This window comes from Eucalyptus grandis, chromosome 4 (assembly GCF_016545825.1).
Source record: "Eucalyptus grandis isolate ANBG69807.140 chromosome 4, ASM1654582v1, whole genome shotgun sequence".
Taxonomy (NCBI): domain Eukaryota; kingdom Viridiplantae; phylum Streptophyta; class Magnoliopsida; order Myrtales; family Myrtaceae; genus Eucalyptus; species Eucalyptus grandis.
Genome location: NC_052615.1, coordinates 23,743,274 through 23,814,250, shown reverse-complemented (window position 1 = coordinate 23,814,250; position 70,977 = coordinate 23,743,274). Strand labels below are relative to the sequence as shown.

Sequence of the window (70,977 nt, the reverse complement as noted above, 5' to 3'; positions counted from 1 at the left end):
TGTACGGACTTAACGGTCTCGTCCGTCACGAGCATTGTAGCTACACACCGAGTCATCCGAGCTGCCTCCTAGGAGATGTGCTTCATACTTGTTCAAGGGCTTCAAGGTCTTGGTGAGAGGATCTGGTTCAATCTTCGTGATGAAGATGCTTGTTCATGAGCCCAATGTGATGCTTCTTCTTCAGCCCGGTTTGTATTTTCATCTTCCCGAAGGTTAGGAATTCTATTTGGGGGCCAATTGGATGGCTCGCATAGAATGTGTCCATGCTTTGGAATTGTTCGTAGGGATCCCGGGGGAGAGGTCCTCCAAAGCGTGCATAGGGGTCCCGAGTAGGCGGACGATGTCATCTTCGCTTGTCATTTCAGGCTCTTGGGACGATGAGGCTTGTCTCGTATTGTTCGAGTGCTTCCTTAGCTTCTGGTGCTAGGTCATAATGATCCCACGTAGTGGGTGCATTATTCCATATTTCTTCGGGAATGGTCTTGTTTTCCTGGCACAAGATTCTTTGGAGTTCTCGATATTCATTTTCGCAGAGCCGAACAGATCTAGGATAAGATCTGTAAATTCGAGCTTCTCGATTGTTCAAGTTAGGTTTATAGGATGTGGTTCCTATTTCTAGTGGTGTATCGAGAATACCGCCATTATTTCTGCAGAAATTCCAAGGACGTCGAAAAACAGGATAGTGTGGACTTCGGGGTTTGGCGTTGTCGATCTCGGTTCTCTTTCTAAGTCTTGTTTCCAACATGTAGGAGGGTAGAACCAATTTAGAAATTCTAAAAGATTTCTATCACATTCCTTTTCAACGTTTCTTCCGAGCAGGAATATCCTTGTGAGGTTAGCAACGAATCTCCGGGTTGGGATTTCAAAGGCTATCAGATACTTATTGGTTAAGTACCATAATAACATTTTGAGCTGTTCAGGGAAATCATCTTCCTTCCAGATAAGAGGATGAATGAATGGATAATTAATATTTAACCCGAAAGGATAAAGAATCGAACCTCCATTGAATCTGAATAGGTCTGTGTGGCTTTGCCACATGAGGTTCTCCGGGTTCTCAAGCAAGGCATGTCGTTCGATTTGCTTTGAATAATCTCGGGGATATTTCCAGCTCTGCGAATCTTTGATGTTCTCAATCTTGTATTTTACTCCATGGTTGAGCATATGGAAAGCAGGCCGTTTGATGTACATGTTGATCTCGGCTGGTGCCTTTGGTCTTGATAAGAAGTCGCAAGTACATTCTTCTTTCCAGAATATGCTTTGTTTCAAAGGAGTATTTTGAAAACCATTCAGCCCATCTAAGCGGTTGGGAATTTGGAATCTGTTTTTGTTTAAACTTGGTCATCGAGGGAAAGATGCCATGTCTAATTCCACCAGAAGTGGTGGCCGATGAGATGAAATTCAAATTTTTTGATTCCATTTTTGACTCTTGCTAGGATTTCTTTGAAAGTGGAGTGGTAATGCATTTCAGCTTGAGAAAACTTCCCACTTTTATGGGCACATAGGAGTCTCTTACCATCAATTTCTTCAAAAGAACAGCCGCCCGGTATTCATCACCTGGCGTCGTTTGGAGAATTCTCTTTCGTTGATGGTATTTGTAATGGTGGGAGATTCTGCATAATCTCTTTGAGTTCAGAATCGCTTTAGTCTCGAGCTTTTCCCCAGGTGGGGAATTTTTCTTTAGCATGGATTGCAAAGGAATCGAAGCTTTGCGATATTTGGGACAAACACCCCGAGATAGTTAATTATCCCAAGGAATTGCTGGACTTGCTTTGTTGTGAAGTTATCCGAGGAAACTTCAAGTAATTCTTGGGCGATATGTGACCTGGGTAGTATGTTCCTTTGTTAAGGTGCATACCAAGAAATTCAATTTCCATCTGGGCAATATTCATCTTTCTTTGCGAAAGCATAATGCCATGCTTTCTTACGATTTCTGCAAATTGCTCAAGGAGTTGGCGGTGCAGGACTATTCATCGGGGACCGTAGAGCAGAATATCGTCAATATATACAGCTGCACTTGCTAGAATTGGTTGGAAGATGCGGCACATGGCCTTTTGGAAAAGGGATGGTGCTACCTTTAGACCGAAAGGAAGAACTTTCCATTGGAAGTGCTGGTTTGGAATACAGAATCCTGTTTTGGATCTGTCTTCAGGATGGATACCCAATTGCCAAAATCCGGCTTTGAGATCGAATTTGGAATAGATGTGGGCCTTGGTTAGACCACTAAAGAGTGAGTCTCTAGATGGTAAAGGGAACTTATCATCTTGGAGGAAAAGATTGAGAGGTTGATAGTTGATCACTAATCTCATTTTCCCTCTATTTTGCTCGGCTCGCTTATTGACATAAAAGGCTTCACAAGCCCATTGTGAGTCGGAAACTTCAATAAGGTCTTGTTGCAAAAGTTCCGAGCATTCCTTTTGAGCTAAAACCAAATGTTCTGGTTTCATTCCCATGTGGCTCGCCTTGGTTGGATTTATGTCTTCATTTTTTTTTAAAGGAAGACGAACAAAGAACTCGGAGTTTTTCCATAAAGGATGAGAGCACTTTTGGGCAAATTCTGCATGGGATTCTGAACAAGATTCTAACAACTTCTGCATAATGGGATCTAGCATACTCATTTCAATGGAAAACAGCCTCTGAATATTAACAAACTCAGAGAATTGATCTTTATATCTAAGACCTTTTCCAGGAATGATGCGAAGTTGAGAGATTTGAGTCATGATGTCCCACCCAATTATCAGATCTTTATTGGGAAGATTGGATCCAAAAATTTTGCAGTTATGGAACACTCAAGGGAAGAAGCGGACAAAGGATGGGAGTGGTTCGACATTTGTGGAGAAAGTATCTCCGACGCAGAATTGAAGTATCGTATGTAAGGAGTCAGAATTCTTCAGGTAGAACTTTTGTGTCTAGAATGGAACAACTTGCTCCTGTGTCAATAAGAGCAATGACGTTGATAGGTTTGGCAAACTTTGAGGTGAGGATTTTAACAGGGAAATGGGGACAATGAGTATGGCTTGAGAATATGTCGGGATTTGGCTCAAGATGTGGGAGATATGTGAAAATATCTTGAGATCCGAGTTAGACTCGGTGTCACTAGAAGTTTGGTAAAAAGGAATGGCACAAAGAGTTTGTTCGGTTGGTTCATCATCGGCGAGAGAATAAGGATTCAATATCATCATTTTTAAGTGAAAAACCCGTTTCATTCTCTATTAGATGAATCGACCTTTTTTGCCTGAGGACAATTTTTGGCAAAATGTCCTTTTTTGTTGCAAATGTAGCAACGACTTGACTTCTTATGGCCTGTGCGCTCCTTCCTTTTGCGTAGGTATCTCCATTTCTTCTTTTTCCAAAAATGCTTGGAGCCATGCTTGGATTTCTTAATTGAATATTTCTTGTAGTGCTTTTTCTTCTGGGAATACTGGCCACAAGTACCATCACAATCTTGTTTGGAGCATTTGATCTTTAACTTCTGAGAGGAACAAGCTCCTTCAAGACGTCTGTCATCTGTGATGTATGTTCGGACCATCCGACGCTTTAAGCATAATTCTTCAAGACATAGATGGACTTCTTGCTGAATTTCTCCCAGAGGAACGTCTTGTATTCTTCTTTGCTTTCCGAAGAAAGATCTTTCAACCATCTAGATAGCTCTTTGGGGATAGAAGTAAGGAAGACATGCTTTAAATTTGGATCTGCTCCAATTTGGTAAAAGAGCTGAAGCATTAGTCGATAATGCTTATCAAGATGCTTTTTCTGAAGGGAGCAGCATCTTCTTTCGAAAAATTCTCTTCTTTTCAGTTCTTTGAGATCTCCTGGGGTTCCCACAAAGACATGATATAAATAAGTAAGGGCATGGCTGAAATTTGGTGACATTAGGAACGTGATTTGGTCTTGTTCCGTGAGTGACTCGCCACCAGAATTTAAGACTCCTGTGAATCTTGTAACAAAGTTGTAAAGGACATCATTCATATCATGGTTGGTAATGGATTGTGTACTCAACCAAGTATGAAACTCTTCAAGTCTTTCTGGCCATTTTGGGTAAGGAATATCATCAATGGAGAAAAATTGTTTTGATGCCATAGACACATGTCTGGTGGAATCGTTTCTGGTGGGATTACTTGTCTGTCCAAATTCTGGATCAGCATAGTTTGATTCCATTTCATAGTCATAGTCTGGAGGAGTGTCTGCCATAAATATTTGTGAGGTTGGTGGAACAATAGGGGAAGAGTCAGTGGTATGATCTGAGAAGGATGGAAAAGAGGAAAGGGATGATGAGTCTGATGTAGTAGAAGAAGTTTGCTCGGCTAACATAATCTGTTTTTCTGGGATAACAGGATCAGGCTCAGGCCGTTGGGTATTAGGATCAGCTTCTTGCTTACCCAAATCCTTCAAAAAGGATTCTAGTGGATTTGATAACATCATCTGGTCTGGTTTGTCTCTTATGACAATTGAGCTTGATTCTGTCTTTTGTTTCCCTTTTTCCTTCTGCAGGGTTTTGAGACGATTTCGTATTTCGCCATATCGGTTCTCTTCCGGAGGTATCTTCCAGAATATTGGCAAAAACAGATGAATCGGTCATATTGCTTTCACAATGTCAATTTGATCACAAAAGTGACTATCGGTAATTTCAAACGGATAACTTAAAGAGTACAGTTGAACAAATAGTTTCAAAAATGGTCTTCAAAGAGGTGTAAGAACAAAAGAAATTCGGAAACGGAGGTTATCATAAGTTCGAATGGGTGATTGTCGATAAGTCTACTTACACCTTGATCCCATCTCATCTTCGTTTCATTTACGAAAATAATTATAAAGAACAATCGGAAAATGGGGTGGGGGGGGCGGGGCGGGGGCGGGGGCGGGGGCGGCTAGGTTTTGACGAGTGCGGCTGTCAAGTTACAACTACCTCAATCAAGTTCATGGGGCCTATAAATTTTGGAGGTCGCCGTGTCGCCAGATACACCTTGGATGAGCAAATACGTGGCTTCCTATTGGTCCTAGTGGGACTTTAAGAAGTAAATGTCAAGGGAACCGCGATGTCTTCTCTTGGCAGCACATCCGTACGGGGTAAACAGGAAAATTAGGAAAAGTCAAGGATTCATTAATTTGATTCGTACACGTATTCAAGTTAAGTTAGTAAATGTCGAGCATCCCTTTGGTATTATAGGGACGACGTGAATACTGGAGGGAGACGTGTTACATGAGATAAGTAATATATAAGTATCATAACTATTTTACGTATATTTTAAAATTTATTTTTTATTTTTATTTCCTTTATTTATTTTTATTATTTTCTGTGCATAGGCCACAAAGGCCTTGGCCCTACCGCGGGCGAGGGCACAAATGCTCTCACTGGATCTAAGCGAGACTAATAGTGGATATTCAGATGAGGCAAATTGTCAATGTCACTTAAAGGATTGATTTTTCAAATATACAGCATTTAGATGAGCTAAAAAATTATAAAAATTGTCCATGTCGACTCGTTGGTGCCATATAGGATGATTGGCATCCAAGGTAAATCGCCGATAGCACCTAAGTGATTAAGTTTATAAATTTGTGACACTTAAATGAGCAAAAGAAAAAAAAGATATGACACTCAAGTGAGTATCGTATAAAAGTTATAATACTTCTATTATACTTGCGCCCACAATTTTCAACCATTCAACTTATAAAGCAATGAATTACACAAATGAGAGCAGTCTAAACAGTACAAATCACACAATTTCCTTAGTTTTAGTAAATGCCTTTTATGCATTTTTCAACAAAATCCATTTTATATCTCCCACAATCAATCTAAACGGATTGTGAGACCATATTGGAAGGGAAAATAGAGACCTAAAGAAAAACTTAGACTTATGACTTATTATTTTGATACCATATGTGATTTTGTGGAATCACTACAAATTATTTTGAAAGATTAAACTGTTATAATGTAGGTATACTTTAATATTTACATATTTTATCACAAAAGGGGAAATGTGCCAAAAAAAAGTCTTAAACCTTTTGTCTTTGTGCTGATTTAGTCATAAACCTTTTTTTTTTGTCAATTTAATCCTAAACCTTTTTACATTGTGCTAATTCAATCCTTATCGGCCAATTTTGATCAAATTTTGCTAACTAGACGTCGGTCGGTTGACGTAGCTCCGATCGGCACCGACGTTGACAACTTTTATATTTTAATATTTTAGAATTTTTTTCTTTTTTTTTTTTTTTTCTTTTTTTCTTTTTTCTTTTTTCTTTTTTCTTTTTTCTTTTTCTTTTTCTTTTTTTCTTCCCTCTTCTTCCTCCAGCCAGTCGCCATACCTCGGGGATCGGCCACCTCGCAGTGGCCTCGAGGGCGGCCTCGCGCTGGGTGGCGAGGCTCGCCCTCGCCGGATCCGCCTTGCCAACTCGACATGAGGCCAGCTCTCCTCGCTCTATTCCCCGATCCCAATCTCACCCTAGAAATTTCCTCCCTTTGCTCGTCGTCGTCGTCTCTAGGGTTTTACGGAGCTCGGGGTGTCCTCGATTGCGCGGCTTTGACCTCGGATTTTCGCTTGGTTTCCCTCATGGCGGCGATCCGTCGGGCGAGGCTCGACCCTCGCCGGATCCGGCGAGGGTGAGCCTCGCTGCCCAGGCCTTAAGGACGGCCTTGCGCTGGGTGGGCGAGGCTCGACCCTCGCCACCTAGCACGAGGCCACCCTCATGGCCACTAGCAAGGTGGCTGGTGAGGTCGACCTCAACCTCGTTGGCTGTCGCCTCTAGCCAATCGCCGAGGTCCGGCAACTGGCCGGAGGAAGAAGAGGGAAGAAAAAATGAAAAAATATTAAAATATTATTAAAAGTTGTTCACATCAGTGCCGATCAGGCCACGTTAGCCGATCGGCGTCCAGTCAGCAAAATGTGATCAAAATTGACCGGAAATAACTGAATTGGCACAACGTAAAAAGGTTTAGGACTAAATTGCACAAAAATAAAAAGTTTAAGACTTTTTTGGCACTTTTCCCTCACAAAAGAGGAAAGAAATAAATCTAGCAAACATCAAGCACCCATTAATTCAATTCGTACAAGAATACCTTTCAAGTCCAATCAATGCTTAGTACATAATTGTTATAAAGATGATGTGGATATTTGAAGGAGATATGTTAAACAGACTCAATTTTGAACAATTCAACTTTTTAAAAGATGAATTTACATATAACACGATAGGAGTCTGTATATTAAAAATCGTACAAATTCCTTAGTTATAGGTGCTTATTGATAATGCACTTATCGACGAAATCCTCTTTATAATTACCGACAATTGGTCCAAACAAAACCACAGGTTCCTTTCTGGCAAATCTCACTGCAATTTATTCTACGCGACCATTAGTTATTGCAACACTTAAAGTTAGATTCCACAAGTTCAAATCGGATGTTCCCTCCAGAAGTTCAAGTTATTGATTAACGATGGACTAGAGTTTAACTTGTACAAGTAAACTAATCCGCTAAACTAAGCTCGGGGATGGGGAGATAATACAGACATTCCGTAAAAATTCTAAAAATATTTAAGAAATATTAACAAAAACAGAACAAACATAACCGGTTAGCTGTCGCTTCGGTCCGTCTGGGAGATGGAACATAAAAAGTGCATGGATTGGGTGGGACGCACTTAACGCAACAGGAGGAGGTTCCATAAAAGATGTCGTGCATGTGTAATTGGAGCACAAAGGGTCTCGTGTTCACTAAAAGGATAGTCCGGCAAATAGCGGAGAAGAAGAAATGGCTTCCATAATTTTCCTTCAGTAACTCCTCATTCGCCCGTTGTCCACAAACAAGAATCAAATTATGGAAAAGAAAAAGGACAAAAGACAAAAATCGTGTTAAGTGGCGCAATAAAACTTGAAAACTTTGACCTGGGGAGATTATTGAGGACAAGCCCCAAGTCTGAAGCTGTAACTAATTTTCAGTTCGATGTACCTTTACTTATGAACTTAAGCTAATTATACATAATCTGGTACTTCTTTGTTCCTAACATGCTTATATGTGCACCTCACAAGTCGCTTGCATGACCTTTGCCATCAATCGCAAAGTCGTGATTACAGATTTTAGTCAATAATTAATCGTAACTTAAGTGAGAGAAGATATTTAATCGCTTACCACATTCATGAATTTGGAAAAATTACCAAATCGGTCTTAAACTTACTATACGAATAATAATTCAATCCTAAACATTCCAATTTTTTCAATATAATCCTAAAATTGATAATGTAACAATTTACAAGTTGTCAATATCAGCTTATCATGTAGGATGGCCGGCATTATGTCAACAATGTCTTGTGGCAATTTGCCAGAATCACTACATTGGGATATCACACAAAGGTTTGGATTATGTTAGCAAAATTGAAAAGATTAGGATTGAATTAACATCGTCCTAAATAGATTAAGGTCTAATTGGGCAATTATGCCATTCAATTTGTGAGGTTGCTGACCATCCAAAGAAGAGAAATCTCAATGACGATCGAGATAATGCGAAGTTGCCAATGATGTGATGGTGCGCTACTGCTATCATTCTTCATTTTGACTTGTTCTTTTTCTTTTTCCTCTTTATTTTGGTTATGGAGTTTCTCACCTCTGAGTTCTAGATAAGTTAGGCCCTGTTTGTTTATTTTTGTTTTTGTTCTCCGAAATAAAAATTTATATCATTTTGTTCCGGGAAATAAAATAAAAAACATAAATGCATTTAGTAAAACTTTTGTTCTCGGGAACAAAAAATAACATAAATGCATTTGATAAAAATTTATTCCCAAGAACAAAAAATCTATTTTTTTGTTCCCGAAATAAATTTAGAACAGAAATAAGAAATATAAAAAAAGTTATTTCTTGTTCCCGAGAACAATTCCGAGAAACAATTTTTCTCTCTCCTCTTTTGTTCTTATTTTTCTTCTTTACTTTCAAACCCACGTACTAGCTCTTGTGAACTTTTAGGGATTTTTCCTTGGTTAAAGAATGGGCGCATACGTTTTAAATATGAATGATCCCATCTGACTTCACTATATGTCGATAATAATCCCAAATCTATCTAGACTCAAAAGAGTATAGAAGAAGGAAATTATGCAAGTCACCCCCATATGGTAAACTTTGGACGAGAAAATCCTGAGTCATCCTCAAAGGATCCGGATGTTTTTAGTCGGTAACGCATGTAAAAGGAGAAAAAAATCAGCACATCGTCAAGCATCCATAAATCTGGTTCGTACAGAAATACCGTTCAGGTCCAGTTGGCAGTCGTACATAGTTATCATTGTTGGAGGGAAAAGACGAAAATAAGCATTCCTCTGTGACAGAGGGAACAAGAACAATGTCCGTATATAAAAATCCAGCAAATAAATGAAAAGGATAAAAATACCACTTTTTGTTTTTTTTGCATGTTTTTACGGTGATTTAAACATTCCCTTTATAGGCAAATAAATGAGATGGTTAATAAAGAAATAAATCAAATCAGACGTTATACAATTGTTACAAATTGACAGTAGTCAAAATTTTCATCTGTTTGATTTTATTTGAGTTTTCCTATTCTTTTCGTCTTCTTTCTTCTCTCCTAATTTAGATTAGAAGTTCTCTTCTCTTGATCTAGTTTTAAATATGAGAGTTTCAACTTTCCTAATTTAGTTCTAAAGTTAGGAGTTATTTTCTCCCGATTTAAACATAGGAGTTTAATAATATTTTCAGGGATTCAATATCTCGTGCTCTATCCACATATAGGTTCTCCACCTCCAGTTTCAATGATGATTGCAAGAACTTTGGCGTCTCGTTGAACTATAAAAATTTGTTCCTCTTAAAGTTAGATAGGTTTTCATTCAACTTATTTTGGTTGTCTCCATATGGTGATGGTGTAGAAAAAACAGGAATAATATTCTCCTAAAATATAACAAATCTTCCTCTATAATAGAGGGAACATGAACAATATCCGTATCTAAAAGTTAAGCAAATAAATAGAAAGAAAAGAAAGCATTCCTTTTTTTGTATGTTTATCATGATTTAAGATTCCCTTTCTAGACAAACGAACGAGAAAGTTAATAAAGAAAAAGAAGAAATCATTGTTATAAAACGGTTACAAATTGGATGCGGTCAAAATTTCCATATGTCATTGATTTTATTTGAGTTTTTTTTTTTTTCTTCTTTCTTCTCTCCCAATCTAGATTTAGGAATTTTTTTTTTTTCAGTCTAGTTCTAGATCTGAGAGTTTGAACTTTCCTAATCTAGTTCTTGACCTAGGAGTTCTTTTCTGCCAACTTAGATTTGGCAGTTTAATAATGTTTTCAAAGATTCAATACCCTTATGCTTTATCCGTATACAGATTCTCCGCCTCCAGTTTCAATGATAATTGTGGAAGCTTGTTCTTTCAAAAGTTAGATTTGCGTTTATTTAACCTATTTTAATTGTCTCCTTATGGCGATGGTGTAGAGAAAACCAAACCTAAACACGCACCACCAACTAACAACACCACAATTTTTGGATAAAGAATTTCTAGCATGTACTTATCACTGACGGTGATATGAAATCAAGTAATTGACTGTTAATTATATTGCTTGACATATCCATTCTTATTGAACAAGTGTATACTTAACCCTGTTTTGTAGTATTCTTGCATTTACTCTACTTCAATTTGCTTTGCCATGAAAAACTATTATACTTCTCATATATCTTTTTGAGTAATAAATATAATTTTTTTCAACCAAAAAATAAAAATAAGGACGATGGTACGGAACATTCAAGGGAAACTTATTAATCATGTTTCATTTTAAAAAATTGGCTTTTAGACCGATGAATTACACATAACATTAGCGGCTGTACATTAGAAAACACACTCCCTAGTTTCTTGTTAGTGCCCTTTATGCCCTTATCAACAAAATCCTTTTTATAATACTTGCAATTGATCTAAACAAAATCCCACGTTCTTCTAGAAAATTGTGCTGCAATTTAATCTATCAATCATATTAGTTGTTGTGACACTAAAATCAAGTTTCGAAAAATCTGATGATCCTTCGTGCATCGTGATCGATGACGGACAACACTTCAACTTGAGCAAGCAAACTAATCCACATGTTGTAAATTTAGGGATGGGGTGATATACAGAGTAAATTTAGGGATGGGGAGATATACAGACTTTACGATAAGAATTTCTAAAAATACATAACAAATTTTAACAAAATCATGCTGAGCACCGCCGGTTGGACGGCCCATCAGTCGGACCGGGTTGGTCTAGTCCTATCTTGGAGCGTTGGTTGATGGACCATAAACGTGCATGTGGTTGGTGGGACGCACTTAAAGCATGAGAAGAAGTTCTATAAGACATGTCGGGCATGTCCATTTCTAGCACAAAAGTGTCTCGTGCTCACTAAAAGAATAGTCTGGCAAAAAGCAGAGAAGAAGGAATGGCTTCCAAACCAGGAATTCTCACCGACTGGCCATGGAAGCCTCTGGGGAGCTTCAAGGTATACTGCGCTTTTAATTCGTGTTTCTGGCCGGCTTCAAAAACATTGCCTAAAGTTGGTGAATGTAGAATTTTGTCAAATGGTCGGCTCGAGTCGCTCCTCATGATGCCACATTAATTGCCTGATGTTACAGTTGTGTAGATGCATTTTGTATGCACAATCTATTTTCAGATGAAAATTTTTTCACTTGGTAGTGCTCGGGTTCATCGTATCGGGAAAATGTTATTACAAAATAAGGAAATATCACACTAGTTCCAACATATACAAATTATATATCATGCAAGAAGTATATCTGGACAATATTTATATCTGGTTCAATCTATTAATTGGATAACTATCGACACACACTCGTCACACAATCAAATAATATCAACTAATAATCTCCCAAATTTATTTTAATGAGAGATGTACATGTATGCACTTGTGAGTTTCGCAGTCACTTTTCGTCGCTCACCACCCTTTCGATTCTCGCGTGAAACGTTCCCCTTCAACAGTACGTGATTTTGGCGCCATGGATGGCTCACGGCACATACCAATTCATTGCGAAAGGGCCTGGCGAGAGGGACTTCAGCTACTTCCTTATACTCCCATTTCTTCTAGAGAGGATGCTTCACAATCAGATTTGGATCTCCCTTTCTCGCCACCGAACTGCCAAAGGCAACAACCGGATCCTCGACAGAGGCATCGAGTTCGAGCAGGTGGACCGAGAAAGCAACTGGTCTCTCTCTCTCTCTCTCTCTCTCTCTCTCTCTCTCTCTCTCTCTCTCTCTGTTGCAGATCATTCTTGTATTTTCTGATCAATGAAGGTATGCATTGACTAATGTTGCACCGACCGAGATTAATAGGTGGCCAAGTTTACATATGAACAGTAGCCTGTCAAACTCACTCTCTAGGATGTATGTTTAAACGAGCGGGACCCTTATGCACAGTGGCTATTCATATAATTTAAGTACACCCGTGTATCATATGATGCCCTATCTTCTTGATCAATAACACGGCACAAGGGAAAAGTACCAAAATAGTTTTAAATCTTTTGCATTGCTAAAAATTAAGTCCTAAACTTTTTAATTGAACCATTTTAATCCTAAACATTTTTATATTGGTACCAATTCAGTCCATCCAGCTAATTTAAGTCGGAAATTGCTAATGTGACTGCCAGCGGTCTTATGTGGCGCCACGTGAACAATTTTATAATTTTTTTATATTTTTTCAGATTTTTTTTTAAATTCCTTTTTTTTTCTCTTTTCTTTTTTTTTTTTCTCCTTACCCCTTGGCCAGCAAGGTTGCTAGCCGACCGACCATTGCCGGCCACAGGCTAGTTGGGACGAGGGCTGCCGTGCCCTCACTAGCCACAAGCGAGGGCGTCAGCCCCTACCTAGATCCAAGTGAGGGCCGAAACCCTCGCCCATTGGCCAGCGAGGGCTGCGTGCCCTCGCCTAGATCTGGGCGAGGGCCATTGCGCCTCACCGGATCTAGGCAAGGGCGCGGCCCTCGCCCGCCAAGAGCAAGGGCCGCCGCACCTCACTAGCCAATGGGCGAGGGTTTCGACCATCGCCTAGATCATTGCCTCGCCCGTGGCCGGCGAGGGAGCGGCAGCCCTTGCCCCGACTAGCCCGTGGCCGGGAATGGTCAGCCAACCGACGACCTCGCTGGCCAAGGGGGTAAGGAGAAAAAAAAAAAAGAAAAAAGGAAAAAAAAAGAAAAAAAAAAATAATTTAAAAAAAAAGAAAAATATATATAAAAATTATAAAATTTATCCACGTAACGCCACATAAGACCGCCAGCGGCCATGTCAGTAATTTCTAGCTTAAATTAGCCAGATGGACTGAATTGGTACCAATGTAAAAAGGTTTAGGATTAAAATGGTTCAATTAAAAAGTTTAGGACTGAATTGGTACCAATGTAAAAGGTTTAGAGCTATTTTGGTACTTTTCCCACGGCATAATTAGGACGTAGTGATTAAGGGCCATCATAGTTTAGTCAGTTCTTACTCATTTTTAAGGTGAATTTCTTTTTTCCTTCTTTGTCTTTCTATGCAGGGACGACCAGATTTTGCTCACTGCAATTCTATTATACATGACTCACTGGACAATACCTCAAGCCTCTCACTTGCCATTTTGGAAAACAGACGGTGTGATTATCACCGTTCTGATTCATGCCTTGGTCGTGGAATATATCTATTACTGGCTTCATCGAGCCCTACACCATCATTTTCTCTACTCTCGCTATCACTCCCACCACCACTCCTCCATTGTCACCGAGCCCATCTCATGTAAGTTATGCTTTACATCACATTTTATTTAACATTATTTCATTTAGTCTATTATGCAATTAAAGACTTGTCAAACCTTGATAGTTTTGTCTTTGAAAGTGTAATCGTGTCTTCTATGATGAAAATGTGTCGATACTCCCAGACCAACAATCCACTGCAACGTCGTTTTACACAAGTTAGGTATACTAAGATAATTTACAAAATCCGATCGGATTGGGCTTTGTGTCGGGCTTCTTTTAGTAAAGACGGACAGCTACCTATCGTCTAGGAGAATGGTCACGCATGGTACTTAGTAGGGACCAAATGACTCATTGTAATTAAATAGCCAACATAGTTGATTTTGCATTTTAGTTACTCTTGCTTTTATTGTTTAAATTTTGATTTCATGATATAGTTAGGCAAACTTTGACTTTTTATCATTTTTTCTTCTTCTTTTATTTTTATTTCTTTTTGTAGCCATAGTTCATCCTTTCGCGGAACACATAGCGTATGCAATGCTATTTGCAATACCCATGTACACGACGGTGCTCACGAGAACTGCTTCAATCGCATCGATCGTTGCCTACACCACGTACATTGATTTCATGAACAACATGGGTCACTGCAACTTCGAGCTCATCCCCAGCAGGCTCTTCACCATCTTTCCACCTCTCAAGTACTTAATGTACACTCCATCGTAAGTCCACAATGCAGTAATTGTTCTCTCTCTCTCTCTCTCTCTCTCTCTCTCTCTCTCTCTCTCTCTCTCTCTCTCTCTCTCTCTCTCCGTAGCACCCTCTATTAGGAGGCAAACCGGTGTCTTGATCGGGGTAATGCTCTCTCTCTCTCTCTCCATTATAAGCATGAAAAGTAAAAAGTGTTTACGAAACTATTTACGCAAAGTTGAAGAAAATAAGCCAATATAATATATATGTGTGTGTAAATGTGAGATACATATGATTCTCGGTGACAGATGGGGAAATTAACGGCTGTTTTTGTTTGGAAAAGGACATTTTGGCTAAAGAAAAGGGAAAAGGGAAATATCAAAAGAAGTATTTGAGCATGAGTAAAAGACAAACAGAAATTCATGCATGGTTCATTTTTTACCAATACGAGCGCTTGTTGGCCACATAAATTTTCAGTTCATATTCATGAGTCATGGCCTATCGACAGGTTTCATTCGTTGCACCACACACAATTCCGGACAAACTACTGCCTTTTCATGCCTATCTATGACTACATATACGGAACGATGGATGAGTCAACAAATGCCACGTACGAGACGTCTCTTCAAAAAGTGGAAGATTCGCCAGACGTGGTGCATCTAACGCACATGACAACAGTGGAGTCCATCTATCATCTGCGGCTGGGATCTGCCTCCCTCGCTTCTCGACATTACTCACCCAAGCGGTACTTGAGGATCATGTGGCCACTCACACTCGCCTCGGTGGTGTGGACTTGGACCTACGGCCACTCTTTCGTCTTGGAGAGGAATGCCTTCAAGAAACTCAAGTTGCAATCTTGGGTGATTCCAAGATACAATGTCCATGTAAGAACCAAGACAAGAATTTGTTTTGTTTCCAAACTTGGTGTTTACTTTCTCTTGTTGTTTCTAGGGGCATGAATTTTGATGAACTACCTTGTTACGGTATTGCAATGTTGAAGATAGGCAAAACGTCCTAACGGGAGACTGACAATGCTCCCAACTTGGGGACGGCCGGCCCGTTTGCCTCAAAGGGTGGAACAGGGATGGGAGACAGGCTGGGGGAGCGGAACAGATACGGGGACTGATCCTTCAGCCCCATCCCGCCCTGTCATGCCACTAAGAAAATCTCATTCCACTAAGAAATCTGCACATAAAACCATGGGGCGATGGTCTGGGTTTTTGGCCATGTAACCTACTAACAAATATCGGATGGTTCAAAACATCTGATGCGGGTGTTGACTGAACGATTTGAGTTTATTGGTCTTCTATTTTCTCCGGGACATATGCATGTCCATCTGTGTGTCAACTCGGTTTCATGTTCTTCATTTTCCTGTAGTATCGATTACCATGGCGAACAGAAGCCATTAATGCCTTGATAGAAGAAGCTATACTGGATGCTAACCAGAAAGGAGTCAAGGTTCTGACTTTGGGTCTTCTCAATCAGGCAAGATGTTGTCTCCTTCCCTAGGCAACCCTCCAATATAAATGTTAATCTAATTATATGTCGTCGAGAATTAGAGGGAGCCCGATCTATTTTTTCAATTTACACTCAAAATTCTGTCATTGGGGTGTCTATTTTAGCCAAATTATAGTGTTTATTGATTCCAACTCTCTCTTTTTTTTTTTTTTTTTTTTTTTTTGGCTTTTTTTCCCTTTTAGGGAGAGAAACTGAATGAGCATGGTGAATTGTTTATTCAAAAGCACAGAGATTTGAGGACTAAGTTGGTGGATGGGAGTAGCCTGGCAGTGGCAGTTGTGCTCCGCAGCATTCCCAAAGGGACAAGCCAAGTTCTCCTCGGAGGCAATCTTAACAAGCTTGCTTGTGCCATTGCCCATGCTTTATGCGCAACGGGTATCCAGGTGCTCAGTCCTCTTTTTTATATAAAATCATTTTGGTTTTATTTTACACCTTTCTTTATTATTGGGTGGCGATATTTCCACCCATACATGACTAAATCCACCCAATTTTCACCAAAAAGACAAAATTACCCTCTATCACTTAATTCAATTTAAATTGGCGGTCCCAAATTTATTTACATTCCCTTTTTTAAGTGTTTCTATATCTATGTAAGATCTACCTACCATAATTAAGAAATTTCATGTATTTAGCTTTTGATTATTGTAGATATTCCATGTAAATTAGAGGCACAGTCTTCTTTTTTTTTATTGTCAGTATGACTTTCATAAAAAATTTGTTTTGTTTGGTAAAAAGAGAAATTTCCAAGAAATTTATTTCTTCTCTACATTGTCAAACGGATTTATGAATACATTGTTAAGAGGGTGAAATTTAATTAAATCAAAACATTGCATAAAGTAATTTTTTTTTTTTTGAAATGCCAGTGAAATTTCATTATTTTGATTTGATAAAAATTAATATCATCGACAAATTGTTTATGAAAAAATATTTAGCTATCTAATTGTGCATTATGTTTTTAGAGTGTTCTTAGATATTTCTCTAACTTCTTATATGTTCTATATAAAAGTATCTCGCCAATATGGTAAGGAAAAAACATAAATTATTTGATATAGTAAATAAGGAGAGTTGATATATATTTTAGACTAATGAAATTAATAACAAGTTCACCAAGAAAGTGAGCTTTGTTATAAGAGGAGCGGCAAATAGATAGACTGTTATAAAAGTAATGATGAAGAACAGATTTTTTTAATTTTATATTATATCAAATAATGTTTTATTTCCTTACTGTTAGCATGATAATTTTACATGGAGCATGTAAAACATTATAAGAATATTTACGCAAGAAAAAATATGTGAAATTCTTAATTATGGTAACTATCCTAAATAGAAAAAGGAAAAAATAAAAAAAAAAAAAAAGGAGTGGGGCCATTATCTAAAACTGCAATTAAAATATTTATGGCAGTTTTGTAAGTGAGGATGGATTTAGTCATTAGAAGGCGGAAATAGCACCGCCCTTATTTTTAATGAGATTATTTTTCCTTGATTTGACTTAGTAAAATAAAAGTGATGCAAGGCATTTTTCTTAAAGGGATTGCATGTCCGCAATCAATATATAGTTATATGCACCTCTTTTTTCATCCAATTGATGCAAGAAATATGGCAGGTAAATGTGGCTTCTAAGGACGAGCATGAGAAGCTCAAAAGGAGTCTTAATGGAAAGGAAGGAGGCAATTTGATTCATTCAAGAACTTTTTCTCAAAAGGTTTTTCTTTTCTTTTTTGGTGAGACTTGAGGTATTTGACGAGGCAGTTTTTGAAGATAACCAACTTGTAATTTATGTAAGAACGATATTAATAAAATATTAGTTGCAGATATGGTTGGTAGGAGATGAACTTGCCGAAGAAGAACAGAAAAAGGCACCCAAGGGAACGTTGTTCATACCCTTTTCTCAATTCCCTCCAAAGCAAATCCGCAAAGATTGTCTTTACCACGGCACTCCAGCGATGATCGCTCCCAAGTCGTTCAATAATTTGGACTCTTGTGAGGTTAGTTTGCTCAATTCTGTCGACGGAATTATGTATTATGGAGTTACATTGTGTTTTAGAATGGGGATGGCAAACTAGAAGCATGTAAGTTCACAAGGTATGTTGCGAGGCTATCTCACTGGTAGATTCCAATCATACATTACTCATCATTTAATTCTCAATGATTTTGGTCCTCCGTTTACATTTGCCGCGCAAAACAAAAGGTTACAAAGATTTTAGCTCTGTTGAACTCATTCCGATTTGTGGTGACTTCATTAGAACTTGATGACATGGCAAACAAAAACATGCATTAGTCTATCATGCAAGACTAACCATGACTTGTATATTGTCCAAACAAGAAAAATGTAAACTTAGTACTTGATCATATGCGGTGAACAAGATCATGTATTAATTTACATGCGAGGCTAACCATAACTTTTATATTGTCTGAACAAGAAAGATGGGAGACTTCGTACTTGTTTGAAGATATTGATCGCTAAACAAAATGGTAGGTCACCTTGGTTTGTTTTTTCAAGTAGAATAAGGCCACTGATCTCTGCCATTGAATCGACGTCACACCCACGCATGCGTATACACCAAGTAAGAGAAACTAACCATTTTTAATGAGCGAATGGCATGTGAAATTATTTCGTAGCGTCCAATTAACTCCAAGTTATTCGTTTGCAGAATTGGTTGCCGAGAAGAGTGATGAGTGCTTGGCGAGTAGCAGGGATAGTGCATGCGTTAGAAGGATGGAACGTGAACGAGTGCGGAAGCATGATGTTCGACATAGAGAAAGCATGGGAAGCAAGCCTCCAGCACGGGTTCCGCCCGCTGGTGCTCCGGCCATGTGAAGCAACAAGGGACTAAATCGGAAAGTAGTGGCATGAGGTTTTAGCACTCACTGTGCGCTTGTTGCTTAATATTGTACTACGTAAACATTCTCATTCCAAAATAACTCACGTACAATAATAATGTCAGTAAACTATTCCGATGTGTTGGCATCGATCGACGAGGCTATCATAAAGTGGATGGTGTCATTGTATTTTCTGCCGTTTACTCCGTAAATAAGAGTCGCTAGGCTTATTATAAGTTCTTAAGGCTTTGTTTGGATATCAGAATATCATATTGTGGTTTAAGTTTTTTAAAATCCGAGTAAGTCTCTCTCCCTTCTCGGTTCTCTAACTTCGTATCTAGATCTGCTAGCTATGGTAATGATCTGGAGTTTGAGTCCTAACTTAGACATTGGACATTGGAAGTAAGTACTATTAACTCCGTTTGTTTCGCGGTAAATGAATAAATTTGATAATATTTTCCTAAAAATAATTGTTGATATCGCTTATAAAATTGAATAAATGAAAAATATTTTTGTCGTCTATCAAAATTTTTGACATAAATTATTATCAATAATAAAAACATTTTCATTGACTAATTATTTCAAAAGATTATTTTTTAAAATTTATTTTTTGAATCTTTCATTTTTGACAAAATAAATAGATATTCCTTCATTTATTATGGGACCAAGCGGCTTTCAGCCTTCAAAGCTCCTTGGGGAAATCCTGGATCGTTTGGTACCTATTTTGAATGAGCTTTCACTTCAAAGTCAGCATCGGGAAAGCCGAAAGCCTAAAGGCCCGTTTGGTTCGACTTTGGGCAAATGCCATTGAGAAAATGCAAATAGCGTTTGGTAAATTATAGTTTTAAAGTGCATTGTGAAAGAACTTTAGCTTAAACACTGTTTGGTAAAAACTACATTTTGTAAAGAATTTTTGGTAAATTTTATATAAAAAAATTTATTTATTTTTTTTTAAATGTAGCCACCGGTGGCTAGCCACTTGCGGCCAATGTCCGACGGCCGAATATGGCCACTGAGACAGCCTCGCCTGGGTTCGCATGAATCAGGCGATGGTCGCCTGTTGCCGCTAGACCTCAGGTGATGCTTGGGGTTCGCGACCTGCATCGTTGCTTAGGTCACGCGGCCGTCGTGGGTCACGCGACCCTGGCATTGCCCGAGGTCCGGCAACCTCGAGCCTCTCGTCGCCCGGGTTGCGCAAACCTAGGCGACCACCGCCCGAGGTCGCCGAACCTCAGACGACACTTGGGTCGCGCAACCCAGGCGACGCGTCGCCTGAGGTTTGGTGACCTCAAGCCTCCGTCGCTCGGGTTGTGCGAACCCAGGTGACCACTGCTTGAGGTCGCCAGACCTCGGCGACGCCGATCGCGCGACCCAAGCGACGCTTGAGGTCGCACAACCATCGCCTGGGTCGCGCGACGCCTGAGGTCTGGCGATCAAGCCGTGTGACCCTGGCGACGCCCGAGGTTGCACAACCTCAGGTAGCGGTCGTTGGGTGGCCGCAACCCCCAGGCGACAGTCGCCAGGGTCGGTGTCGCCTCAAGCGACGGTCGCCGATGCGGGCCTCTCTTTAGCCGGCAGTCGTTGGCCTCCGTTCGTCTCTCCAAAGAAGATGAATAGTACCGCGAAGAAGATGAACAGTACCAAAGTTGCATTTTGAAGATGCAACTTGCCAAAGGACCTCAAGAGTTGCATTGGGCTAAAGGCCCTTAGAGCCACTTGGAGATGCAACCGCATCTCGCCAAAGTCACTCAAAAAAACGAACCAAACACCTTTACATTGGCCAAAGGACTTTAGAGCCCAAATGAGCATTCCAAATGCTGAACCAAACAAGGCCTAGAATGAAACTCAAAGGAATTGACGGGGGCCCGCACAAGCGGTGGAGCATGTGGTTTAATTCGATGCAAAGCGAAGAACCTTACATGGGCTTGACATGCCGCGAATCCTCTTGAAAGAGAGGTGTGCCTTCGGGAACGCGGACACAGGTGGTGCATGGCTGTCGCCCCTTTCATTCTGGGGTGACGGAGGGATCGTACCATTCGATCCAACAATTTTTTTAATCGATACAAATTGTGACCCGAATCTTGTAGATATTTCGATTCCAGCAAATGATGACGCTATAGCTTCAATCCGATTAATTCTTAACAAATTAGTATACTAGTAGGAACTAGTTTTGGGCTTTCAACATTTAGTTGAATACTAAAACTCATTTTTTTTCTTCCAAAACTACCTTCATCAATTTTTCAAAATTCCAATTTCGTATTTCATTAGTTTGTTTTTCTAATTAAAAAAGGACCAAACCCTTCGCTGATCGACGAAGGGCTACAGCCGCCGACAAGCCAAATCTAGCGCCGGTGGCCATCGGTTAACATTGCCCGACGTCAAGCGACCTTCGGTGAGGGTCGTGCAACACAGCTAAGGGCTGCCGGAGGTTGCACAACCTTGGGCAACCCAAGCAGTGTGCGACCCAAGCAATCACCGCCTAGGCCTTGCGGCCTCAAGCGGTGGTCGCCTAGGTTGCACGACCCTCGCCGAGGGTCACCCAAGGTCATGCAACCTCCGGCAACCCTCGGCTAGATCACGCGACCTCAACCAACGACCGCCGACACTAGATCTGGCTCGCGGCAACCATAGCCCTTGCCAATCCGGCAAAAGGTTTGGTCATTTTTCAAAAAAAAAAAAAAAATATATATATATATATATATATATATATATATATATATATATAAAGCCCATTGCAAAAGTTTTTTTGCCAAACACACATTCAAAAAAAAGTTCATTTGCAAAGAGGTCTTAACCAAATACAATTTGTATTTCCTCAAATAACTTTTACTTTCAGCATTTGCATTACACCCAAAGCCCATTTGCAAAGTTGAACCAAATGCACCCCAAGTACTTCTTAATGAGCTACTCATTGTTCCTTGGCCCTTTCTCATATTTTACATGTATGAGTACATCAGATTATGATAGTTAATGTGCCAATTGAACCTTTTGTTGCCCCCTAATGTTTCGTCTCTCTCTCTCTCGCCCTCGCCCTCCCCCTCCCTCATCTCCTAAAAACTCTTCCCTCTTTCAAGCTCTCTCGTAAGCTCTCAACTTCAGCTTCTAAAGGTGAAAGCCTACTTAGTATTTGATTTTCTTTTTCCTTGCTTGGATTATCTATTTTTTCTTTCTCCTAATCTTTTTTTTTATTATTTTATTTGTCTTGTCCTCTCCTATATCTATTTTATAAGCTATTGTTGTTGCGACCTAACCTCGAGTTCACCATCTACGATTTGACTAATTGATTATTAAGTATAAACTTAACTTGGGTTCTTCCAAACCCATATTAGTTTGCGACTTAGGGTTCAAGTTTTTTAACATGCAAATGATTTTTCAATTAGGAATCGTCATTAATATATTCTTTGGTGGGTCAAATACAAATCCAACTAAAGTAACGGAAGATTTACTTTACTCTTGCAAACTAGAGATAGTAAACTCAGAGACTTTATTACTTTAGAATTTTCTAATGCCTTTCGGTACCCTTTCTCTTTTATTCCGAAAAAAATGTTTTGCAAGAGCTTGAATTTATTTTAATTTACTTTCTTAACATGTGATGTGATCATGTAGCTACACAAACCACCAATTTAACACTTAATAAAATAATAAATAAATTGCAAGACTTACCTTATAACAATTAAAGCATCTACAATGTTAGCTCAAAATTCACATCAACAATCCTAAATATAATTTCTAATTAACAAGTAGTTACTCAATCTTTTTTTAGGATTTTCTCTTATTTAATAAACCTAATCTATGAGCAATACAATGCAATGACCTAATCTAATGACAGGTAAATATTAAATGAAACTATAATAATATGCCACACATTTAAATGATCCTAATCATGCAAGGATTAGATGATGTGCAAGGGACGACCTAATTCTAGGTGACACACACATGATATTTTTCAAGTAGAATAAGGCCACTGATCTCCCACTAAATTGACATCACACTTAAGGCCGTCAAACGGATGGGTTCGACCCGACCCATATTGATCCATTCAACCCATTTTTGACCCATTTTCATGCAATGTAAATTTGGTAATCCATACCCGACCCAACCCATATTATCAAAACACATTAATATTCTAGGAAAACCATTTTTCTGGAAAATAATCATATTTTCCGATATTTGGCTAAAACCTAAAAATAAACTTGAAGATATTTTCCGTTATTTGATAAGAAAAATCTTTTACACATGCACCCCTTTCAATAATTTTTTAATTATATATTTTTTAAAATTTAATTATTTTTCTTTTCTTTTCTTTTTTTTCCTTTTCTTTCCTTTTCTTTTTCTTCCTCATTGGCCGTTCACCGGCCACGGTGGCAACAGGCTAGCTCGAGCCTCGCTGACCTGTGGCGAGGCTCCAGCTCACCTAATCAAGTAGGCTGAACTTGCCCAATGCCAGCGAGGCTTAAGCTCGCACGACGCCAACAAAGCTCGAGCTCGTCGATGTCAAGTGAGCTGGGGCCTTGCCAAATCCGGTGAATTGGGCAAAGCTCAAGCCTTGCCTACAAGTCGCTGAATTGGGCGGGGCTCAAGCATGCCCAACGTCGAGCGAGGTGAGGCCAAGTTCGACCTCATCGGAATCTGGAGAGCTAGCAAGGCTCGAGCTTGCCTTTGGTCAGTCGCTAGCTTCAGCCATGGCCAGTGACCAACCAATGAAGAAGACAAAGAAAAAGAAAGAGAAGGGAAAAAAAAGAAGAAGAAGAGGAAACTGAAAAGGTAGTAGGTCTATTGTATAAGTTGAGGAAGGTTTGTGTTAGATTAATCACTTATATCGAAAATGGTTTGAAAATGGGTCAGACATTCTAACCCATTTTCGACCCATATAACTCAACTTCAAACTTTTGGACCCATTTTAACTAGGTCTTTATATCTTTGTAACCCACATGCAACCCATTAATACAAATTATGAGTTGGAACGTGAGTCATGGACCATTTTGCCACCCTTCGCACCCATGCATCCGTAGACACTAATTAAGAAAAACTGACCATTTTTAATGCACAAATGGCATGTGAAATTATTTCGCAGCATCCAATTAACTGCAAGTTATTCGTATGCAGAATTGGTTGCCGAGAAGGGTGATGAGTGCTTGGCGAGTAGCAGGGAAAGTGCATGCGTTAGAAGGATGGAATGTGAACGAGTGCGGAAGCATGATGTTCGACATAGAGAAAGCATGGGAAGCAAACCTCCAGCACGGGTTCCGCCTGCTGGTGCTCTCGGCCATGCGAAGCAACAAGGGACTAAATCGGAAGGTAGCGGCATGAGGTTTTAGCACTCAGCGTGTGCTTGTTGCTTAATATTGTACTAAGTAAACTTTATCATTCCGGAATAACTCACGCACAATGATAATGTCAGTAAACTATTCCGATTTGCTGGCATGGATCGACGAGGCTATCATAAAGCCGGATGGTGTCATTGTATTTTCCGCTGTTTACTCCTTAAATAAGAGTCGCTACAATTATTAGAAGTTCTTAAGCCTTTGTTTGGATATCAGAATATCATAATGTGAGTGAGTTTTTTAAAACCCTAGTAAGTCACTCTCCCTTCTCGGTTCTCTAACTTCGTATCTAGATCTGCTAGCTATCATAATGATTTGGAGTTTGAGTCCTAACTTAGACATTGGACATTAGAAGTACTATTAGTTCTGTTTATTTCACAGTAAATGAATGAATTTAATAACATTTTCCTAAAAATAATCATTTGCATCACTTATAAAATTGAATGAACAAAAAATATTTTTATCATTTACAAATATGTTAGAGATAAATTGTTATTGATAACAAAAATATCTTTCATTGACTAATTATTTGCAACCACTATTTTTAAGAAATTTTTTTTTAAATAGTTCATTTTTTTCTCAAAATAAACCGAGGTTCCTTTATTTATTGTGGGGCCAAACACTTCTTGATGAGCTCTTCATTGTTCCTTGGCCCTTTCTCATATTTTACATGTCCGAACCAATAGCACATTAGATTATGGCGATAGTTAATGTGCCAATTGCCTTAAGGTTTCATTCCTCTCTCTCTCTCTCTCTCTCTCTCTCTCTCTCTCTCTCTCCCCCGCGTCTCCTAAAAAGTCTTCCCTCTTTCAAGCTCTCTCTTAAGCTCTCAACTTTAGTCGTAAGCTCTCAACTTTAGTTTCTAAAGTTGAAAGCCTACTTAGTATTTGATTTTTTTCTTTGCTTTGATTATCTATTTCTTCTCTCTCCTGATCTTTTTTTTTTTTTGCCTTGCCGTCTCCTATATCTACTTTACAAGCCACTGTCTATGATATGTGTTGTGCGTAGATTGCAAATCCCTACTTCTTCACTCACACGTCTCAACCCTTGCCCTTCAAGAAGGTGGGCATTCAAACTATCCACCTACCCCTTTCCAAGTGAGAATGGTAGCCATTGGGATAATCCCCCAGTAAATCTCTCTTGATCTGGTTTGGGAGTTTGTGTGTATGAATAAATTTCTACAACTAATCTTGGGTGAACATGGAGACCAATTCAACCACTCATCCCATTGACAACTACCAAATAGAATGTTCATTACATGACTATAAACCTCTCCAAGATTAGGCCATTTTCCTCACCGAATTTAGATTTTGTCTAGATCTTAGGGTTTTACTTTCTTGAACTAGAGTTGCATATAGATATGGGAGTCCATTACAAGTATTTGATATGTGTTCTTTCAACATATTGATGTTGGTCTCTACACAGTCACGGTAATGAAGAGGTTGAATCTAAATACACATCGCAAGCCGTTCAAAATGGAGTGGGAAATCTCGGTTTGTGCTCATCACCATATTTGGTAATCGGTCGTCGAAGTTTATAGCGCCATATATGCTCTTGAAGGATGAGAGTGTGCCTCTAGATGCAGATTATGCTTTGTTATTTGCATTCTGGCATTTGCTTTGTTCCACAATTATTTGGAATTTACTAGATTTAAAAACCTTTTATGTATCTCTCCAATATTATTATGAGAAATGAATAAAATCTTTCTTTGAAAAAAAAAAAAAAGATGTGCCAATCGAAGGCAGCTCCGTTTGAGGTAGTTGTTAAATCTTAACTTCAAGCACTCATCATCTTTATTTTCCCTATATAAGCTCCGTTTGTTTTATAAAAAATAACTTATAGGAAAACATCTTTCGAGATTTCCAGCATTCGTTTCATGAAAAATGAACTAATCAAGGAAAATATTATCCCTCAACAGAAAAAAAAAAAAAAAAAATTGTAAAATAGGGAAAAATGTTTTCCACTTTTGAAAAAGAGGAAAACATTTTTCATATTCTTTCACCTCACTTTCTTTGACTAAATACCTTTTCCTTTTTATTTTTCTTTATTATTTTTCTTTTAAAAATTGATTTTTATATTCTTTGTCTTTTCTTTTCTTTCTTTTTCGCTTCTTCTTCTTTTTCTTCAGCTAGTCGTCGGCCACGGGCAAGCTCGAGTGTCACTAGAGGATGGTGAGGCTTGAGCCTTGTAGATTGATGATGCTCGAGTGCTGCAAGGAGGTAGCGAGTCTCACGCCTCGTAGATTGGTGACGCTTGAGCGTCGACAAAGGCCATGAGGCTCGGGCCTCGCCTGATCGGCAATGCTCAAGTGCCACCGAGAGGTGGTGAGGCTCGCACCTTGCAGATTGACAGCCGCCGTTATGGCTAACGATCGACGATCGATGACTAGTTGACGAAAAGAAAAAGAAAGATAAAAAGAAAAGAAAATAAAAATAATTGAAATTTTGTATTTTAAATTAAAAATACAAAAGAATAGAAAACTAAAATAAAAGAAAAAAAATGATCAAAAGAAGTTTATGGAGGAAAATCAAATCAAATACCGAATGGGAGAAAATATTTTTCACGCCAATTTCAAGTTTCAGCCGAACACTAGAAATATTGTCATTTTCTTGGGAAATGGCTTCCTAGAAAACACTTTTCAAAAACACTATATTTTCCGTGAAACGAATGGAGCTTCTACATGCTCTAAATCAATGATGTACTCAAATAGTATGGCTTTTACATTTTGCATTTTGGTTTCTATAATATGAGATTTCATCAGTATTTGACATTGACTCTTTGAATCATTAAGAAATCTCAACCATTTCTATGAAAGTAACAAAACAATGGTGTGTAAATGTCGAAAATTGGGGGAAAATTACTAAAACAATTCTAAATTTATTGCAATATTTCCAATTCAATTTTAAACCTTTTTTTCCAATTCAATCCTAAGCCTTTTATAATAATTTCAATTGTCACGCCCCAAACTTCGAGCACGCGCACATCTCTTAGTGGTCGATAAATTTGTGACGTCCCAGGATGCCTCGCTGACTCATTCATTTTATTGCACATGCGGAAGCATAATATAAAACAATCCCCAACCAACAATTAATATGGGATAGAAAAGTAGGATAACAAATTTCACAAAACACTTTTATAAACAACCAAGGTCAACCTACAAAGTTATATACACAAAAGTCGAAGTTTCAAAAAAAAGTCTCTAAGTTGACTCTACCCCGGACCCTATCTACTTAGGTTCTGGGTATACCACAACACCGTAAGGTGGGTTAGCTACCCCCTCGCCTGCAACGGCGTTGACCACAACGACGAGGATGTCAAAACCCTCCAAGGGACCTTCCCAGACCCCATTAGGCCCATGAAGGAATCACGCCCTAAATCGATGAGGTACCAATTGTGGTAGGCCCTCATCGACCAAGATAGTGGTCACAAGGAACTTGTGGAGCTAGGGACTTCCGGGGATAGGGACATCGGTACTCTGCTCAGTATACCCCCGCGACTGTCCAAAATGAACTAGCCTTGCCTCCATCTAAGGACATGCAAGGATTAAGCTCACGACGGGGTGAGACAATGTCTCGGCAAGTTCACACCCTAAACCCTGATTAGGAATGAATATGCCTAGAAGCAGTCTAATCGCACATCATAGAAGACTCACCTTGCCTCAGTTCCTTCTTGCACGTCAATACAATTCATATCACAAATGCATATAATAAATGCACACATCAATTGGAATGCCTCACTCATATCTCAATCAATCACTGGAGTCTCAATTATAAGGCCAAATCGTTATGACATGTCCCATTTCATGCCACACAATTTTGTCCCATAATCAGGCGCGTCTATCTCAATCAATCACGCGTTCCAATTGATTATTGTCCACACAGGCACGTTCTACCCGACGCACATCGGTCTTCCGGTGTAGTCAGGCATCGTCTCATCCCTTGAGCATGGCAACGTCTATCTTTAGGCGGCATTCCCGAAGGAGCTTTGGTCCAGCCTTTATCGCAATCCGACATCTATTGTTAGGGGCATCCCATATAGGGGCAACGTCCACCCGATGCACATCAAGGAAGGATTCTCCTAACCATCACACGATCATTCAATCTCGGCCAAGGACATTGTGCTTTGCACTCAAATGCCTTAATTAAAATAATGTGCTTGGCCTATTTTTTTTTTGTATTAAAAATACTCGGTAAAATAATCGTGTGTGAGTACACGGTCAAATTGAACTTTAAAAATTGATATCATTCCTTTTAAAATCCCACTATTTGAAAACATTTTCAGTGTCAAAACCCGACACCCGATATTTTCTAATTAATACCAAATTTTACAATTTTGAAATAATAAACCAAAAATCACAATCACTACTCAATTGCACAAATTATCATTCAATTGTATAAACTAATCACACCATGACAATCAGCACGAAATTCCAGCTACGGCCTATCCCGTTATAATTTTCGGAAAATATTAAATTGTAAAATTAAATAAATAAATGCAAATTAATTAGATAAATGCCTACTTAAGCTAAGAAATGCTAATCTAACCACCTAATGAACTAATTAAATTACTTTAACCATCCTAATTACAAGACAACATATTAAACTAATTAATACAATCACTGACCACCTAATTAACTAATTTAACTAACCTAATTTAACTAAACAAGCTAATAATTATACTAATCTCACTTAACTTAATCTAATCACCCCTTAAGCAGCATTAACCTACTAAGCAAGATTTAGTGAGAAAACTCACCAAATTAGCGAGCCGGTGAATTCATGGCGACGGCGATGCCAAAGCGGGCAAGACTCAAGCCTAGAGCGACACCAAGGGAGGCCAAGAAAGGACCAGAAAAGGCTCACGAAGTCTTAGCCCTTATTGGAACTTCGGCTTCTATGGCTAGTTGAAAAGCGCGATTGTGGGCTCAACGGGCGGAGTTAGGTGGCTAGGCGGTGCCGGCGAAACCAAGTGACGTCGGGGACGGCTGGACGACGACAGTGGAGCTCAAGCGGAGCTGCGACGGGGACGGACGGAGGGCCTGGATGCGCGGGCTTGAGCTCGCGGGCACATGGACTGGCACAAGATGACAGGTGGAGCTTGAGCGGCTCAGGTGGCAACGGCTGCTCGGACGACAGGCAGTCAACAGTAGGGCTGGCTCAGCTGGCTTCCTCTAGTTCTTTTGCTGGTTTTCTTGAGCTTGCAATAGCAACAATGGAGGAAGAATTGTTGAGGAAGAGGAAGAAGGTGGTCTGCTAGTTCAAGGGGGACAACAAGCCCTAAAAGTCTCCTCAAAATATCCAATACACTCATCACTTGGCCCCCACTTGTTGCTATCTCATCCTCAGCCATTTTCCACATCAAAACTTCTCCAAGAAGCCACTCTAGGTGGTCCAAAATGTTGTACACGACCATAGCTACGAATTTGTGCATCTTCCCTTCAATTCCAATCCAATTCTACTCCAACTCAATCCAAATTGGTGCCCAAAAATACTAGCCAAGGTATTCACATCCATTCCACGATTTTCCTTGCCAAATGATCCATCTTGAACGCCAAAAATCCACACAAAAATGGCCCTCTTAATTTCCCGGTCCAATTTCGCCAATTCTTGATTTTTCACGAAAAATTCAGGTTTGCCGAAAAATCTTTGGAGGATAAATTGACGTTCCTAAAATAAATCATAACATAACAAAACTTTCAATTTCTGAAATCGGATTCAATTTCGTGGTTAATTTCAACCGGACATGATTTTAGCGTGACTTAACTTACCAGATAACTTTTGGGAATTTTTAGCACATTTGACCGGTGGTCGATTATTTTTTAGCCACATTGTACATCTTCGACTCATTGGCAACTCTTAGTTGTCATCAAAATCTTGAGATTTCAAATACGGGCACAGGGTACAGAAATGACAGAAAAATCGGTTTAATACCGTTCAACAAGAATTTTGCAATCAGGTGAAATCACCCACACTTTAATCACATGCCTCTATCGATTCAACCTATCTTCGGTCTCTAATCGATTTTGACAGTGCCGTATTGACCCTTGCAGATTAGTACGGTCGAATAGTTGATTTCTGGTCGAATTCTCAAGTCTATTTCATTTAGATTCCTTAATAGCTTCACCTGAATGATTAGTTATCCCGTGAATGATCAGCTCAGAGAAAAAGACTATAGATGTGTCAATGAAAAGCCTAACTCATTCAATCAAAAACAGAATCAAAAATCAAGCTGTCACATTAATTCCGTCCATCTACCCAAATTTAGCCAACCAGTGTTGACATGGATGCTAGCTGGCATTATCTGTCCGGCGGCTGCTAACATGGCAATTTTTAATAAGATTTTATTTTATTTAAAAAATTTATTAATTTTTTCTTTTTTTTTTTTCTTCTTCTTCTTCTTGCCGGTCCGACAACCAACCAAAAGAAGAGCAAGAAAGAAAAAAGAAAAAAATATATTAAAAAATCTGAAAAGATAAAATATTATTAAATAATTTCAACGTCGGCATCGATCGGGCGACCACGTCATTGTTGACCATCCAAATTTGGCCAAATGGACTGAATTTGCACAATTGCAAAAATTTTAGGATTGAATTAATAAAAAAAAATATTTATGATTGAATTGGAAAAATTGCAATACATTTAGCATTCTTTTGATAATTTTTCTTGAAATTTGGAGATACTAAAAGGTAGAAGAAAGGAAATTATTCTAAGGAACCTATGCGAAGCGCGAGATAATGACCATTGGCGCGATGAATTCGCGCATCAATAATAGAAAACGGCTCTCTCATTCAAAAATATGCGGGAGCATGAGCTAATGACTCCATTTGGTGCGAATAGAGCAAGTGTTATATCAATTCGTGAAAAAGAATTTTTTTTCTTCTACCACTGATTGTATGTGGGAGTTTTATTCTAAACCCTTGTCCGCGGATTCTACAGTCAATAAGTGTATCCACGTAATAATCGACGCTCAGCCACCAAAAGAGTACACTTTCATCTCATTTACTTATTTAGAACACTTGTTCCGTAGAAGTATCTAGGTGGCTTTTCTTAACTTTTCACGTTTTAAAGGAATTAAAGCTTTTACCTTGTCAATAAATTTGATTTCCATGGAACTCAATTGAGTCATGATCATGTTGAATATGTTGATCTAATCCGTCACATAAGCACCTTCATCCATCTTCAAATCGAATAAACGACGTGTTAGATATACCTTATTTAACGTAGAGAGCTCTGTCCTACATGTTGGACAAAGCCATCATCAAATTGGTTATTGTCTTCTCATTAGCATATTAAAGGCAACAATCCATGGCAATATCAAACAAATCACACCCAGGGCTTGCCACTCTAACACTTCTCAATTATCTTTTTTTTTTTTTTTGTCGAATTTAGTATCTTTCCTAACAAAGGCTTATGTGGGTTCTTTTGATACAGCAAATCCTCGATTTGCATTTTCGAGAAATAGAATTCGTTGTTGTCGAACCAATCAATCTTCATCTTCTTTTCATCCATCTTTGTCACGCCCACTATTCCTCCTAGCCAAGGTCTAATGCCAGTTGCTAGAAGCACGAAATGTAAAAGAGCATAATGATAGAAGAAGACAAGCAATTTTTTTATGTGGAATACCCTTTCAAAAATCAGAATGGGAAAATCAGAGTATCACACTAGGTAATTTCTTCTCTATTAGTATATGAGTATCAAGTTACAAGTTATAAGAGATATTGCCACAATATATAACAACATTTTAGGGCATACAAAATTAAAAGTAAAACGCCTGTTTGCTTTGAAAATTACTTTCCTCTATTAGACTCCACAATTACATCGAAATAGGGTCACCACCTCTATGTATGCTAATTCGTCTCACATGTGATTGAACCCCTGAACCTATACGTTATATACTAGGTGTCCAATCAATCTAGATTTTCCTAAATCGATTGATGAAGACACTAGTTAGATATAAGATTCAATCATATTCATTTAGTAGATTACAAAAGTAAGGATTTGAGAATATCCAAAGAAATAGGGTTCTACTAACTGGCAACTCTCAGTTCGCAATATTCAAGGTGCTCCAAGAGAAGAGAAGGACATGCGAACATCCGGGAACACTTTTTTTTTTTTAACAATTTTTCAACTATTTCCCTCAGCAATCTCAATCTTGCTTGTCATTGGAGGTTTATATTGTTAAATCAACTTGAGCCACGCCCTGTATCGAACTCGTAAACCAAATTCTTGTTCTATTCTTGGTTGAAATGGTTACAATCCCATCACAAGTATTGCAGCGGGAAAAATTATCAAAACTGTCATAAATCTATTATTCATGTACCAATTCAATCCTTTTTTATGATTTACTGATGTAGACATTCTGGCTAATTTTGGCCGAAGATTATTGGTGTGTATGCCACGACCAACTCTATGCTAATATGAATGATTTTTGTAATTCTTTTAAAAAAATTTGTGATTTTTTCCCTTTTTTATTTTCTTTACTTTCCTTTTTCCTTTTTGTCTTTTTTTTTTCCTACTTCTCTCTACCAATCGACAAGGCCTAACGATGGCCAATGAGGGTGCTGCCAAGGACGTTGCCGAGACGAGTGACTAGCAGAGGGAAATAAGGAAAAAAAAATGAAAAAAAAAATGAAAAAATCGTAAATTTTAAAAATAAAATTGCAAAAATTGTTCGCATTAGCATCGGCTGTACCATGTAGGACTGTCAATGATGATTGGGTCGTCATAGCTATTCTATCTAAAATTGGCTGAAAGGAATACATTAGTAAATCGTCAAAAAGTTTAAGACTAAATTTGTCATATGGAAAAGTTCAAAATTGTAATGGTCTCTGTATAATAGGTTTATGACCTTTTTTGGTAAATATCCCTAGGGCAATTTAGGAATGTAGTTATTTTCAAGAGTAACAAGAGCACTGAAAATCTTAAAACTCATTATAAAAATACAATTGAATCCTAAAACTTTCAAAAAGTACAATCAAGTCATAAAACTCATCACAAAAAATACAATAGAGTTTAAAACTTTCATAAAGTATAATCAAGTCCTAAAACTTGTCACAAAAGTGCAATTGAGTCTTGAAACTTTCTTTAAACGCAATCACGTCCTAAAACTTTTCATGAGTACCCAACAAGAATATATTCATATGCCAATAGCATCACGAAATATGCAACCTGCACTCTTGGTCTACAACTCACTATTAACATGAAGGTTGGAAGGTTACAAGTCCATGGCAATTATGCACTTATCATCCACCAGAATGAAGGTGAATGGCAAACTCATGCTTCAAGGTTGATTCCATATCATAAATTCCTTGAAAAGTTGGTGGAAAAATTTGAGGAACTGTATTTTAAATACCTACCAAGATCTCAAAATCAGTTCATTGATATTTTAGCTGCATTATCCTCGATGTTGTAAGTAATGGAGGGTTTACACATCAAACCTTTGTAGATAGATATTCTTGAACATCAAACTTAGTGTATGACAATTGAAGAAAAATCCAATGGCGAGTTGTGGTATTACAATATTAGGAACTAGCTTCAAAAAGAAGAATTTCCTCAAAGGAGCAAAGCAGCCAATAGGAGATACTTGATGAAATTAGCATCAAAATTCTTCATTAATGGTAATTCACTTTATAAAAGATCTTTTGATTCGGTCTTGATAAGATGGATTGAAGCTAAAGAAGCTAATCACTTAATGAAAGAAGTACACAAAAGATAATGTGATCCTCATATGAGCGGCCACTCCTTGGCTAAAAAAATCATGAGACTCTATTATTTCTAGTTAACTATGGAGACTAATTACATTCAACACATATGCTACTATCACCAATGCTACTATCACATATGCTCCAAATGAACTACATTAAAATGTTTGAAATGTGGTCTTTTTCTATGTGGGGCATCGACATCATTCGGCCAATCAACCAAAAGCTTCGAATGGATATCAATTCATCTTGGAGGTTGTTGACTATTTCACGAAGTAGATTGAGGCTTACTCATATGCTAATGTCACTACCAAGAACGTAGCCAAGTTCATTCATTGTGATATCCTTGCTCGATATGGAGTTCCAGAGGCAATCATCACTAATAATGGTTTGAACTTGAACAACAACAAGATTGTGGATGAATTGCTCATTGGATTTCAAATGTTGCCACTTAAATTCTTCACCATACTGCCCACAAATAAATGGAGCTATGGAAGCGACAAATAAGAATATAAAGAAGATCTTATCAAAAATAGTTAAGAATTACCGTGACTAGCATGAAAGATTGCCATAGGCATTTATGGCATATCGAACTTCGATTTGAACTTTAATTGAGCAACACCATTTTTATTAGTATATTGCATGGAAGTAATTTTACTAGTGAAAGTGGATGTTCCTTCATTGAGAGTTTTATCATATGAAAAACTTTTTGAAGCTGGTTGCATTTGCTAGAGATACAAACAATTGAAAATGGTTTACGAGAAAAGGTTACGACCTAATGCCATGGCCATTGCTACCAAATGCGAGTAACAAAGTCATTTAATCTCAAAGTTCAACAGAAACACTTTGAGATTGATAATTCCATGCTAAGGAAAGTATTGCCTATCATATAGGACTTGTGTGGAAAGTTTTACCCCAAATTATGAAGGCCCATATATCGTCAAGAAAGTCTTATTGGGCGGTGCTCTAATTGTAGTTGAGATGAATGACCATGAGTTGTCAAAGTCTATAAATGTTGATGCAGTCAAACAATATTTCTCATGAATGAAATCAAAGGTGTTAGAGCCATTCTTCCTGCAATGCAAGTTACTTTAGGGCATTTGCATCATACATACCATGCATCATCCTATATATGCATGTGTGTTCATCTTTTGCAGGTATCAAGTAACTTCGACCAAGAAGTCGCAAACACAAGATTCAAGTGACGGGGCGGAAGAAGGATAACTTTGTGTCATTCCCTACCCACGTTTGGGTCACTCCGGTTCTAATACGAGTCCGTCTCTGACGGGGTTTGCCGACCTTCAAGGAAGTCCAATGATTTGTCAACATGGGCTCAAACAGAGAGTAATTTGATATCAATTCCAAATTACCTTCTTTAATTTAGACAATCGAGCATCCCCAGGCCAACCCGATCAATCCGAGGCAACCCGGGTGGTCTGGCCCATTGGGCCATTTGGGCCAATTGGCTGACCATCACAGCCCCTCAAGCATGGTCCCTTCAAGTTTCAAGAATTTAAAAAATGCTACTCTTGTTAATTATCAAATTGCCCTTGCCATTGTTAAGCTTAATCTCTACCGTTCATTCTCATCTCATCATGGCCGCACGCACTCTTTTTAGCCATAGCTGCGAACGACTTCTTTCAAGTTTCCACAGTTGCATCAATTTGATTGAAAGCAGAAGATGAGCAATTTTATCTGCACCTCCTTTAGCTGAGGAAGAAAATGAACGGTGGAAACAAAGAAGAAGATGAAACTCAACGGAAAATGCTCTAACTAATTATTTTTCTTCCTTTTTTTGTATTTTACCTTTTTTTATCTTTTCTATTTTCATTTTTTTATATTAATTTTGGTTGGTGCCACGTGTCTTGAAAAAGTAATAAATAAAACCATGTCAACATTTTCTGTTAACCAAATGGGACGAAATCAATTGGGGGACTTTATAATTTGATGCTCTTAACTACTTTCTTTTTTTCCTTTTCTTTTGCTTCTTCTTTTTTCTTTCTTCCTATCCGTCGCTCCTCTACTTCCTCTCACGCCATTGCCATTTGCTTCATTTGGTGATTTGTCCCCAACCGACTCACGAGGGGCAAGCTCAAGCTTCGCCACTCAAGGCCATGAGCTCCCCCAAGGCTCGCCGCCAAAGGCCACAAGCTCACCGGCCTAGAGCAAGCTCGAGCTTCCCCCTCGAGGCCATGAACTCACCCAATCTAGTGAGGCTCAAGGCTTGCCACCAAAGGTTGCGAGCTTACCGACCTCAGGCAAGATCGAGCCATGCCACAAAAGGCTAGGAGCTTGCCTAATCTAGTGCAACTTGAGGCTCGCCAACCTCGAGCAAGCTCGAGTGTCACCACCGGAGGCCATGAGCTCTCCTAATCTGGTGAGCCTGGAGCTCTCCTAATCTGGTGAGCTTGGAGCTCGCCAGCCTTCATCATGGCCAACAACGATATGAGAAGAAGCAAAAAGAAGGAGAAAAAAATAAATAAAATAAAATTAAGAGAAAGAAAAATTAAAATGAAAAATTTCAGTTTAAAAAAGAATTGAAATTCAATTTTTTAATTGAAAATATATTTTTATAAAAAAAAATTGTTTTGTTAATCAAGCACTCAAGTTTAAGCTTTGGTAAATAAGGAAAACTTTTTACGGTTCTTTTAAAAGGGAAATCATTTTCCTAAATTTAAACTTTGGTAAGAAAATATTTTCCATTGACTTAATTTTCTAAACAAATCAAACACCGAAAAATAAGAAAAATATTTTTTATGAAATAAACGCACATTAAATTGCACTTTCATGATAAATTTTAGCATTTTTGGTACACTTATCCATAGGATTACTATCAAAGTTACAAACTTTCTATTCACGAAACAAAATTCCCTTTTTGGCAGATCAAATCTCAGAATTTGACCTCACTTGTACGCATTGTTGATTAAGTTTCTAAGTGGATTATGTCCATACTTATAATAATTTAATCAGCAACGGACGAAAATATAGTAAAAGCAAATCATTGTCATACACTCAGATTACGGCAACAATCTGTCTTCCGTGAAAAGGACGGCGTTTGGACTAGTGGACACGGTTATATGGAATCTCTCGACTTTTCTGGTGCGAACTTAAGCGTTGCGGAGTGGAAAAATTTTCTGCCTTGGACTGATGGACTGACCGGCGGATGAAAATATAGTAAAAGCAAATCACTGTCGTACACTCAGATGATTACGGCAACAATCCATCTTCCGTGAAAGGACAGCGTTTGGACTTAGTGGGACACGGTTATTTGGAATCTCTCGACTTTTCTGGTGCAAACTTAAGCGTTGCGGAGGGGAAAAATCTTCTGCCTTGGACTGATGGACTGACCGGCGGTTGAAGCCGACAAGTGCGATGCGTATCTTGGATGTAGGCTGGCAATCATTGACCGCTGACCGAAGGAAAGTGTTCGATTCCAACTTTTCCACTATGTTCCAACATCAACCTTATTCTATTTTATCGACTTGCTGTCAGAATCAGAGAAGAGAATCTTTCTTGAGAAGCAAAACGTCTCCTAAATTTGGCATTTTCATCACCTTGCGGAGAGTTTCCGAAGAAAGGTTAATCCAACCTCATAAAATCAGTCAAGCCCATGAATGCTTGAATTTGTGCAAGAATTGAGAGCGAGTTGGTGAATCTTTTATCGCTCGCTCCTTCAACTTATGGCCAACTTTCTAGACATGTTTGGGCATTGTGAACACGTTTTCGTGTGCGTTGACACATAGATTTTTGCCTAGAGATTGTTTTTACATTTTTTTCAAAAAATGGTACTTGTTTTCTGCAAATAATATATATATGTATATTTCATTTTATTAGATATAGTTCTTGCAATTTAGATTACTTAGAAATTTAGTATAGTTTCTAAAATGGAATTAGTTTCTTGGAATTTATTTTTCCCAAACATAATAAGATAATAAATATATATATATAAAGAAAATAAATATATATTTTATACATGATAAAAAGAAAAATAAAAGAGGCATGGTCTGCATTGAAAAGGAAGGAACGTGCATGGTTGGCCAGAAGCAAAAGATGGGACACGAGGCGATGTTGGTTTTTGAGAGTGATTGTGGAGATGAACCAAAAATCACGAAAGTTCGAAGGGGAATCTTTCACGGTCGCTTAGAGTCTTAAGTGTGACGTAGGGGTAACTCACGCCCGGCAAGCGGGCAAAAATCTAAAGCATGGTAGAATAGGAATAAGTTGTAGCAAAAAAAAAAAAAAAAAAAGACGTAGGGGTGGTGGGTCATCTGACTGCCAGCTGTACGGGATCCCTGGGTATAAAAAAAAACAAAAACAAAAACAAAAAGATGAAGGGTCGAGAGAGGGAGAAGCGTGGGCAAGCTCGCAGCCACAGATCAGGAACTCTCGTTGGAGCTGGGAGATATGGTCATACATCGTCAATTTTTGCGGCTGAAGAGAAGACATTGGCACGGTCAGCAGAAGATCATAAAGGGCTATGTTCAATGTATTTCTCCGGTGAACTCGGTTGTCATTGAGAAGTCGCTCCGTCAGATTGCGATTGCGCTGGAGCTGCCCACCAAAGTTACTGGCATTGCTGTTCACTCGTGCCCGGACGGTCGTGACATCCCTGCTCCACCCGGGGATCCTTCTCGGCAACTCTTTCATCTCCAAGCGGAAGCCGGGCACCACCAGGCTGCATTATTTTTTTAGTTCCCTTTCACCTTGAGGTCTACCACCAAGGTAAGGGTCTCGGTTTGATCGACGAAAAGGAAACGTGAGTCTACCTTCCTTCGATGTTTTTCTGCGGTTGCTTTGAAGGGACGTTTAAATACCTTTGTCCTTATCGTGGCTAAAAGCTTTTGTGTGATCGTGCCCTTGTTTCCCTCGCTAGGTGTTCATATTTGTCCGTTTGTACGCAGCAGATTAGTCCTTGCCGACCTCGGTATCCATCTACAACCACGTACCTCACTTTTCATACTGTTAAATATGTTGTTCAGTAATCATTGCCGGTGGTCGGTCAGCTTTGTTTGTATGTTGTTTCAGTCAGATGAGGGCAGCTATTAACGCAAGAGTGCATCATATTTTCCATTGTGCTGACTCTTCGTCAAATCAATGCTGTAATAGTTTTCATGAGACATCTAAATTGTCTTTTGTTCTCTTTCTTAATTAGGTGTGTAAGACAGATTCTACGTGAGGTTGAAAGAGAGAGTTTCAATGGGTATTCTCGATCTGTTCGTTGTGGCCTTGATGCCAGTTCTGAAAGTACTCTTGGTCACTGCTGTTGGCTCGCTTCTTGCGATGGAGCGTATAAATCTGCTGGGGCGCGATGCAAAGCAACACGTGAATAATGTGAGCTCTCCTGTGCGCTCGCTGCATTTTGAAGTGTTCTTCTCTCCTCAGCACCCTCATATCATTTACTTCATTTTTTCAATGAGTATTTCGTTTAATAATTACCTCCTTTTGTCTTGACAATCTGCAAACAGCCACTGTCAAATTTATAACATCTCAGTTAAACGCTTATGTCAATAATCTTTCTTGAGCGACTTGAACTTCATCTTTTTCACCTCATTTGAGGTTGATGTTACTTCAAGACCACTCGTGTAAAGTTTCCTTTCAATCATCTTCACCTTCTGACAACTGTACGAGCCAATTTCCCTCAAGGGGATAATAGGAAATTGTTAGATACTTGTTTCTTTAAAATTTAGTAATCAGTATGCTTTGGTGTTAAGTTGAGCAATGGTGGGAAATAGGAGAGATGTTGGCTAGTCTGCAATTTCCAAATGGTCAACATCATTACATGTGAAAAGATAATACTGAGAGGGAGATCCTTCAAGTGCTTCATGGCCTTTCTATTGTGGAAGTATTGGTAGACAACGAATAGGTCAGTTTTTTTCTGTATTTGCATTCACAATTAAATTGGTACTGAGCACATCTTCCTCGCCCTTTCCTTTTACCCTCATTTCTAGGTTTGTTCTTCGCCTTCACGTCCATGTTTGCATCTAGAATAAAACCAAATGGAATGCATGTTATTCGAGGGTCCTTAACGACCTCAACATGTACTGATTCAATTATTCATGAGCAGTTGGTGTTCTACATATTCAGTCCATCATTGATAGCAAGCAAGTTGGCTGACACAATTACACTCAGCAGTCTGGTTACTTTGTGAGTTAAACCCATTTTGAAGCCTTTGAAAACGTCCTAGTACAAGAGCTGATGAAATCTTTGTTGTTTAATTGTTTTAGATGGTTCATGCCAGTGAACATTCTTCTCACATTCATTATTGGCTCAGCGCTCGCTTGGGTACTGATAAAGCTCACAAGAACTCCCCGGCATCTCCAAAGCCTTGTCATAGGTTGCTGTGCAGCAGGTATTTGTATATGGAACATTCTTTTCCTGATTGTATGGTTGTAGCAGGCTTAAAATACTACAATTTTTCAAATCCAGCAAGCATATTACTCGAAGTGATACGATCGTTCTGAATTTTGGTTCACCTCTTTTATATTTACGATTTACCACTATAGTTCGTTGTTCGTTGTTCTTAGGAAACTTAGGAAACTTGCTCTTGATTATACTTCCTGCTGTCTGCACTGAGACAAATAGTCCATTTGGAGATTCATCCACCTGCTCCACTTATGGCGAGGCATATGCTTCCCTGTCTATGGCGGTATTCCTTTCTATCATATGTTCTTATTTTCCATTAAATTTCTCCAACTGCAGTTTAAAGTAGCCAATGTTTGATGATCAAATTGCCGTAAGTGGTGGGTAGTCCAAGTAATATTTGCTGTCTTATCTAACTTGTTGGTATCATACTTCCAATAAAAAGTATGTCAACATTTACAAAACTTGCATTTAATCCGTTTAGTTCTCTATACAGTCCCTTTCATCTTAGTTATTGAATCATCTCAATTTTCCTTATCAGATAGGCGCCGTGTACATATGGTGCTATGTGTACCCGCTCATGAGGATATCTGCAGAGAAGAGAGCTGAAGAAACAGACCCAAAGGACTCCACAGCAAGCCTAAATGCTGATGAAGTAATTTCAGGTGGACTTCCAGAGATCATCACAGAACCATTACTTGCTTCAGAGGATTCTCCAAGCCCTATGGACTGCGTTAGCCAAGAAGATGAAATTTGTCAAACGAGGTTCGAGGGAAAAACAAAGGTTCTTGACTTTTAAGTTCTTCAATGACATCAATTTTAAAAGACAGAATTTTAGTTGGACTGGCCTATAAGTGGTTGATGTTCTCATCAAGAAAGTAGTGGTCTGAAGAAATTTCTCCCCCATATGTCAATTTGCGAATACACTGTATATTAAAAAAAAAAATCATTGTATCCTCCAATTAAAGAACTACTGGATTTTGTTTGAGGAATTGCTAGTATGGTTGTTAGTTAAACCTTACAGAAGGCTTTTCCAGTAATCCTGAAGGAAGTTTCATTGCTTTTCTCCAAAGACTATACAATAAGCTGATAATGGATCATGTTAGAAGATGGCACTCAAAGAGATGGTTTTTCCTTGTTATGCTTAACTTATTTCTAGGTCTTACAATTTTGACAACTACAATCATCTGAAATAGTTAAAAAGGTCAGGAGAGTACCGAAGCAACTGAAATACTATCACAACTTCCCTTTTGTTATGTCCTACTCATGTTCATTGTACAACTTTACTTCAAAGAACCTCCAGCGTTAAATTCTGTTCCCATATGGTGCTAACCGTTTGGTATGTATTCTCAAATAAAAAGCAACCCCTCTGTTACACCCTTTGCACAATGATATATCTCTATCGCTAGTGTATTATATTAATGTCCTATGAGTTTACACAACCTTGATGAATTTAACTTTCTTTCATTCTTTTGTTAGATATTATGCCTCAAGAAGATCAGGCAGCATATAACAACTATTACAGAGCATATTGACATAAAGAAGTTGTTTGCACCTTCTACAATTGCAGTGGTATGCTCACACTGCCTGTCATATTCTGCCAGTTTCAATTGGTATACATTCATCAAAGCAAGCCAAAAGGATACAAAATTGCGGCTCTCTTTTGTTGGCCAAGAAAAGTTAGTAGAGTTGGACGTTGCTATTTCAGGCTTACTTCTCACAGCTTTCAAATAGATGGTTTATGACATCAGGTTCCAAACTTTTTAAAGGATGCGTTAGAATGTCATCAGGATGTATGAGATTGCATTCTGTTTCTCCTGCTTATTAAGATTCCAAGCCACCATGGATATGATCTGCATGATATTACTGAAAATCTGCTGAAATTAGGTTAGACTATATATGCTGGTAAAATAACTTGGACCTGATTGTTTATTGTCTGCAAAAGTACATGTTACAACTCAAAGCATGAGGGACTCAATATCATTTGAGTCATCCATAAGCCTCCCACCAGCCTCATTGGCCTCTTTCATTTTCCAACTGACTTGTGCTTTATACTCTACTCTAAGGACGTTTTGCAATCAAAGAAAAATCACAAAGCCAAAGAGATGATGGGTAGATGTAATCTGATCTCCCTTTTTGCCTCTCTAACCATATGACTGTGTAGGCACTGAGGACACGTCACAAGAGACATTTAAGACACAGTTCTCAGTATAGTGTTTAAATGTTTTGAAGTTTAGTGAAATGGCAAGTAGCATGCCATCCATTCCTCTTGCAGCACTTCCGTGCCAGCAAGAAAGAAACGTTCACTCATGTGGCTTGTTCATACTTTTCTTCCCCAGATTATCGGTTTCATAATTGGAGTTGCATCTCCAATCCGGAAACTCATAATTGGTGATGATGCTCCTCTGCGCGTGATCTACAATGCGACAGATTTGCTAGGGTAAGATTTTCACAACAATAGTTTGTTCTACCTCTCATCAATGTAACTTGGTTTTCAGTAACCAGAGCCTCTTGCATGAAATTCCACTTTTCTGTTTCTTGCCTATTTAGAAAAGAAACATCCTCTGATTACTTCTTTGTATGCTGCACAGGGAGGCTGCAATTCCATGTATCACTCTGATAATTGGAGCCAATCTTTTAAGAGGTAAAGTTTGAACGTGAGTTTGAATTATCTTAGGCTTGAACCATTTTGCCAGCACTTCCAGAATCCACTGACAGTGCCCACACAGAAATCGTCTTATTCTGTTTGACAAATCAGGCTTGAAGAGATCAACAGTTAGTCCCGTAGTTATCATAGGGGTTATCACGATCAGGTATATTGCCTTGCCATTGATCGGTATCGGTGTCGTTAAAGCTGCTCACCACTTTGGCATGGTTGGATCAGACGCGCTATATCAGTTTACCCTCATGCTTCAATTTGCCCTTCCGCCAGCAATGAATGTCGGTAGGTCTCTCTCTCTCTCTCTCTCTCTCTCTCTCTCTCTCTCTCTATCTATTTGTGATTGGTGGAAGCAATTATCCATTTGCCAACATTCTCTTAGCATGCATGAGGACAGAGGCAGACCCACGTAACTTCTGCACTCTCTTGGAAACACGAACATTGTCATGTCAATCTCGCATTCTAGCAGAACGACCCGATTAGAACTGGAACGACCCATTGCAGCATTGGCCCTAGCACTGATTTCGCCTTGGGAGAATGTTGCAGGTACAATCACGCAGCTGCTGGAAGCCGGCGAGAACGAATGTTCAATCATTATGTTATGGACATACGCTGTAGCATCGTTGAGCCTCACCTTGTGGTCTACATTCTTCATGTGGATTGTCACATAAGTACATTCCATTTGGCTTTTATTTTCCTCTTTTTCTTTTTTTTTTTTCAAATCCAATGCGAAACCCGTGTTGTGACCTTTCCCGGGGAAGGGCATTATACCTTAGTAGATCCTTAGAACTGGATGAACTTTATCTGTCATTCTTTTGGTGGAAGTAACTGTATCTCACAGAGAAGAGAAAAGGATGGAAAGATATACACTGGCGATTCGAAATGTTCTGTTTATTTCCTACAGGTGTGATCTTCTAAAGCATAGGATCCTAACTGCACGGAATCTGCATTCAATATATGCATCTGGTTTCTTCTTCAGTCATTGGTAGAACTTTGTACAGTTAATGAAGTTACCAACTTTTATTCGAAATTACCAATTTTTAATTCAATCGATGTACTAATATTCGTCTAATTAGTCCTAACTTTCTACTTTGCCAATTGTTTTATCTTGCTTGGTTTTGAGAAGTACTGAAATTTCTTTATATATTCAAGATCGATACTTAAATAATCTACCGACATTTATTCTTATGACTTACCAACACATTTGAAGTTAATAGTTTTTTTTTTTGTTTTTTTGTGTAATTGTCACCCTTTGTTTGACTAATGTAGAAACCATCGTCGCATTAGGTTGCTCATCGACATTTTATTTTGTTAGATTTGGAAAGTACGACGCTTTTTTTTAATACTTCAAAGACTACCCATTACTATAATGATCTACTAACATTTATTCTTTATGGCATATCAATGCCTTTGACTTTACTAGCTTTTGTTCAAATGTATCAATTTTAATTTGGCCGAGATACCAGCGTTGGTCATATTATGATACTGGCTTTAGTCTCCAACTAACTTTTTTATGTTGCTTGATATTGAGAAATACCAATGTATGCCTGTACTTCTAACATTACCAACCACGTTAATGATCTAACAAACATTTATTTTTGCCGGATACCTGTGTATTAAACTTACAAACTTTTTCTCAAAATTATCAATCTTTATTTAATTGATGTGTCAACATTCTTCAAATTGAGATACCAAACTAACTTGTCTAGCGCCTGTATAAAATTATTCACATAAACAACTTATTAATCAAGAAGAAATGGATCCATATATGACTGTAAAACACCAAATCAATAAACAAAGCGGAATCAAAGCGTACTCATTTGAGTCATTGCTTCACTTGAAGAAAAATATATCACTCTGATAATTAGAGATGAATGCTAGATCTTCCTCTCTATGACATATTTTATTATAATAATTTTCAATGAGATTAAGCAACTCATAGATATAACCTACCATTTTATAAGCTAGAAAGGGGACTTAGCAAACTCTAATTAATAGCGTGTCAACTGAGCCCTTCCTATTACGGGCTTCAGTTAAACACAATTACCTACATTTTGCTACTCAACTAGGCCCGTTATTAATAGATGCCAATATCCAATTTAATTTCAACAAATATTGAAATATCCATTAACCCGATTATTTAAAATAAAAAATTAATTAATTAATGTAAGCTCATATTATAGAATAGCACCCACATTTTTGTTTGGTTTGGTTTTGAAAATCACAAATATTTGTTTATACTTCCAACGTTACCAAGATCAAAGGACTTATTTTGATACCATTTCGAGAGGCGGTGCACTTATTTTGTTTATACTTCCAACCTTTTTATATGGTTTGGTTTCGGACTTCATGCATGTTTAAGGTTGTCATGCCGTCGAAGCGAACATTACGATTTATGCGTGTCTTAGACCATTGTGTGTCTCGAAGTGAGATCGAAGATCTACACACATATATAGGCCATTATTATGTGAAAATGAAATCCCAGATCTATGTGTATGCTGTAGAAATCTTGAGTTCTTCATAAAAATCGATTTTTTTTGTAATTACACTAGAATCCATGTTGTCGTTGCTTATATATACATTGTGCAACTTAGAGAGTGATGTAAGGTAAAGAGATATACGTAGTGTTCATTGCAAAATCGAAAAAATTACCAATCAATCATAAACACGTTATACGGATATCAATTTAGTCTTGAATTTTTACATAAAATTCCAATCCATCCAATTAAATTTCATTGGAAATTGTTGACTTAGCAATCCAATCATCACCGGCCGTCTTACGTAACACACTACCATGTCAACAGTTAGTTTGGGGTAAATGTGACATAAGCATACTAATTCGGGAGCTTTTATAACACAAAAATTATTTTTTAGTAAATGTGGCACAAGTGTACCAATGGTAGAATTTTGGTGGTATAACCCTTACTAGTACCTTGCTTTATACCTCTTACTACCATCAAATTCTTCTTTAACCCAAAATATCCATTTGTTCTACAATGCCTTCTTTCCATTTGGTTATTGAGTTAACACTCAAGTTTTGTTCTTTTCAGTGAATCCAACTCATTTGCATTGCCAACTTCCGCAAAACAAAAACTTCAACCTACATTGCTTTAGATAAATATTCTAGCTCCGTGGCATCAGTTAAAAGCAAATAAAACAATGCTAGAAACTACCTCTAGTTTTTTACTAAATTTTCTCAAAGTGAGTTTCGGTGTAGATTCCGCTACTCGTCCAAGACATTGTGAGGCCGATGCTTGCTAGAGACCAGCAAGGGCATTGTGGCCCTCATCTATGGCTGATGACCTTTGTTGAGACTTGACAACCAGCTAAGAAAAATAGGGATAAAATAAAAAAAAATCATAAAATTAAAAAACTTATAAGTATTATCCACGTTAGTTCTAGCCACCGACTAAATTATAATGTCAATAATTTCCTGCCAAAATCAATTAGAAAAATTATATTGGCAAATTATTAAAAAGTTTAGGATTAAAATGATAAAATTGAAAAATTTATAACTAACTGACATCCATATAATGGGATTAGAATTTTTTTTTTCTATAAATGTACTGTGGTGTAACAATGAAAAGAAATGCAGTAATTTTCAAAAAAAAAAAAAAAAAAAAAAGAAGTTGAATGTTACATACGCGTAGGTTTTACTAAAAGCCAAACAACCTATTTGAGATGAGACCGCCGATTCATCTTGTCTGTATAGCTAGCGGGGAACGCGATAAGCGATAACTCTAAATGCTTTTGCTCCAATAATAGCCCCGGACAGCACCAACTCAGGCGAGAGCACCAAAACGACACCGGCACGTCAAGCCCACCTCCCCCTCGCCCCCCACCCCAACGTGTCGTCTTTGCCCTTGCCTCCCATCTCTTTTTTAAAAAGTGATAATGACACAAATGATCTTTAAATTTACGCTCAATATATAATATAATCTCTAAAGTTTCAATATGTTCAATATAATCCCCCACTTTCATCCAATATGTCATATAATCCATAAATTTTCAATTTATTTAATGCGGTTCTTAAAGTTTTGTTACATATTCAACTTGATCTTTGAATATATAAAGATGTTTAACGTGATCTCTAAATTTAAATTAATAAAATGACAACGTTAGACATCTTTTTATAATTTAATGATTAAATTTAATATGTATCAAAAATCCATAGATTATATTAAGTACTTTAAAAGTTCATGAATCATATTATCATATGAAAATTCATAAATCATATTAAACAAATTAAAAATTCAATAGTCATATTGCATATTAGATCAGAATTTAGAGGCTATTTGTGTCATTTTTCGTTTTAAAGGCTCGGCTACGAGACGAGAAGTTTGTTCAATTTCCGCTTTAATACGCGGCGATCCACCCGCCCGCCATGCACGCCACGTCCCACTTCCGCCGGAGACACTCGTCGTCGCGCATGCGCTTCCTTCCCTGCAGCCCCCCACGCGCCGCATCCTCATCCTCTTTCCATCACACTCTTGCTCTCTCTCTCTCTATCCCCGCCAACCTACATATGCCCATGCACCCGCCACCCTCCATTGCAGACTAAACAGCATAAGCAAGATGGGGCTCAAAGCGAGCCTCGTGGTTCTCTCTCTCCTCCTGGCCCTGGCCCTGGCCTCGGCCTCGGCCACGGCCAAGCAGGATCCGGAGCTGAAGCAGTGCCGGCACCAGTGCAAGGTCCAGCAGCAGTTCTCCGAGGAGCAGCAGCGGCAGTGCGAGCAGCGCTGCGAGGACTACTACCTCCAGAAGCAAGAGCGCAAGCGGGAGGAAGGCCGAGAGGAAGAGAAAGGCGGCGGTGACGACCGGAAGCAGCTGAAGGAGTGCCAGAAGCAGTGCGAGAGGCGACAGCAGAAGGGACGGAGCAGGGAGGGGTGCCAGCAGCGCTGCGTCGAGGCGTACGGGCGGAAGGGAGAGGACCAGCCGCGGAAGAGGAGAGGAAAGGAGGATCAGGAGAAGGAGAGAGGGAGGGAGTGGGTTAGTGACAGGTACGAGGAGGAGGAGGAGGAGGAGGAGGAGGAAGGACGAGAGAGTGAAGGACGAGAAGAGAGCGATAACCCTTACGTCTTCGACCGAGAGCACTTTAAAGCCGTAGTCGAGACCGAGCACGGAAGGGTCAGCGTGCTCCCCAAGTTCACCAAGAGGTCGAAGCTCCTCCGCGGCATCGAGAACTTCCGGCTTGCGCTGCTCGAGGCCGAGCCCAACACCTTTGAGGTCCCAAGCCACTGGGACACCGACGCCGTTCTCTTCATCGTCGAGGGTACGTAAGTTCATTTAGCTAGTTAGGGAAGTGAAGGCCACGCGAATTCGACTCGAATCGACCTAAGTTTTTGTGATCGTGTGCGCCTGTGCGTGTAGGAAGAGGTACGATCACGCTGGTGCGACAGAACAAGAGGCAAAGCATCAACATAGAGGAAGGTGACATAGTGAGGGTTGAGGCCGGGACTCCTGTCTACATGATCAACCGGGACCAAAATCAGAAGCTCATCATCGCCCAGCTCCTCCGGCCAGTCAACCTTCCCGGCCAATTTGAGGTGATCAGCTCATTTGTTACATCAAATTGTTTCGAGGTTTTCCTCAAATGAATGTGGAAATTTCTTTTGGGTTTTGGTCAATTCCTACTTGCAGGCGTTCTATGGAACTGGTGGTCAGAACCCTGAATCATTCTACACAGCCTTCAGCTGGGAGGTTCTTGAAGCTGCCTTGAAGGTAATGAATTAGGTTCATGCATGATGTTTTTCGTCGGAGTCATCAGCCGGTGAGCTTGAAGAAATTAGCATCCTTATCTTATATCTCGTACATTAATCGTGCATGCGAAGACCGACCGGAACAAGTTGGAGAGGTTGTTCGGGCAACAGCAGCAAGGAGCCATAGTGAAAGCCTCGAGGGAGCAGATCGAGGCCTTGAGCGGGCACGAGGAAGGCGGCCGGTGGCCCTTCGGTGGGGGCGAGTCGCATGGCTCGAAGGGATCGCGCTCCTTCAACCTGTTCAACAAGCATCCTTCCCATGCAAACCAGCACGGCCAGTTGTACATCGCCGATAGAGACGATTTCAAAGAGCTGGAAGACATGGACGTCATGATCTCCTTCGCCAACATTACCCAGGCACGAATTGCATTTGTGAATAGGTTTTCAAGAGATAACTTAATGTTTTTCGTTATGTCTTGCATTTCTTCATCTGATAATTGCATGTTAGGTATTAACATGCTCAATTCAGCCATACATTAGTATTGTATATTAATTAATTTCGCATCTAACTATGGAATCCTCAAAATGATGGGCAGGGGTCCATGATCGGTCCACACTACAACTCCAGGGCCACCAAGATATCCTTCGTGACCGAAGGCGAGGGCTACTTAGAAATGGCATGCCCCCACCTCTCGTCCTCGCGGTCCAAGCACTCCCGCCACCAGAAGCAACAGGGCGGTGGCGGCGGTGGTCGGACCTACCAGAAGGTGCGGGCCCAGCTGAGGCGGGGCACCGCCTTTATCGTCCCGGCAGGTCATCCTGTGGCGGCGATCGCATCCAAGAACAGCAACCTCCAGATCGCGTGCTTCGAGGTGAATGCCGAGAACAACGTCAGGTACCCTCTCGCGGGGAAGAGGAACATAATCGACCTGATGGAGAGGGAGGCGAAGGAGCTGGCTTTCAACTTCCCGTCGAGGGACGTGGATCGGATCTTCAAGAGCCAGGACGAGGAGTTCTTCTTCGCCGGGCCGGAGGAGTGGCAAGAGCAGGAGAAAGGCTACGCCGACGAGTGATGCGGCGAGTTATCGGGTTTTGGCTATGTGAATATAGAATGTGTATTATAAGATGAGTTTTTTTTTTTTTTTTTTTTTTAATAAGGAGAGAAGGGAAGATGTAAATACCACGAGAAGCTAAACATAAATAAGACGGAATGCGATCACGCTGATCCTTAGCCGAAAGCTTTTTGATCGCCCATTTCCTTTTTCTTTTTCGGAGTCCTAAAAAATTACAAGATCATATCTTAAGAAAACTGCTCGACCTCTTCTTCAAAATAAATAATAAATAAATAAAAAATATTAGAGAAGAAAAAGCATTTTCAATCGAAATCAAATAAAGTTATCTTTTTCAGTTCTTTTATTCAGATATTTTCAAAATTTTCTCTTTGATCGGGGAATAATTTCTACTATTTGAAAGGTTGCAATTTGAAACTTTTGAATATGCTTAAATCTCTTCTTTGGTGGAAGAGTATCGATCAAATACCCACTAAAAAACTTATAGCAAGTTGTGGATCATATTTTATTAAAAATGATTTTTTTCCCCAATTTCTGAAATAATTTAAAAATTCTATTTAAAATTTATATTCTCAAAATAAATCTTTTGATTTTAAATTTTTTTAAATTTTTTCAAATAATTCTTTTATATTTTTCTTTTTTCCTTTTTTTAGTCTCCTCTTATTCTTCCATCTTTAATTTTCTTTTTATTTTTCTCTTTTTCTTTTTTTTTTCTTTTGACTTTTCTTCCGGTAGCCGACCACAGTGATTGACACCATACCTTTCCGAATGAAAAACAGCAACTTTTTCTACTTTTTAATGTTGTTTCATTTTTTTGAAAAAAATTGATTTTGTTTTTGAAAAAATATTTTTTTTTTTTTTTTTTTTCGAATTTTTTCCAAAAAGGATACTTCTGTAGCTTTGCATCGCGCCTTTGAAAAAAAAAATTTAAATTTAAATTATTTATAAAATGAAAATATTTTTAAACATTTTATTTTCTTAATATTTTTCAACGATACAAATAATTATTTTAAGAAAAACATTTGCCACGTCAATCGTTCATCATGCCTTGGAACATTTCTTGGGCCTAATCACAGTGAGCCCATCACTGAGGCCTCGAACCCGACCCGAATCCACGTCACCTCTTCGAAGCCCAAAAGAAGGAATCCATTTGGGCGGGAAAATTTCCCCATTTCCCGCACCTCAGAACCCCCTCTCACTCTCTCTCCCCGTCTCGTCTGTCGTACGCTCTTCGAAGACGAAGCGGATGAAGTGAAACCACCGTCCGCCGTCCGCCGTCGTTTCGCCCTTCGAGGTCCCGAAGGATGCCTCCGAGAAAGAGGGCCAATCCCTCTTCCGCCGCGGCGGCGGCGGCTGCGGCTGCGGCGGCGGCGGCGGCGAAGAAGCAGAACCAGAATCAGAACCAGGCCCAGGCCTCCCAGCCTCCCAAGTACGGGATCCAGCACTTCTTCGAGCGCCACTCCCAGAACAACGCCGCCGCCGCCGTCTCCGTCTCTCAGGACCCTCCGGACCGTAAAGCCGCGGCCAGTCGACTGCGCCCGGCCCCTGCCGCCGTGCCGAGCTCGAAGGCCGGCCTTGATTTGGGGGAAATCGATCGTCGGAAGTCGTTGGGCAATAGGGGGCGGGGCCGCAAAAGTTTGAGGGATCCGGACACTAATGCTGCTGACTCCAATGTTCTAGGGGACGGGGACGCGCCGAGTTCGAGGGTTCCGAGCTCGGGCGTTGCTGCGGTGGGTTCGGGGATTGAGGAGGCGAATGAGAATCGCGTGGTCGGAGCGTCCGAGAGGCCGGAAAATGGGGCTGTTTCGAATTGCGCGTCACAGAGCACGCCAGCGGATAACTTGTTGAGGGCGGGAGATCAAGGGGAGGATGCCGGTAGTCCCCTCGTAGTTTCGCCGGAGATGATGAAATCCCTGTCTGTTAAACGCTTCAAGTTTTCTCCGGGAATGGTAAGAGCTACTTGTCATGCCTGAAGGTGTCGGCGTATTGAGTGTTTCGTGTTACTTTGAGGAGGAATGAGCTTTGGAAGGTCCATTGTTTTTCAAACTTGGGTTCTTCTTCTTTTTGAGTCATCCGGGCGAGGCATGCTAGGATTGTTATTACAGGAGTCACTGAGTAAAATTCAAAGAAGAGATTCAAAATTTTAACTTAGAAATGCATGAAATGCCTTCTTTATCTTCTGTTTTACGGCTATGGCCCATTATAAGGAGTTCTTTTGTTAATGTCATTGCTTGGGCAACTGGCTACTGACCATGCTTGTCGGGGGAACCTCGAATGACAGTTGATAAAGCAGAGCCAGGATGATGGCGGTGATGAAGTAACTTGGAAGATATCACCTGTAAATGAGCGATTGCAAACAGTTTCCAAGCACATGCCTGAGACAATAAAAGTTCTAGCAGAATCGTCAAGGCTAAACTCTTCATACATTCAGCAATGCTCACAAATCAAGGTACACTTCCTGCACAGTTTTTTCTTGCTTTTCAACATTGTCTTGACTCTTAAACCCAATGAACAAGAATTTGCAGAGTACGCGAGAAGCAGCTGGCAGTGGTGGAATGTGCCTTTCTTCACCCTTCAAGAAGGCTTCTGGAAGATCTTGCTGTGCAAATTCGTTGGGTGTGAAAGGAGTCAACCCAGATAAGAATGCGGATCATGAAGGAAAATCTGGTGAAGTCATTACTACCCAAGTAGCCAGTCAACAAAGTCCTTTTCAAACTCCTCCTTCCTTATCTTATTGCCAGGATAAGGTAATTAATTTGATCCATGCAGGATACTGGTTAGTTCTTTCTGTTCTCATGGTACAAACAGAACAGGGGCCTATAAGAGGAAAGCAAATTTACTTCTGAGACGGGTGCTTGAGCTATAATATTATTTTTCAGGTGTTAGCTTTTTTAATACTTCTAGGAGATACTATGGCTTGTTTGGGTATCAGGGAAAATGGGAGGATTGGAAATTTGGGTGGAGAATTTTGAAAATTTTAATCCTTTTTCTGAGTAAGAAGAGAAAGGAAAATTTAAACTTGGCTGTATTTTCCTTTCTCTTTCTTCATCTCCCACTCTCCCAAAGATAAGAATGAAAAGTTGAAAACCAATTTCCATTCGTTCAGTTTTATTCTTTGGATTAGTTCACGCTTGTATAAGAGTGAGAATTCTTCTTTTGACATTTTCTCCTATGCTTTCTTGTGCAGCCAGCTAACAGCACTGCCTGCAATGGAGTATTGAATGAGCTTGGACTGAGGCAGCACAAAAAGGTTTTCAGTGCATGGGCCCATCTATTTTTGTGTTTATTCCTATTGCTGATCATTTTTCATTTCTATTTACCAATATATCGCTGTGCTGTTTTCAAGTGATATTTCAATTCTAGGCTTTTAATATGTTTAGTCCTTACACCTTAGGACATTTTGCTGGTTGTATCACCAGCCTTATCTCGTTTGTTCCTTGTCCTGTTAGGCACTGCTTGAGCTTTTAGATCAAGTTGAAGATGCCATCTCCATTGATGAACCACTTCCTAATGTGCTCAAAGGATGCTCATCAAAAGTTCGGAATGGCAAGTCTTGTGAATTACCTGTAAAAGTTTGTAGTGATGCGAGAGTTGTAGTGCCACAGAAGGCCAATATGGCATCTTTAGATGATATTTTCCTAGTATTGGAGGTGCGTTGTCCTTCCATTTTGATGAGTTTGATCATACAAAGGAAATGCTTCAAAAGTCCTCGTGGACTGGTGAATGAAATTCTTTTCTTTATTAATTTTTTTTTTTGAGCCAGGTGGCAGAAAATAGTGGGTCTGCTGATTCCAGTCATGGTCCATCTCCTCACAAGGTCATGAAAATTTTCTTTCTGGCCATCTGGCTTTTATAGAGGTGATAAATGGCTGTCGTAAGATGTTAATTCAATCAGTTTGTTTATTTCAGGTTCTCCGTTTGTTGAATGAGCAAAATGGAGAGGAAAGGACTATTCATTTATTGGATGAGTGGTGAGTTTTTTTAGGTTAATATTCAGCTGCTTTGCCATGACCATGATCTCTAGTGCTCATGACATTTTCTTTATCGCTTAAACCATGCTAAATGTGTTTATTGGGTTTAGGTGACCTCGCTACTAGACAAAGTATTGCTGCTGTATAGTATTTTGGTATATGTATTGCGCTTTATTTCTCTGTAAAAGCTTGATGCGACATGTTATTATGAGGCCCCTTCTCTCGAAAAACTTGATGTGACATCTTTTTATAAGGCTTCCTTTGAATTTTGCCTGTTGGAACAAATCTGGTGAGTCTAATCATGTAGAGAGGTTTCCTTATTTTCTTGGACTGCATGTTGAGACAAAGCTTGGACAATGTTATGGTTATTGACTGCTGTTTGTGTAGAAGCAGGACGGAATCTATCAATCACACTCTTAAAATGCGAGTTTGCTTCAGAAATTTGGTCCTACTTCCCATTGGAAAATGGTTCCTTTGGGTTATTCCGCCGTTCAATTTTTTTATTCTGTTTTTTACCATAAAGTATCGAAGATCTCTGCCTGTATGCATTATGATGGATAATGTGCCTTGAGAATAAACAGAATTTTTGAAGATTAAGAGATGGCATAGTGGTTTTAAAGGCTCTTTATACTCTATTACATTGCCGAATGTCAGATGCCACATGCTTATTTCTTGTAGTTTTCCTGTTTTCTCATGGATAACTCTTTGGGGTGCTGTCTTTTGTGTACTTCTTTACACATTGACTTCACCCATTTCTCTTTCTTCACTAATGATTTTTTTTCCCTTGTTAATGAGAAAAAAAACTATGAATATTTATTAGTACAATCATCAAATAAATCCAGCAAAAGTATTTGCGATTCTTTTAGTGGGTTGGCACTTAATTATCTGATCTATATAAATATGTTTTTTCTAGTCTCTGTCCTTTTAGACTATCTTTCAATTTCTTCACATAAGCACCTCCTAGTGGTTTGTCTTGATCTTTCAGTTTTTGGTTAGTACATTGTTTGTGTTTGAAAACAAAGAGTTGTCCTGCTTGTTGCCTTGCACGCTGATCAAAGTCATCCTTATTTGTTTTCCAAACAATCTAGAACCTTCCATTAATTTTCTAAGTCTGCTGTCCATCTACCTTTGTTATCTCCATCATGTTGTTTGCAGACTTCTTCTTGTTAGACCACATTCTCTAATTGCTGCCTAGCTAGCACCATGTTGGACTTGATCTGTTCCTGAACTTACAATGTTGTTCTTGGTCAGGTTTTACAGTGTCATTTCACCTGGAGACACAGTAAATGTAATTGGGCAGTTTGATGTCCAGGGGAAGTGTGATGTGAGAAGGGACAGTAATTTTGTGATTGTTCACCCAGATCTCCTAGTGTCTGGAACTCGGGTAATAATTGGTTTCTTATGTATGGTCTGAACTATTTTGCATTAGCACATGGAACTAACTATTCTTGTTGTCCTGATGCTCACTTCTCTCGCCCCAATTTTTGAGCTTTCTATTATGTCGATATTATATGAATTATCTGGCCACATCATAGGTTGCCACAAGTTTTACCTGCCCAAGGCGAACCGTCCTGGATGAGAGGTTAAAATCCTCTGAGTACTCAACTGCAGCATTAATCGGAACCTTGCTGCATCAAATTTTTCAGGTTTTATTCTGAAAACTTATCTCAATACCTTCTAGCATTGTCAAATATTATATATATAAAATTCCTCAGGATGTTCCTTTGTAAATCCATTTTCCACTGCGGTGACCATTTACAGGCTGGACTAGTGAAGGATGAACCCACGGAGGAATTTTTAGATGAGTATGCTGGTGTAGTGCTCCAGAAAAATGTTGAGAGCTTGTATGCTTGTGGAGGTATAACCCTGTGAAATTGTTGCTTTGTTGTGCTATGAGTATATGACTGAAAAGATATTAGAGGCTTTTTCTTTGATTAGGTTTGAGAAAGACTGTTTACCAACTAAGTAGGCCTTTCTTTTTGTGAATGTGTATGAATTTTTCGGTATATGATTGAAGATTATCACCAGTATCACCAGTCACATCTTGACAGGTCTTGTGAAAATTCTTATGTCCTTTTTGGAATTGCAGTTAGTGAGAAAGATATCCTTAATACTTTGATCGAGGCAAACCCAAGATTATTGAACTGGATTTCCCTTTTTAAAAATTCACAGGTATGATGAAAATTATCCTTTGCATCATCTCCCCCCCCTTTCCCTTCTTTCCTTCTAATTATTCTATTATTCAGATATTGGAGGAAATACTTAAACTACTATATCTTTATTCAAAATGGCTTAGTGAAAGATTACATAGGAGGCCTATATGTAGAGCAAAGTGTCACATAAAATCACTTGTTTCTAATACTATTAGATGTACTTCAACAGATTCTAGAATTCTCTTCTTGATACTAGGTTTAGATCATCTTTTATAGATACTGGTGAAAGATACTCGTGTGCCTGTTGAACAAGATAGGTTTTGGTACAATTCAATTTATTCATAGTTGGAAAAGAATTTCCCTAAAAGTTTAAGCTGTCAAGAAACTTGCCCACAATGTAAATTTAACATACTTCTTAACACTCTCCCTTGTGTGCTGGTCAATGTTGATGAGATAACTAGGGGATCTCCAGGAGCAATGATATAGATAAAGCTAATTTCCGTACTTTTTCTTGTAGGCCAAATCCCAACCTCTGTATTAGGGAAAGTGCGGCAGAGCTTACATTTTAAACCATGCCTTCATCTAAAAGCTAAATAATTTAGATTATCAAATTCCACAAATGTGATGACTCTAATAGACCAAGCTGCTTACTGATCAATCAACTTTGGAAATTTTATGAAGTTTCTTTTATTTGCATGATGACAAAGACATGCATCATACTTTACCAAAAAAAAAAAAAGACATGCATCATAGGTATATGAGGATCTGACACTAGAAATATCTTGCTAATCTCATGGACCAAGGGCTGATATAAACTTTTGGTGGGCGATCTAAACATGAGACTTTTTGATAATTGGGGGCATGGGGAATTGAACCCATGTGCTGGAAACGTTTGTTCCTTGATCAGCAAGCCAACAGATTAAAACTTATGGATCTCATAAATTGCTGCCAGTTTCAGAAAGCTCCCACAGTTGATTTTGGATCTGAAGATGGTCTTAAGAAGGTCAATATATCTGAGGTTAGATGTCCACCCATTTCTTTTTTCTGATATATCCTTGCTGGTTGATCTGCTCCTCTGTATAGGCATTTTACAAATTTATTTTTCAGGGTCCATGTGAATAGTCTAGTTTTATTGTGAAGTCCCATTGACATCAGATGCAACTTGTATCTATTGGAAATGAATCCATGAGATAATTAAACCTTTAATTTAACTAGAAGTAACTGTAGTTTGTGATTGTTCACATATATTTTATTTCTCTGAGAAGGCCCCAGGGCCTCTTTTCTGTAGAAAAAAGTATCGTAACCACGATCATACTATGTTTATATTGCATATTTCTTTTTCATGTAAATTCATGTGCATACTTGTTGGAAATTTCGCCTTTTTCATATCCTCGTTTTTTTATGTAAGTGCATGGTAAAAGAGCTCCACAGCCCTTTTATGTAGGTGATTGATATAGAGGAGATGTCCTGGGCACCCAAGTATGGATTAAAAGGAATGATCGATGCTTCTGTCAGAGTAAAAGTTGAATCAAATACTTCTGGAGTTGTGGAAAAGATTGTGCCTTTAGAGTTCAAATCTGGCAAACGTCCTAATGGCCAGGCATGTCTATATGTCTCATCGTTGTTCTTATGGATGTGCCAATGCAGGACTCTTTTAGAAATCATTTATGCTATTACATCAGCATCCCATTCTTTTAATTCATAGTTTGTCATTTTTGCAGTCATCGATGGAACATTGTGCACAAGTGATATTGTACACACTCCTTATGTCCGAGAGGTTTGCCAAAATTAGCCATTTTTCTGATATTCATGCCCTATATTGGAGCAAAGTTTTTTATTGTTTTTGTTACTTTCTTTTGTCTATCTATAGATACTTGAAGCCAATTGATTCTGGTCTTTTGTATTACCTCCAGTCAGATCACACTCATGTAAGGCTAAACTTTATCTTGGTGATTGTGTTGTTGGTTAGATTTATCTTTGTGGTTGTGTTGTTTTTAGTCTCCGGCATGCCAAGTTTGCATTGATGACATGTGTAGGGAATTACTGTTCGGAGATCTGACTTGGTGGGCCTGATCATGCGTCGAAATGAACTTGCTACTTCTATTCTTAAGGCGTTAACAACTCAGCAACTACCCCCGATGTTACAGGTCAGCATATTTGCCATCTTTGACGGTGTCTTGGTGTAAAAGTACATTTTCTTAAGTTTCGGTTGTAACTGTTTCCTCAGAGTCCTAGTATTTGCAAAGGTTGTCGGCATCTTGATGTCTGCACCCTCTATCACAAGGTAAAACTTTATCCTTAAAGACTCCAATTGTTTAGTTTTTTGTTTTTTGTTTTTTTGTCCAATCCATTAAGTTTTAGATAATATGCTAGGATTATGTGTCCTAATCCAATAGCATTAAGCAAGAGCAGATTTTATACTCCCCTTATGAGCCAAGTGAACTTTTTTATCTTCTGAAGTCAGTTGACTTGTTATTTGTCTAAGTGTGGTTACTTGTACACAGGTTTGTTTTATGTATAATGACAAATGCAATAATTTCAATTTGTCTCGAGGTGTATGGCGAGTGGAGACTATAATAAATTGACAGATGGTGAAATTGTTTAGTTTATGTCAGAAATATGGATTTTAAATTTGGCCATGCCGAAGCTGCCATCCAGTCATTTTTAAATGTGTCCTGGTTAAGACAAGCTGATGATACTTGTCTCTTCATTCGCTGGTTTACAGATGAGTGACAATCCATGCTATATGCCTACAATTTTAGGCTTAAATCCATTATTAGCATCCTAGTTTCTTTTGGAATTTCTGTTAACACGGATATTTTCCATATGGCCTGAACTTCTTGCTGCAACATTTAATGCCTCATCCAATGGCCAAGGGCTCTAGTCACCTCTGTCGTTACCACCCTTGGTTGCTGAAATGATGTACAACTCTACAGGCACATGGGGGAAGCACAGAAAACAGCGGAATGGGTGACCTTTTCAATGCATATACTAACCACTTAACAACTGCACATTCTGATTTCTTGAGACATTGGGATTGGTTGATTGACTTAGAAGCTGGAGAAGCAGAGGTGCAATTGATGATACCAAATTGCAGTTGATAATTCATAGACAGAGGAATGAACAGATAACTGACTAATGTGTTTTGATTTTTCAGCACAGGAAGAAAGATATATGGAGGTCACGAAATTCAAGGCGTGATGAGTCTGCTTGTTCCCTTTCTTCTCTTGTTCTCGACACATCAGATAAAGAGACATGTTGCACGCCTTCTAGAGACAAGAGGTTTACCTATCGATTCTTGGGTCAGAATTTGACTTCCGAACAAGCAGAAACATTTGTCGGGAATACTCCTGGTGCTGGAGATTCTATGAGGACTGGTTTTGCTTGCAAACTTTCAAGGGGAGACATGGTGGTATGATTTTCCTCTGACTTATGTTTCATACCACTTATTGTGTTTTCAGTTCAAGTCATTTAGGGAAGAATATTAGCCTCCATCTTAAAGGAAATGAACTTATGCACACATGCTTAATTAGTGGAGTCCATATATTTTATAAGATACTTATCATGAACAAACACTTCTCTACTTTCCTTTGAACGGTAATCATGATCTGACTAATACTTCATTTAGATATTGAGCACTGAATCTGGCCGGCGAGCAATTGCCAGTGGAGTCATTTCTGATATCAGCCGCTCCCATGTTTCTGTAAGAAAATGTGTGGCTTTACTTATTTATGCTACTAACACTGAAGAAAGCTTCAATGTGTTTTATCTTTTGTCTAAAACCCTGTGAATTCTAGGTGTCTTTTTCCAAGCGTCTACGGCTTCCGGGAAGCAGGCCTCTGTCTGAGGTGCAAGATCTTGTCAATCAGTTATGGCGTATTGACAAAGACGAATTCATAACCTCCTTTGCTGTTATGAGGTACTTGGGTTTTTAAATTCTAATTTAGTTGATTGAGAATTTTCCTTGTCGTTGGACCAAAACATATGCTTTCAAGTAGATCCATTCAACTGCATTAACTATTTCTTAATTTGGAAGGTTCAACCTTGTCCAACTTTTTCGGCAAGATGCACGAAGTTCTCATCTTAGGAAAATGATTGTTGACCTCGAGGTGAGTTTGTCACCAGTTTCATACCTAAATTCTGCTGGTGTAATCTGCTAATTTTGGCAACTGAGTATTGACTTGCACTCACCTATTCCACATAGCCTCCTAGATTTGACAGTGGATGCATATTTAGTCAAGACCCTGCCATATCCTATGTGTGGTCTGAGGAGAAATTGAATGACGACCAGCGTCGAGCGATAGTCAAGGTCCTCTCTAAAACTCAGCCATACTTTATCGTACCTTTTTTTCCTCTCACTCAATAATCAGTGAAATGTGTTTCTCAGTCCTAGTGATACTTTTTCAGATACTTACAGCAAAGGATTACACCTTAATACTCGGAATGCCCGGAACAGGCAAGACATCGACGATGGTGCATGCTGTGAAGGCCTTGTTAATGAGAGGTGCATCAATCTTGCTTACGTCCTACACAAACTCTGCAGTTGATAATTTGCTTATCAAATTGAAGAATCAGGTCATTATTCAATGCTTCTAACATATCCTTATTCTTGCAATTATGTACGTTATAAAGGAGCAGATCCATGTTAGAATTGGTAGTCTTCATCCTGTATTAAAATTTTCACGGACCTTGTAAAGTTTTGCGAGGACAAAATGATAAATGAAAATTAAGAAAGTTACTAAACTTACAGATAGAATGTAATTCCAGATCAATCCAATACAGAATCTAACTTTCCAAGTCAAGTGCAAGGATAATAAAGAACATTCTCCTTTGTAAGAAACAAAAAACAAGATGCCATTGTTGCGGCACGGAGCTGCACCATAGCGTCAAATAGGTGAAAATATGCTTAAGCATAGTTGAAGCAGTATGCATGTCTCTTTTGGATTTATTATTTGTGTTGTATGCAGGACATCAATCCTAAGCACATTGTTGATCAATATTTATTCTTAAATTGGTGTTTATTTTATTTACTTGGACCAACCCAAAAATTCAAGTTATGATAATGTTAATGCTGAACTTAATTGTAAATGGACAAAAATAACAAGTTTGGAAAGTGGCAGCATAACTAAAGTCAATTAGATTTTCATAAAGCAAATAGAAATTAATATGTTGCAAAATTAGAGATTGAAGCAATTTGGAATGATTATGGGGTCAAGGGTAAAGGTACTTCTCATCCTGATGGGCTTTAATCATGAACATGCTTCCGTATTGTATTGACTTGAACAAACTTCGCGAAATTCAACAAAGTTGGTCATACTGGAAAGAGCAAGTCTCAATAAATATTCTTATCATATTTTACAAAAACACATTTCTGAACAGTAAAGAAGATGCAAACTCCAATGCATGATGAATATTATAGTGTCATATAGTGCTATAGTCGAGTTCATCAAAATCAAGGCTGACATTAGACACTAGATAATGTGATTTATGATGGGCAACTGTTAAGACCAAAAACTAGAGAAGCCTGAAATGTTGACTTACGTGAATTTCAAATAATAAGATAAATTATAAAATAGATTAGTCAGTGGACTTAAAGTGATTTGGTAGATATTTTGGTGAACTGAAATATTTGCTTTTGAGTTAGTCTTTGTATATTCATTCAAGAGATATGAAGTGCTAGACCTTTAATTGAATTCCCTTAGTCGAATTGAGTTGATAATCGAATAGGTCCATTACTAATAATTGAGGAACTTGAAACTCAGATGTCTTTATGTTCCTTTTGTTGCAGCAATAACCAGCCTCATATTGTTGAAACCCATTCTTTGTCATTGGTCGGATGTCATAGTTCGGATTGTTCAACACAAACCCACTATACTGATTTAATTATGTCTTAGATAGAAGATAGATCCTGGGATTGCAAAAAGAGGCAATAGAAGATCTTGGTGGGTTATAATTGCTTTCAATTGAGCATCAATTGGTTGCATATCGCACTTCTATGAGTTGAGAAAAATTGGATAAATTATGCATATCATGTTGTATAGGCATAAGGACACTTTGCATCCCTTATTCTTACACATTACATTTTGGTGTTTTCAGATGATTGGCCTAATGAGTGGTGAAATCACTCATTGTCCCTCATCCCTAGCTTTAGTTGATACTGAAGAAATTTGTAGGGGGTAGAGACCACGTGTGATCAGGGGTTTCAGTAAAGATGGATTGACTTAAGTCTTCTGGCTCATTTTTCAAAGTATTTTCCAGTCTTCAAGGAGAACAGAAACCCTGCTACAGAGGGAAACTTTTGGTGTTCGAATGCCAGGATAAATTAGCGTAGCCTTTTTCTGGCTACTGAAATACATATTTGGCTTAGCCTACAATTTAAAGTATGTATAGTGCAACCCTTTAATGGAAGATGAGGAGTATAGTTATGTCAATAGTAATGTAAAGTTTCCTAGTAAAACCCTGGGCATATTAAAGTTAATGACATACTAGCAGATTTATTGATGATTTATGTTTGACTATTCTGGTACAAGATGCAAAAAAATTTCCGAGTATACAATCCATCTAGTTTAAAGTGTTATTATTCATAGTAGAGAGGGCCTAATATAACCCTGCCTAAAGTATATGATATGAAGTGCAACTGTCTAGGCCTAGGCACATTAAAGTCTTTGAAGATGTGTAAAGAATGGGCTTCACCTGTGGTTGGGGGATGTATGGGTGTACTGTCCTGAGTCACTCCTATTTGGGCTATTGCTATATTGCCAGCTATTCTTCTGACTGGTCCACGTACATTTGACACTAAAATATTTGTGTTTGAGTGCTCAATCTTTTGCCACATCTTCTTTTGCATGCTACTAAATAATCTTGTTACAGGGCATCGACTTTGTTCGTATCGGAAGACCGGAAGTTGTGCATGAAGATGTCAGAGAACATTGCTTCCCAGGTCTAATAGATCCCTCTCATAAGAGCATTTTTTGAAGTCTCTGTTGATGTTTCTCATAATCTTTAGATATCTAACACACAGAAAAGGGAATGGAAAGTGTTGATGGAATAAAAGTACGGTTAGAGCAAGTCAAAGTAGTTGCTGTTACGTGTCTAGGGATCACAAGTCCTCTCCTTGCAAGCAAGAGATTTGATGTTTGCATCATGGATGAAGCTGGCCAGACAACCCTGCCAGTAAGTATTCTGATTTTTCAGATCTGGTTGATGAAAAGTTATCTAAAACATGATTCTTGTGATGTGACTAAAAAGTTGTTTGGCTTAGTGAGATTTTATGCGTGTAGTTCAAATACAGACTAATATTGGAGTAATGACTCTGGATAAGCTGGATATTACCAGAGCATTGAACTTAGTCATTTTAGTCGTTATCCCTTTCAAATGTCCACCTGTTCTTCATGCTGTAGATTTGATACGAAGTGTTATATGTCCATTGGTATGAAGATGGCAGAATTGTGCACTCACTGTCTATTTCAGTGATGCATAGGCAAGATTCTTTGAAGATTTCCCAATGGTCACTTCCTTAACTTTCAAAAAATTTGTTTACTGTGGAATTTAGAATTTCTGCTGGAGTGAAAAAAGTATTCAAAGAGAATACCAGGATTAAGCTAATTTTAGGGGTCCCTTTAGAAAAACTGAAGCGGAGGCTTTCATTTTATAAGGAAAAGAGATAAACTGGAAGCAATCGGAGTATTGGCAGCAACCAGGCACAGAAAGGAAATTAGAATTGAGGAGGACATTTTGTTGGTGTTATGGAAACACCTTTTCTAAAGCATAAGAATATAAAGTACACAACTGCCCTTTATCTTATTACTCTCTTGACAGTTTCATGATGTGCAAAACTGAAATATCTGACTTCTGTTGCAGATTTATTTTACTGTGTCTATTTTTTTTATATATGGGGATGATAAGTTGTCTAGAAAGAGATGAAGGCTCATGTAAATGCAAAGAGGCTAGATTTTCACAGAAATTAATAGTAATCTGGATAATGATGGGTAAGATTTCCAACAATGGTTTATCTGAGATCAAATAGGCCCTAATTAATTGTTTTATTTGTGCAAATAATATGGGAAAGCTCCTGAGCATGTGGTATTGCATTGCAAAGTAGCTGTCAAAATCTCAGGAGAAGCTCAAAGCCTAGGTTCAATTCTGCGCTCCTCTGAGTTCATCTCTTATTAGATCTCTACAAGTAACAGTGAAAGTTTGTTCTGGATGTTCTTGTGCAAAATGTTGGAAAGAATGGACTTAGAATGGATTTCTGAAGGAAATTTCTCCTGTTCATTTCTTATAGATCATATGTCAGGAAAGAGACGGAGAGATTGTCTGCAGAATGATACTTTTGATGACTGAAGAGTTTTTCCTGACACAGACAAAGTAACTGTAGTCGTTGTTGACTTTGAATGATTCGAGGAAGGCAGATGAATCACAAGGATAGCCCTTTAGGTGTAAAAAGCATCATGAGATATTGTTTCTTTCTTTCAATCATTGGTCTCAGAGGGATTATGATGGGACCTCATGTTTGCATCATATTGTTTCTGTATAGCATCTATATTATTTTCATCTATTTTTGTACATCATTTATATCTTTGCAGAAGTTTTATGGTGATGCCCTTTAGTTCAATTTTAGAGTCTCTGAAAAGATTTGTCAACAATATGACATTCTTCAGGTATCCCTAGGGCCACTGACGTTCGCTTCAGTGTTTGTCCTTGTTGGTGATCACTATCAACTTCCTCCACTTGTTCAGGTGTCTATGGTATCTACTTTCATTTCACTTGCTGAAGTTTGTGCCCTCTGTGCCCTCAGCATTTTAATTAATAAAGTTCATGCACTGATTGCATTTCAGAGCACAGAGGCTCAAGAGAATGGACTGGGTATCAGTTTGTTCTGTAGGCTTTCAGAAGCACATCCTCAAGCAATTTCAGCATTGCAAAGCCAGGTCAGTTGTTGATTAGATCAAGTCTATTTGCTATGATTTTTTTAGTTGATCACTAACAAATGATTTTGTATTACAGTATCGTATGTGCCAGGGAATAATGCAACTATCGAATGCCTTAATTTACGGTGACAGGCTGCGTTGTGGTTCCACTGATGTTGCAAATGCTAAGCTCAATTTTGCTAAGGAGAATCTTTATTCATCTTGGCTAAAGGTGGTAACTTCAGTTTATTAAAACTTATCGTGGTTCTGCAGTACTTAAAACTATTGTGCCTTTAAGAGTATCAAAGGACATGCTTCTTTCAGCCAAAGAAAGGACATGATGCTGCATGCTCATTTTATTTATTTATTTATTTATTTATTGGTCAGATCTGCATGCTCATTTCAGCAGTGCACATTTCACTACTTCTACTGTATGAAATGAGTGTGGGGTTTATCTCTGCTTCCCCTCTAATGGGATGTGATGCCAAAGCCTGCTGTCATGTGAAACTAATATTTTAGTTATTTAACCTCAACAACTCGTAAGTGTAATTTAGGGGTGAAACTGAAGACTTTATAATGATATAAGGAATGAGGAAGCAATTTGGAAGTCGATTTTACACTTTTGGCATTCTTTTTGGTTCATTGTGGTAACTTCTAAAAGAGTGTTTACACCGAAATTAATTTTTCATATCATTTACCATTCACTGTATAAGTTGGAACTAAATTTATTTTTTGCTTTATCTTTTGGTCTTTTGACTCTTTAATAATCAAGTTGCTTTTTGGTTCTAATCAAAGCCTTTTAGAATGGCAAAGCTATTTTTATGATATGGGAAGTATATAGTTCATTCTGGTTAGTACATAAGTTGATCATTTACTGAATGGGTAACCCATTTGCTTCAACTGTCTAAGTTGACGAACTTCTCTTATGAATTTTTTTCTCAATGAATGACATAGCCTCCCAACTTACAAATCCAAGTCTCTGTGACTCCGAGACGGATTTGGTGTTTGGTAAAAATATCTATCATTTGATTTGTCTGTTGGCATACAAATATATAAAACCTGAAGGTTAGACGAGTCACTGTTGTGACATGATAAACAGTATTTATCTTTGTTTTCTTCTTTACAATTTGAGCTTGGCAGATGAAAATGCATTTGATAGTGGCCAAAATTGCTACATGTTTAAAAGTATAAAATCAGTAAATGCAATAATCTGAAAGATGACTAATGAAAGATGAGTCCAATAATTATATTAAACAAGAGATGTTCAATAAGAAACAGAACCAAACCTTACACTTTTCTTTTTGTTTTAATTGTGTTCGACTACAATACTTTCCTCTCGTCAATGCACCCAGTTTGGCACTGTATTTAAGTGGGTCCATATACTTGAGTTTTACCAGGTGAGTATCGTAGAGAGAAGATTGCTAGCATCTTCAGTAACTATATTACCTGCAGAAGCGCAGGATAGACTTATTATTCATAGAATTGGCATGACTGTGTTTAGAGGAGGTCAATCTTTTCTAGTGAACTTTGAACAGAATCTTTTCTTTTCCCTCTATGGGTTAGCTATTTCATAATTTTAGTGCTGCTTGAGAATAGGCAATGTGATGAATATCTCTTCTATTTTCATATAAATATACATTTAAATTACATTGAAAATCTTGTTGGATTCTGTATTACTTGAACAAATTTTGATGCTTGCTTTGCCAATTAAGCATCATTCCAAATTCTTTTCCAGTTCCATTTCAAGAGTTCACTCTGAAGTTTTCATTTGCTCAAGTTTGAATTTGTTCTCTTCTGTGTCTTCAGTAAACTCGTGGATGTAGTAACATTTACTAACATACAAACTATTGTAGGTTTTGGAACCAGGTATGCCAGTTGTATTTCTGAACACTGGTTCGTGTAAACAGGCTCTCTCTTGTTATTGTGAATCAATTTGCTTCTCTTTTTTGGCATCATCTTAAATAGATTGTCCTTTAATGTTTAGATCTGCTGCCTGCTTTTGAAGAAAAAGATCGCAAGACTTTAAAGAATCCAATAGAAGCTTGCATCATTGGGAAGGTACAATTTTGCAGTAATAATTTTATTTTGGTCAGTACAGTAAAGTTATTCTCTTGGTCAGCCGTTATGATTAAGAATAAAAAGAAATAAAAATTAACTGAATTTTTTTTCTCACCGATACCTTTTCTTTGTACGAGTCATAAAGTTATACGGGTTTGGAGCTTTCACCAAGCCATCTCCTGATTTGGTCATTGCAGATAACAGAGGAACTTGTGGAAAGTGGAATCAAGGAAGAAGACATTGGCATCATTACTCCCTATAACTCACAAGCAGATCTCATCCGAGATGCTGTTTGCAGAACCTCTGTGGAGATTCATACCATTGATAAATATCAGGTTAGGCTTGATATAATAAACATGAAAATTCTCTTTTATTAACATTACAGAGAAGTGAACCTGTAACACCTCAATAGTTGAGACAAATTCAGATATACTGGAAAGATAAGTTCTAAGCTCAAAAGGAGAAGGCCAGACTCCAATTGGCAGAGAAGACTTGGGGTTCCATTAGAGTAACAGAAAGGAAAATTTTTAATGCACTTGCCGGTTCACTGACTTTTATTTGCATTGTCAGATGAATGGCCTACTAATTAAAAAAACAGATGAGCGGCCTGGTATTGGTGGTAATTCTTAACTTGCAAGTAAATTACCAACAAATATTTCAATCTAACAAACTGCACTATGGTCAAGTTGATAAATAGGTTATTATTGACTTCTTTGAAATTCTACTGGCGGTTACCAAGTAAACTATTCATTTACATTAGAATTCGATAACATGAAGTTATGTACCAGAGGGTACGTGAATTTATCAATTGATAAACTTGAGGTTACGTGCACAACTGACTCCAAAAGCTTAAGCTGTTTAGAGTGTGGTGGTTATTTTTACTTATGCAAAGGTGATTTGGTGACAAAGGCTTTAGGATGCAAACCCTATGCTTGCAGGCATAAGAATAGGCAGACCCATAACATGTTGCAGACGGCGGTTAGCAATCGAACTTAAGAACTCTAACTCTGCCATCAACTTGAAGCTAGATGCGCAATCGTTTACTTCAATAGTTAGAGTGTGGCACAAAGTAAATTTGTATCTTAACAGATATAAAACTTTACCAATTTAAACAACAGTAAATATTTGACAAAGTTACCAGCATGCTTTCAAATTTCTTAATGTTCAACAAATTATGAATGTTTGGCAAGTAACACATTCGAATTTACAAAATAGGATAACAAGAAAACTTCCTACATCAAATAGGATAATGATTTTATATATGTTCTTGAACCTTGACCACTGCTGCCAGGGCATTCATTAACAATATTCTTTTTGTTATGCAAGTCTGGCTTGTGAAATGTGTTCTTTTCACCTCAATGCTTATCTTTTTTTCTTTTCTTGCTCTTTTTTTCTTTTTTTGTAGTTTTCTTGGGAAGTGCATAATTTTCACACTGAGCCTTCTGTTACTGTTGTCCAGGGACGAGATAAAGATTGCATATTGGTTTCCTTTGTGAGGTCTAACAAAGAGGGGAATCATTGCAATTCCTCACTACTTGGTGATTGGCATAGGATCAATGTTGCTGTTACTCGTGCCAAGGTAAGCAAACCGTGCCATTGTACTTCAAAAGCTTTGTGTCTTAAAATCTGGTCCTTCCAAAACATGGCTAGGATCATAGAGTGATGGTTTTTTCATCATCCAGCTTTGACACTTACTAATGATACTTAAATCCTATTTAGCTGATTTTCTAGGAAGATATTTTTACTTCCTGCAGTACGGGAATGGCAACCCTTTTCCCCTCGTTGTCCTACTAGTAGGAATTTATTTAAATTGAATACATTAGAATATAATATTAGTGGTGGAAAAATCAGTTGAGTTTTTGCTATACTAGGTGTGACTCTTAACAATTTTGTACTTGTCTTTTGCCAAAATCTTGTACATCTCAGGGAGAATAAATGCAGCTTTCACTTTCTTGTATGATTTAATCTAGTTTTAGCACGTTGAATGTTAAAAACAGAGGAAAAAATGGATAGTTTGCTATGGTCACCTCGTATTGAACACTTGATCTACTAGTTTCACATGTTTGAAATGTCTGGCAACAAGCATTTAAGTTTGCAAAATACATGGAAGTTTAGCCTGCTGGTTGTATCCTTTTTTGAGAATCTCCCGACCCTAAGCTGTTTTCTACTCTCTTTATTCAAGAGTCCACTAATTCCTGCTCATGTTCTAACAAGTGGATAAAGATGAATTTGGCATGAGATATAATTTAGTACATTAACAGCCATCAACCTCATGTCCATGTTTTATCATCTTGGTAAGGTGAATGAAATCATCCATAAGTTTGTCTCTGTGAAAGTTTGTCTACCTGTGGGTGCAACATCCCTCTCCTTATCAAAATGAACAAGAAAAGATATCGCTCTGATATTCCTGTTGCTATTCCTATCAATCTCACTCGTGCAATTTACTGTCTATGTAGAAAAAGTTGATTATGGTGGGGTCGCTGGCCACATTATCAAAGCTACCACTGTTGAAGCTTCTCATTGAGAATGTTGATAAGCAATCGGGCATTTTGAGTTTGTCCAAGGAGGATTTCAGCCAGACAGAATGTCTACAGAGATGCTCCCCTACCGAAAGAAATTAATCCACGGGGCTTTCACTCTTCTGAAAGGCAAGAAAATTTTGACTCTTCCGGATTGTTGTGTTGGTTGAAATGTATAGATTAATAAAAGAAAAGCCGAGTCCTCATGCATGATTAGTCCCAGCGATGTATCTTTTCTCAAGAAAAGCAGAGCCCTATTGTATGACTAGTCCCAGCCATGTATCTCTCTCTGTTGCAGCTGAGTACGTTGCTAGGTTCCTCAATCCTCATGCTGCAAAGTGTAATTGCTAAAAGTGCACGTCAATCATACAAGTAAAGGCAATATCTGGGTAGCACAAACCAGGCGTTTGGGTACCACATCCCGTTTAAAAAGCTCGTTTTTTAATGGAAAGTTAAGTCCATCTCAGTCTATTTTTGGGGGAAATTTTCGTGTAAGGGCTGAAGTGAATGTTGTTTAAAAAAATGACCTAAAGTTGTAGTTCCAAAAAGGCTTGACCTTGTCAGCTAGCTAAATATTTCAGCTTGATCAATGACATTTTTGTGGAAAGATAATTTTTACGTAAATTTTAGTTAAATTAGATTAAAAGGTAAGACAAAAGGAAAAAAAAATCGCTCCATCACCGTTTGGGCTTAGCTAAGGTGTAAACTCGTCAAATGGGTGGGTCAAGTCGAAAATGGATCGACTCATATTTGACTCATTTAACTCATTTTGATTCATACTCATGTAGCGTAAATTTAGTGACTCATATTCAACCTTATCCTTATTGCTAAAACTTATTAATATTCTAGGAAAACTCACACCCACTATATGCTAATAGGATTAAAATTTCAAATTAAATTAAAATACTAAATAAAAAAAGTCAAAAAAACCTATAAAGTAAAATATTTATAAAGAATGAGACAATGAAGCGCGCCTTACCCGTGACGTCATGGGAGGTGTCCTTGCGACGCCGCCCGAGTTTACGTCATCGGCTGTCCATTTTGTATAGCGGTTCCCGAATCACCAAAAGACAAAAAAAAACATGCTTCTCTTGTTTGAAGTGAATATACTTTTGAGTAACTAAAAATTGTAACATGAAAAATCTTTAACTAAACTTAAGAAAGTTCATTTTTATGATTTTTTTATTATAAAAAAGTATTGTTAAAACACTTTTATTCAATACAAATTTAATGGAAATTTTGTATAATTATTTTTAAAATGTTTTTAAATTGAATTTTTTTTTTTTTTATTTTTTTAAAAAATATAATTTTTATTTTTATATTTTAAAAATATAATTTCTTGTTATAATATATATTTTTAAATTATTATTTTTTCTTTTTCTCTTATCTCTTTCCTTTTTTTTTTTCTTCCTCGGTCGGTCGTTGGCCACAATGACGGCTAGTGACCAGCCACAGGCAAGCTCGAGCTCGCCTAACGCCGACGTCGAGCAAGGATCAATCTCCCAATCTGGCGAGACTGAGGCCTCGCCTGACACCGATAAGCTCGAGTCTCGTTAGATCTGGTGAGGCTCTAGCCTCGCCAGTCATCGGCAACCACGAGCTCACGTGTTGGCAAGCTCAAGCCTTGCCGAACTTGTCATTGATTGTCGCCATGCCAGCCACCAACTAAGGAAGGAGGAAAAAGAAAGAACCAAGAAAAAGAAACTTAAATATGAAAAATAATTCTAATTTCGATTTTTTGTTTTAAAAAAAACATTTTTGTAAAGTTAAAGAGGGAAAGATTGTGTGGGGTTTGGGTTGGAAATTTAAAAATGGGTTTTAAAGTTCTAACCCATGTGATATTTTAAATGGGTCG

General features: G+C 38.4%; 4 protein-coding genes across 16 annotated transcripts; all 4 read left to right on the top strand.

Moving 5' to 3' along the window:
* Window positions 1-11,355: 11,355 nt before the first annotated feature.
* LOC104441318 (very-long-chain aldehyde decarbonylase CER1) lies at window positions 11,356-18,862 on the top strand. Its single transcript, XM_039311760.1, has 10 exons — window positions 11,356-11,446; window positions 11,941-12,164; window positions 13,486-13,718; window positions 14,175-14,394; window positions 14,871-15,246; window positions 15,740-15,847; window positions 16,063-16,263; window positions 17,484-17,582; window positions 17,692-17,865; window positions 18,532-18,862. Exons 1-10 carry the CDS (start codon window positions 11,387-11,389, stop codon window positions 18,712-18,714), a joined length of 1,878 nt encoding a protein of 625 aa, XP_039167694.1. The 5' UTR covers window positions 11,356-11,386; the 3' UTR covers window positions 18,715-18,862.
* A 19,253-nt stretch (window positions 18,863-38,115) lies between these two features.
* LOC104441317 (protein PIN-LIKES 3) lies at window positions 38,116-43,815 on the top strand. 10 transcript variants are annotated; one of them, XM_010054420.3, is made up of 12 exons: window positions 38,116-38,446; window positions 38,598-38,666; window positions 38,877-39,055; window positions 39,789-39,868; window positions 39,949-40,073; window positions 40,249-40,370; window positions 40,626-40,868; window positions 41,564-41,656; window positions 42,424-42,524; window positions 42,676-42,728; window positions 42,843-43,028; window positions 43,290-43,815. In XM_010054420.3, the coding sequence occupies exons 3-12, from the start codon at window positions 38,921-38,923 to the stop codon at window positions 43,412-43,414; spliced, it is 1,263 nt and encodes a 420-aa protein (XP_010052722.2). In that variant the 5' UTR covers window positions 38,116-38,446; window positions 38,598-38,666; window positions 38,877-38,920; the 3' UTR covers window positions 43,415-43,815. The 10 variants fall into 10 exon arrangements, with proteins under 10 accessions (XP_010052722.2, XP_018727604.2, XP_039167035.1 ...); XM_018872059.2 differs by having other exon boundaries at window positions 38,116-38,480; XM_010054418.3 differs by having other exon boundaries at window positions 38,117-38,446; window positions 38,598-38,648.
* A 3,503-nt stretch (window positions 43,816-47,318) lies between these two features.
* Window positions 47,319-49,515, top strand: LOC104442845 (vicilin Jug r 6.0101). The gene is made up of 5 exons (XM_010056227.2): window positions 47,319-48,015; window positions 48,114-48,289; window positions 48,384-48,464; window positions 48,575-48,859; window positions 49,039-49,515. Exons 1-5 carry the CDS (start codon window positions 47,319-47,321, stop codon window positions 49,513-49,515), a joined length of 1,716 nt encoding a protein of 571 aa, XP_010054529.2.
* A 1,199-nt stretch (window positions 49,516-50,714) lies between these two features.
* LOC104441316 (DNA replication ATP-dependent helicase/nuclease JHS1) lies at window positions 50,715-69,554 on the top strand. 4 transcript variants are annotated; one of them, XM_010054415.3, is made up of 34 exons: window positions 50,715-51,461; window positions 51,794-51,961; window positions 52,038-52,259; window positions 52,700-52,762; window positions 52,962-53,162; window positions 53,276-53,329; window positions 53,422-53,483; window positions 54,735-54,867; window positions 55,019-55,129; window positions 55,245-55,341; window positions 55,573-55,655; window positions 56,595-56,654; window positions 57,081-57,236; window positions 57,358-57,413; window positions 57,507-57,564; window positions 57,673-57,783; window positions 57,864-57,920; window positions 58,573-58,707; window positions 58,794-59,048; window positions 59,265-59,339; window positions 59,434-59,555; window positions 59,673-59,745; window positions 59,841-59,945; window positions 60,044-60,211; window positions 62,507-62,576; window positions 62,658-62,809; window positions 64,297-64,374; window positions 64,474-64,566; window positions 64,643-64,777; window positions 66,399-66,438; window positions 66,530-66,603; window positions 66,801-66,938; window positions 68,063-68,182; window positions 69,060-69,554. In XM_010054415.3, exons 1-34 carry the CDS (start codon window positions 50,817-50,819, stop codon window positions 69,222-69,224), a joined length of 4,335 nt encoding a protein of 1,444 aa, XP_010052717.2. In that variant the 5' UTR covers window positions 50,715-50,816; the 3' UTR covers window positions 69,225-69,554. The 4 variants fall into 4 exon arrangements, with proteins under 4 accessions (XP_010052717.2, XP_039166519.1, XP_010052716.2 ...); XM_039310585.1 differs by having other exon boundaries at window positions 64,297-64,383; XM_010054414.3 differs by having other exon boundaries at window positions 56,589-56,654.
* Window positions 69,555-70,977: the final 1,423 nt, after the last annotated feature.

Bases quoted from the DNA above. Each gene is read 5' to 3' on its own strand.
- LOC104442845 (XM_010056227.2), top strand. From the start codon at position 47,319: ATGGGGCTCAAAGCGAGCCTCGTGGTTCTCTCTCTCCTCCTGGCCCTG. The intron at 48,290-48,383 runs GTGATCAGCTCA...TCCTACTTGCAG, and splicing joins ACCTTCCCGGCCAATTTGAG to GCGTTCTATGGAACTGGTGG. The intron at 48,465-48,574 runs GTAATGAATTAG...GTGCATGCGAAG, and splicing joins TTCTTGAAGCTGCCTTGAAG to ACCGACCGGAACAAGTTGGA.
- LOC104441318 (XM_039311760.1), top strand. From the start codon at position 11,387: ATGGCTTCCAAACCAGGAATTCTCACCGACTGGCCATGGAAGCCTCTG. The intron at 12,165-13,485 runs GTCTCTCTCTCT...CTTTCTATGCAG, and splicing joins GTGGACCGAGAAAGCAACTG to GGACGACCAGATTTTGCTCA. The intron at 14,395-14,870 runs GTAAGTCCACAA...GCCTATCGACAG, and splicing joins TACTTAATGTACACTCCATC to GTTTCATTCGTTGCACCACA.
- LOC104441317 (XM_010054420.3), top strand. From the start codon at position 38,921: ATGGGTATTCTCGATCTGTTCGTTGTGGCCTTGATGCCAGTTCTGAAA. The intron at 41,657-42,423 runs GTATGCTCACAC...TTTCTTCCCCAG, and splicing joins CACCTTCTACAATTGCAGTG to ATTATCGGTTTCATAATTGG. The intron at 43,029-43,289 runs GTAGGTCTCTCT...AGAATGTTGCAG, and splicing joins TCCGCCAGCAATGAATGTCG to GTACAATCACGCAGCTGCTG.
- LOC104441316 (XM_018872058.2), top strand. From the start codon at position 50,817: ATGCCTCCGAGAAAGAGGGCCAATCCCTCTTCCGCCGCGGCGGCGGCG. The intron at 51,962-52,037 runs GTACACTTCCTG...AAGAATTTGCAG, and splicing joins AGCAATGCTCACAAATCAAG to AGTACGCGAGAAGCAGCTGG. The intron at 59,746-59,840 runs GTGAGTTTGTCA...TATTCCACATAG, and splicing joins AAATGATTGTTGACCTCGAG to CCTCCTAGATTTGACAGTGG.